The sequence below is a fragment of the Coffea eugenioides genome, chromosome 6, assembly GCF_003713205.1.
Source record: "Coffea eugenioides isolate CCC68of chromosome 6, Ceug_1.0, whole genome shotgun sequence".
Taxonomy (NCBI): Eukaryota; Viridiplantae; Streptophyta; class Magnoliopsida; order Gentianales; family Rubiaceae; genus Coffea; species Coffea eugenioides.
The window spans coordinates 22,880,889-22,952,977 of record NC_040040.1 but is presented as its reverse complement, the minus strand read 5'-3'; the positions used below and the strand labels follow the sequence as shown (position 1 = coordinate 22,952,977).

Here is a 72,089-nt window from a genome sequence, read left to right as displayed (position 1 = left end):
TTATATGTATATCCCTTATCCCATATTTTCCCTATATATATATTACTTATCCTATGTATGAGACATAACATTAGACTTACATTTCATTTAAGAAAATTATAATTAAATTAAATCATTTGTTTGATTAGATAAGAATAACCCTTGAATATGGGATGTGGACGAGTGTGGCTTTCTAACTTTAGCACACTCGTATTCTCTTTATAAAAGTGAAAATTGAATCGCGAGTATTAGTTCCCCGCACCTATTATGATGTATTCCTTTAGGTCATTTTGTATAATTATTATTTTTTTTAGTCTCATATTTTTGCACAATTCGTGACCTCTTCAAAAGCTTACTTTTGGGCGTCGCAATTAATGCGATGTGTATCAACTAATTTTGAAAAGATATTCTGACCCCGATAATTAGGTCTAGGTTTGCATTCACGTAAATACCTCCAAAATATGATAAATTTTTAGGTTAAATTAAGAAAATTTTTGACTAAATCACGCAACTAGTTTTGACTAGGTTGAAAGGGTGACTTAGATCTTATCATTGCCTTCCTTTTCTTCAAATGTGACTCCCAAACACTTTTCTCTGATTTTCGAAAAGTTGGAGTCAATTAAAAAGGGTTTTCTCTACTTTTTATTTAAAAAATTCATTTTAAATGACTTGGTACACCTTAATTCAATAACAAGTGGCGACTCTGATTTTTCATTCAAAAATCCTTTTTAAACTATAATTTGGACCAAAATCATCGCACTTTTAAACCCCATTTAGGCCCATTTTCTTTATTTATTCTCAAATAAATCAAAATCCATTTTTTATAAACTAGCGTAATCTCATTTTTAAAAAAGTAGGGCGCGACAAGTCTCTCTTCCTTCCTAGCTTCTTCTTTCTTTGCTCAATGCAATGAGAAGGACCAGATTTTTTGCAATGCGAAGGGCCAACTGAATGCGCACCTAGGTCTCCTCCAAATGTTTGACCAATTTTGATGGCTTCATCTAATATGTCCTTGTCTCTCCCTTGATCCTCATAATCTGAATCTGCCATCTTCTCATCAATATTGACTCCATTTCTTCCTCTTCTTGTCTAGCAGCATCACATGATATTTCCCCTACACCACCTTCATTGTTGGCTGCTTTTTGTGCATTTTCATTATAATTTTTACATTCATCTTCTTCTCTGACTTGTGCATTTGAAGCTTCATCATAGCTTTCAACATCTTTTGGTCCTTTGTAGCATCACTCCTATTATTAGCTTTTTTTTTCTACCAAATTTTCAATTTCAGTCACTTTGCTATTCACGTTTTCATATTCTGCTTCATCTTCAGCAGTAACACTATAAAATTCCTTACTTTCTAGTTCTACATCAGCACCTTTTGCTTGCTTATCTATAGTTTCTGGTGCTACTTCTGGCCCATTACTATTGTCTAAACCTTTAGAAAACAAATTCGGTACTCTCGGTGTCCAGTTACTACTGCACCCTTTTGTAGTGTCCAAATTTGCTGGCTGAATGTCAACATTTTTTCTACCATCTTGTTTCACTTCATCAGTGTCTATATCCTTTTCTATGATTATAACATCACTGTCTCTATCCCTTTCGGCTTCATCTCCCTTAGCTTGACTACAGGGTGCTGTAGCCTGTGGACAACCTTGTGAGAAAACTCTAAGGAACACTTCTGCCACCCTATGTGGTGGTAATGTGTCCACCATCATCTTACAATCGCTATCACATATATAAAAGACCAAGCCTGTATCCAATGTCATCCCTAGTAGCAGATGATACCACCTAAAACCATCTTCTACATCACACCCAAGTCTCTCTCCACATTTGTCTAGAGCTACTAATGATCACATTTTTGGGTTGCATCTATCTATAAAATCAACCCGTCCCCCTATATACTGTTTGTTAGAAGAGTCTGTGAAGGTCCCTTGATGGTGTATCTTTAAGGAGAAAGGTTCAGGCCAAATTCCACTATCACTATTTCCTGGTTCAAAGGAAAAAAATTTTAATTGGATCGGGGACCACAATGTCTTCAATACATGGAACATTAGGGTTTGGACATCATAAACATTGCCTTAAAAAAGACCCAAATCATTTTGTTGCCCATACATTGGACATTAAATAATTTTGTCTACCATAATTTATCACTAACATATAACATACAGAGGTCAATCTGGCCCTTTTTACATTCCACAATATCACTACAAAACCTAACCAACAACAATCAAATAACCCAACTATTATATACGCTATTATCCAACAAGCAAATAATGACCGTAATATCATTTCTCTTATCGGGAGTGGTCTTTCTCTTCTTGTTCTTCAACGGTGACCTCATTTCTCCATTAGCCCTTTTCACTAGCGATCTTGACTTTCCCATTTTACAATGCCAGTCACCTCTGACTCACTGTCACAACAATGTCAAGGGTATAGATTAGTAGAAATCTGCTAACTTCGTTCACACATCCTCTCCCTCTCTCTCTCTCTCCTCTCTGTTCAAAACCACGGTGAAGATGACAGGAACAAAGCTGTTTCTCTCTATTTTCTTTTCCTCTTATACCTAACGGGCGAAATTACAATTATGTCCTGGCTATTTCAATTTTCATGGATTATCTAATCTCACTAATGGCGCTTGTTTTGCACAGTCAGAAAATCCTGATGATTCTGTGGAGTCCGTCAATGATTTTAATTAATTGGGACGGATTCAGTAATTTGGGGACTTAAGTGTCCCATTTAGAAGTTAAGGGATTGAAGTGAGAAACAGGGTATAGTTTAGGAGGTCAAAAGGGAATTTAACCTTTTATTCTTTCCCCCCCCCTTAGATTGTAATTAATGCCCCCAAATGTAATAGTTAGGTCTCTATTTGCTCTTATTTGCTTTGTGTGCTTGCATACTTGTATGTTTACGTGTTTACTCGTTTTCTTAGGATTTTTGCGTCTAGATATCATACTTATGTGCTATGTGTTTTATGTGATTTATGTGTTTATTTGCTTTTATTATGTTTATATAATTTGTTTAGTTATAATAAATGTATGACGTCACCACACTAGTCAAATGCTGGTCGTGGCCCTTTTTTCTCGTTTTCTCGCTAGTCCAACGCTAGCGAGAATTTATTGACATATGCTAGCTCAACGCTAGACCTTGAGGGGCTATCCACGTGCTAGATCATAGTTACGTGAAAATCACTACATTTCATGCATATTTTCTACTTTCTTAGGATTTTTATCATTTTGCATGATATTTTTCCTATATGTATATCTCTCATCCCCATGTATGAAATATGACATATAGACTTGCATTCCATTTTAAAAAATTAGAACTAGATTAGGTCATTTGCTTGATTAGATAGGAGAAGTACCCTTTAAATATAAGATATGGACGAGTATGATTTTTTAGTTTTAGCACGCTCGTATTTGCTCTATAAAAGAAAAAATTGAGTCACGAATCTTAGTCTCCGTACCCATTATGATGCATTTCTTTAGGTCATGTATTTTTGTATATTATAATTTTTTTATGTTTTTCAAGTCTTATTGTTGCATATTCATGACCTCTTCAAAGAATCAATTTTAGTCATCGTAATTAATGCGATTTGCACCAACTACAATTCGAAGAGACATATTGACCCTTCCAATTAGGTCTAGGTTTGCATTTATATAGTAACATCCAAATGTGATAACTTTTAGGTTAAATTAAGAAAATTTTTTGACTAAATCACGCAACTAGTTTTGGCTAGATTGAAAGGGTGTTTTGGATTTTATTCTTGACTTCCCTTTCTTCAACCGTAACTCCCGAGCCCTTTTTTCTTGATTTTCGAAGACTTAAAGTCATTTAAAAAGGATTTTCTCTACCTTTTTGTTTAAAATTCATTTTAGGTAACATGGTACTCCGTAACTCAATACCAAGTGACAACTCCTATTCTTTATCAAAAACCTTTTTCAAAACTATTATTTTGGGCCAAAATTGTCGCACTTTAAGTCTCATTTTAGACCATTTTTCTTTATTTATTCTCTACAAATCAAAAACTCATTTTCACTCAAAATAAATCAAAATCCATTTTATAAACTCGTAAATCTTAATTTTTCATTAAAAATGGGGCGTGACATGATCAATACAAGTTGCAATAAAAGTTTGTTATCGAAAACAGTACTAGTAATAAAAGTTAGTGTGCAAATAGCAGTTTAGCCCCGAATTTTTGGAGAAATAACACTTTATTACCATGAATCTTGAAGATATCCACTTTACCGCCCATAAAAGCTTATCAAATGTTTAGAAAAGTTGCTCTACCCAAATTACTAGTACAATGACATTGTTGTGCTTAATTATTGTCCAAAATACTTATTTGGATTGCTATTTTTGGAAATTTTTAATGAAAAATGTACTGCAGTAATTTGATGTATGTAAAGTAAAAAAATAATTGAAAAATATCTTCACGAAAAACATAAAAATTTTTCTGCAAAAACTCACAATCCACAATTCAAACAAGTGTAAATTGCTATTTAGCATTATAAAAGGAGTCAACCACTCTAGTTCAATGTACTGTAATAAAAGTTATACTTAAACATAGAAAAAAAAAGCTTTTTTTAAAAATGTAACTAATCATCTCGATGAATGACAAAAAATAATAATAATTTCAGTTTCGACTGAATTTGCTAATTTTTGAAGGCAATTTTTATTGTCAAATGAAAATAACATTCCAAGTAAAACCTCAGCACTCTAATTTTCTTTTATATTACTAAAATTGACAAATATGCCCCTCATTTAGTGTCAGTTACAAAACAATATACTTTTCTTTTTATCCCTAACTTCTCACCAGTTCTACTCATTTCATATCCACCGACCACTTCAATCACTTCCATTAGTACAAATCTATACCCAATTTCCTAATCCTAGTAGCCAAAACTACCCCCCTCTCTCGAAACCCAAAAAAATTCCCACAAAACAATATTCACTTTCATTCTTGGTTGATATGTTTGCCACTAATATTAAAATTTAGAAACTCTCTAGTGAAGGTGATGCTTTTTTCTCTATATTTGCTGCAGAGTCAATCTGTGTACTTTTTCAAAAAATATATATATATGTAGGACTAAGTGCATTACATTCTATTGCAAAAGTTTAGTGCTTAATTAATTTGTTCAATTTTATTTTTGTTTAATTTCTTATATAACTGCAGTGCTGTCTTTAGGAGAGATTAATATAACTGTGGAACTTGGATGTAGTTGTTTTTAGGAGTTTATGGTGGATTATTTAAAGAGAGATTAATAAAATTGTTGTACCTGAATTTGGTTCTTTTTAGGATGGTTTACCTATAAAATAGGGTTTCCAAATATCCAACCCTCACTTGTGAATATCACAAGGAGATCATGTGAATAGAACTTATATACATAGACTTCATGACTTACTAACCCCTGGCAAAATATATGCATGCTTGTCTTTCTTTTGGAAAGAAAACGATCGAAACTTTTAAGTTTAAAACGTAACATATGCAACTAAAAATCATATTTTAAAATGGTCATTACTTTCACCTTGCAAAATATATAATTTTAGCAAAATTTCAGCTTACATATCACCTCCAAGATTAACTCAAACATTCCTAAACAAGTGAAATCTAAATCGATTACAAAGCACACCTCCATGTCCGCTTTTATTCACTTATCCTTCAAGAAATCAAATGGACAACAATTCCCCTGTTCTTCCTTCAATTTTTCCTCCAATTTTTCAAGCTTAAACTTTATGACAAATAGCCCAAATCAACTCCACAACTTATAAGAAAAAAAGGGTTCTTACACTAGACTACAAAACCAACTAATTTAGGCTTATCTCTAGTATACAAACATAATACATCTAAGCTGGAAAAATTAAACCCTAGGGTGGAAATTTACAAACTAAAACTGAAAAATTATAATTAAAGGTTGAAAATTTCGATTGAAAGCTGGAAATCCCTACACCCAAGTTAAAAATCACATTTCAAAACTCACTATGTTATATCAAAGTTAGAAAGTCCCATGTGAAAGCTGAAAAACCCATATACATAATAAATTCATGATTCAAATATGAAATGGAGTGCAAGTAATCGAGAAAATTATGTTTAAAAACCAGAAAAATGTTTCCAAGACCCTTCCAAGTTTTTTATCATTTCATAAGAAAAATTTCAGTTTTTGTAATGCTCTTTGAAAAGTCATAACTTGAGTTTTGTAAGTCCAAAAATCATAAATCTTATACCATTAGAAAATAGACTCAAAAGACTACAACTCTCTAGAAGACACATTCATAAAATTCAGCCCATAAATTAGTCAAATCTCAGCCTCAGGACAGTCTTGGATTTTCAGCCCACTTTGAAATTTTGTTAGTATTTATAGAAAGTGAACCAACCCATAAATTTTACATGGTTAAAAGAACTATGAGTCTAGTTTCAAATGCAATAAACGAAACTCAATTTGGATTTTTCTACACCAAGATATAACATATTTTCCAAAACTGCTCAAAGTTTTCTGCGGGAAAAATTTTCAGCAGCACTTCCCCTTATTTTTCCAAATTTTCAGCCATTTTCATTGCTTCATTCTCACCACAAAATAGCCTCAAATCAAGCATATACATATCAGGCCACCAACTCACTAAATCAAGCATATATATAGAATTTAACCATCACAACTCCATATATATATCGAGTTTCAAGTAACTACATCAAGGCTGGAAATTTCACCAAACCTAACAGTACCATGATAGCTATCATAAAAGCCATGTCTTTTGCCTTATAAAGTATCTTCCATCCAGTAGATACAAAGACAAGTGGAAAAGATAAGATGGATATCAAGTTTACCTCTTAAATCCCAAAAAACAACGCAGGAAAATCACAACACAACCTGAAAATCATGAAATCCACCATACAAATCCTTCATTTAACTTCTATAACATCATATATCAAAGAAACTCAAAGATAAGAGAGGATTTCTAGCAAAGCTCTCCTCTTTACCTCCAAAACATAGATGGACAACCAAACAAGAAGTACTCAATTCTTCCTCCAAATTCTCCAAGAGCTTCCCCTCAAGATTATCTCAAGATTGATTGGAGTGGATTAGGATTGATCTTGATTTTTTTTTCCATGGTTCAAGCAAGATATCAAGGCTAAAAATGGAGTATTTTTCTTTTCTTCTCCTCTCAAATTTTGTCCATCATGGAAGGCAAAGGAAGAAAATAGTGATTGACTTGAGTTGGATAAGTTTTAAGCTTAATCTTGGTCAAGATTGGCTTGGTGTTTGACAAGTGGCACAAATCCAAGTGAAGTCTATTTAATTGTCTCTCTTAAACACTCCAATATCTATTACTTCTCCAATTGTCTCTTAACATCTTTTCTCACATAATTTATTTTGCACAAAACTCCTTCTAATCCTCCAAATTTATTGCACACACCTCACTAATCGGTCACACTAGTATTATGCACTATGAGACTTAACATGTATCAAATGAAACATGCACCAAGTAAAATAAGACAATAGATCAAAATCATGATTCAACTAATAAAACAACCAAGAATTCAAGACAAGTAAATGAAATCAAAAAAAATATATAACTAACTATCGGGTCACAACACAACTTGCAAATATCTAAAAGTGAACAAAAATGAACAAAAAATTTTTTTTCTTGGTCAAATTTAGAATTTGAAATCTCTTGTATTAAAATTTCTTTCTTGCCATAAATATCTCGTGCCACAAAACGTTAGGCAATCAATTAAAAGAAGCAATAAGGTACAACTGTCCGTTATCATTCACTATACATACAAGCAAGTAAGCCTAAATGAATGGTATGAAAATTTTAGGTCCTCACACTCTCTCCCCCTTAAAAGAATTTCGTGCTCGAAATTCTAATTTTTGCTCACAAAAGCTCAAGTTTGCAACCTCCAATTTACTCATGGTTATTGTCAATGCCATACCCAAAAAATACTATAGCTACTTATCCCTATAGTATCCTTTTCATCCTCAATCAGAGCGGTCCTGCATTCATTAAAAGAATGTATACAAGATTAGAATCTAAATCCTTTTCTCCAAAACTTTCATACCTATTCCAAAATTTTCAATCTGGGCAAGATAGGAATCAAAACCAAATTCCTACTTTTGCATCAAGGGGTAGGTATCAAGGAAGCACAAGCAAGGGTGATCAATCAAGAACCAAATTAGAAAGAGACAGACCAGCAATGCTAGCTTCTCCAACATGCATGACAATCTAATCACCAGCCATAGAAACCCTAACCAACTAGTTACTGGATTAGTCCATTATATGACTTGTCGATCCATTCTTCTCAATCAGTTTAATTCTTAGGTCACATATTCAAATCTTTCGTGCCTTGACCTTTGTCATTCATATTTACCTCAAAGGTAGTCGTGATGTCGACTTTCATCCAAATGTCCACAACTCTTGCGTACTCGAGTACAAGGATTCAAAAATAAGATAATTCACAACTCGAGTTGGCCATTCCCAAGTGTAAATCAACCATATTTAAGATTCCTAACTGGCGTACTTGTCAGTCTTCCCCAAGTATCATGATAAAGGCTTTACGCTTATAATATTCATGATTCACAACTTACGCTCAAGAAGAGTACTTAGTCATTTACATTCATTCATATAATCGGAACTATATCATCACTTGGCCCAAACTCACCCCGCGTAGAGATCACGTGAGATGGTTCTGATACCACTTGTGACGATCCCACTTCCTCCTAAGACGTACCCAAGGATTTGACAGATCGCTTGTCCAGCTCTTGCCAGAATCACTCACTAACGTTCTTGAAGTAGTCTTTCATGTCTAGAAATTAACATAAAAGTTTCATTTTCAACCAACAATTCAAACTTAATTTACAATCCAAAAGTAAAATATAGGATTACATTCTAAAGATTCCAAATACATCTCATCCATAAAATACAAGTACAAGAAATTATATACACTAGTTCATGCCTACTTGCTCCAGACTCTACCCTTGTAAGGAAAACAAACTAATGGAATGAGCTAAAAACTCAGTGAGTTTCCCAAATAAGCAATCAAGCAAGTATACACGGAAACATTTACATTTAGCACTTTGCACAGTAATAAACAGTCATTCAAGAATCAATCATTTATTCATTGAAAGAATACGTGTTCACTTGGAGCCATTCATTCATTTGTTCATCAACCATTTTTCTTATCCCTCCGACATTAGAAAATATTTGCAAGTGAAAACTCCTTCAGTGTTCATGTCATTCATTCATTTATTTTTTATTGCATTGAATTCACTTGCAGTTCTCTACCAGATTTTGTGGTAATACTCGAGTATATCAAACATTGTCCCAATGTCACCAGCTGCCGACCGAGTCCGCTTCTGGATCGAGTCGACTGGCAATGAAGGGTAAAGACCCAATTCAACCAAAAGGCTTACATTCATGCATAAGTAGCATTCAATCATTAAAAATTCACTTTTGCATGGGTTGAGTACAACAAAGTACACACTCGCCCATCAAAAATCCATTTAGCAATCATTGGAAAGCATTTAACATTTAGACAACATTCACAACATTCCACATGATCATTTAAAGCATACACTACAAGGAACACTCACCAACGATTATTGTTTAGCAAAATCAGGTCAATGCCTAACTCCTTGGCCGGATTTTAAATCTACCATCAAATATTGATTAATTGATAGACACATTTTATTTGTCCTTTGCATGCAGTTAAAGTATGCACCCATATAAATATCTTAGCTCAGCCATCCTATATGAATCACTATGAAGGGTGCTATCCAGAACTTTAAGCTGCTGGATACCTGAAAGGTCTCTTAAATAACAAAGAGAAGAGCATCAAAATACAGACAACGATATTACAGCATTTTCTAACACACTAGTAAATTTTGCATTTAGATCATTGTCCAAATTGGCCAACTGCCGACTCCAAAATGTTTGTTTCCATAACTTCAGTACTATGTTCAGAGAACAAGGATGAGCATTCAAATAAAAAGGGACAAACATCAATAGAAGGGTGCTTGTAAGGTCATTGGTACAACACAGTACTTTTATGAAGCTTGGATAACTTGAAATGTGAGCATGCACACACTAGAGGACTCGTAAAACTTACTAAAATGGTGGAGGCATGAAGACTTTCAAAGGTAAGCTTGCTTGAACAAATACCATTCCATGATTATACCTTTCCAATATACTAATATCCCATCTTGGAAAGCAGAGGCTACAGATATACTGCTAAAATGAATGATGGCTCCAAAAGATCGTTACAATGCTAGTTTCCTTGCAAACCAGTTGTTGAGATATCCAACAGCAACTCTAACTAGTATAAATCATCATCCACTTCCTATCGGATATCATGGGCCACTGAAACTTTAATCCAATGCCAAACATCCCCAAAAGCAAAGTTGATAAATCAGAGGCTATATGATGATCCAACCCTCCGCTTAATCGGCTCTAAGAAACAAACAAATGAACAGGAAAAGAGGGAGAAAAGTTTAGGAAGGAATTACACTAGGCATTTAAATCTTGGCGTGGTTGCATCACCTTTAACACAACTCGAGCAAATCCCACTGATATAAGGGTGGGAGAACTAAACATTGGAATACATGAGTTGTTGACAATTTCCCTTCAATACAACCAAACATAGAATGGACTACAGAAATAGACAACCATACAAAATGAGATATACAGAAAACCCATTTTCCTATCAGTAGTTAAGATCCATTTTGTGATGCTAAACAAGGATTTGTAACAGAAGTACTCAAACTGCACAAGCAAATATCATAACTGGTTACATGCAATCAGAAGAAACCAAATATTTACACTCTCATAGAATTTGTGCAATGGCTCCAAACTTGCTTCCAGATTTTGGAAGGTTTGAGACCTCTCCTCAAATTCTGAAATATCTACCGCCTTCTCCACAAACCGTTTGCCCTAAATCAATAGAAAAATACAAAAATCCTTGAAAGTACAAGTCAATAGAAAAATTTTTTTGTCTATTAAGCTTTGAATTCTAATATAAAGACATGAAAGAAGTCAAGATAATTTTAAGGGAAAAAATCGCTTTTCTCTAGATACTTGATGAATAAAAAATTATGCTCATCTTAGTGTATGTTTAGACTCTTAAATTCTATTGATAATAAATGAATTTTTAGGAGCCTCAAAGTTTGCATTTTTGGTTTGATAAATGTCATGTGAATATGATGAAATTGACCGAGTGGCCTCAAAGTTTGCATTTTTGGTCTTTATGCTATAATTTTTATATTTTTGGTTTGATAAATGTCATGTGAATATGATGAAATTGACCGAGTGGCCTATCAATTCTATCTCCGAAATTTATTACTGGGTTATTGGATGGTTTAATTCAGATTGAAAATTAGGTTCAAGGATGTAATAGCTTTAATTTTAAAATGTCAGGGATGAAATTGCTTCATTTTAAAAGTAAATGACGAAAAGAATATTTTTGTGAAATGTGAGGGATGAAACAGGTCATTTTCCCTAGAATTTATTATGATTCGTTACAATTTTTTTTTACTAATTTCCTCTTTAAGTTGCTCCTTTTGCCATTGAACTTGTGTTTCTTATTTTGTCTTAATAATCTTAGATTTGGAGTATTAATCATCGCAAAATTATAAAATTACTTATCTGCTACAACTTCTCTTTATTGCACTTACATCTCTTCCAATTTGCCTTTTGCCTATTAGGTTTATCTTAGTCTTAATTGCCGCTCTACTAGTTATATAAAGAATAACGAAATGATACAAATCAAAGTAAATTATTATCCCTCCTCGTCTATGAATTTTTTATTAAGAGGTGACAATGTTATAAAAGATGTCAATCAATTGGAGGTAAGAGAGATTTTTGAAATTACAAGGATATTAAATGATATTAAGGCAAACCAAGAGCTTTGTGAAATTACCCCAATAATCAATAAGTGAAGCAAAAGAAGCATATGCATGGTGCCTCGTTATGGTTTTAGTAAGGGAAAATCGTTCGAAACGTCTTTCATATTTTGTAAAATGACTTTTTTTGTCCTTTACATTTAAAAGTGTACTTTTATGTCCCTTACAAGTTGCTGTCTCAGGGTGGGAAGGTGGTGCTCTTGCGGCATGTTCTTTCTACTGTGCAAAATTCACATTGATCAAATTTTGTAAAATGTGAGAGACAAAAAAATTCAATTATGAAATGTGAGGGACTATAAATCGAATTATGTAAAATTTGATTTGATAATTTTGCCCTTAAAAAGTGATCACATGCAAGACATGTAATAGATTCCGATAAAAAACTAGTCGGAAACATAAGTAAGGACCAAATTTGACTATTCTAAATTTGTAAGGGACATAAATTTACACTTTTAAAAGTGACGAAAAATGTCATTTTATAAAATGTGAGTGACGTTTTGAACAATTTTCCCTTTCGGTAATTTGCCTTTGATCAATTCAAGTAGCAATAAAAGTGTGTTACCAAAAACAGTAATAGTTATAAAAGTTAGTGTACAAATAGCAGTTTACCCTTGAATTTTTAGAGAAATCACACTATATTACCATGAATCTTGAAGATAGGGGTGAGCAAACGGTGCATATTCGATAAATCGGTAAGTTGAATTCTACAAATTCGGTTATTTGACTTATAGAAATTTAAACTACTTTCAAATTCGAATTGGATATAATCGAATTCATTTCATTTCCGATTTTGAATTTGGAAATGGTAATGAATTCGGGTTAACCAAATTCATTAAAAAAAACTACTGAATCCTGTAGACTGTACAATGAATAGTGATAATTTACAAATTTATAATTTACAATGATTAATAATAAGTAATATTAGTTACAACTTACAAATTACAATGATTAGTGATAAGTAATATTAGTTACAAACTTATAATTTACAATAATTAGTGATAAGTTACTAAGTTACAAACTTATAATTTATTTCAAATCAAAATACAACTTATTTACTTACTTATGTTATTGTGTAATTATATACACAATGTCACTTATTTACTTATAAATTACAAAGTATGTAATATATTATACTTACATTTATTCTTATTTCTTATATAGCTTTTTTGAAAAAATTTGCAAATCACTTAATTGCTTTTAATAGTGAAAGTTAATACACTAATACATTGATTTGCAATTCATACGCATTCACTTAGACTGCTTAGTTGTCTTGTCTATGCTTAAAGCCTTAAGATTGGTGAATAGAGAATATGAATTTTTATGTTAAATATGTAATGTAAATTTAGAGCACACTAATACTTGCAAGTTATAGGTTACGCATTTAAATATTCAATAATTCAAACATGAATGATGTATCAAATTACCAATATCTAAATTCTAATTACTAATCACTAATTATGTTTATTGTTTAATATTTAGTATTATACATATACTTATTAATTATTATCTAATTCTAGTCATGTATAAAATAATAAGTATTATAGTTAAGTTATGTATTATTGTATATTTGTATTATAGTCATATAACAATTAACAAATACTAAAATAGTATATTGTACATCATTATATATTATTATTATTATAAGTACATGATAATACCATATACTAACTATTATTAATAGCATTTACCTATCTTATATAATAATATATTAGTAGTATATAATAATACTAAATAACATTTATCTATATATTATATAATTTTATAAACTAATTGTATTCGAATACGGTAATACGGTACCCTATTTCATTTTATTGAATTTGAATCCGAAATCAGTCATTACCAAATTCATAATCTCATCATCTATTTCATATCATATTAGAATTCAGTGAATTCGGTAAATACCGTTTTTGTACCAATTTACCAAATACCCGAGTTCAAATTACGAAATTGAATTTGAATTCGGTTATGGATTCGGTACGTACCAAATTTGCTCACCCCTACTTGAAGATATGCATTTTACCGCCCATGAAAGCTAGTCAAATGTTTATAAAAGTTGCTCTACCCAAACTACTAGTACAATGACATTGTTGTTCTTCAATTATTGTCGAAAATACCTGTTTGGATTGTTATGTTTAGGTGTTTTTGAAGAAAAATGTACTGTAGAAATTTAATGTATGAGATAAAAAAAGTGATTGGGAAATATGTTTACGAAAAATATAAAAAATTTTCTGCAAAAAAAAAATCACAATTCAAACAAAGTGTAGCATTAATCACGAGTTCTAATATACTTTAATAAAAGTCATACTTAAACATGGAAAAAACATTCTGTTTTTAATATAACCAATTATCTTGATGAATGACAAAAAAAATAATTTCAGTTTGGACTAAAATTGCTAATTTTTTAAGGCAATTTTTATTGGTCAAATGGTAATAACATTCCAAGTAAAACCTCAGCACTCTAATTTTCTTTTATATTACTAAAATCGACAAATATGCCCTTTACTTAGAATCAGTCATACAACAAACGCCTTTCTTTCTATCCTTAACTTCTCACCAGTTCTACTCCTTTCATATCCACAAATCACCTCAATCACTCCGGTTAGTGCAAGCCTATACTCAATTTTCTAATCCTAGCAGCCAAAACTCCCCCTCCCGCCCAAAACCCACAAATTAATATTCACTTTTATCCTTGGTTGATACGTCTACCGTTACTATTAAAATTTAGAAACTCCCAAGTGAAGGTGGTGTTTTTTCTCTATATTTGCTGTAGAGTTGATGTATGTAGGACTAAGTGCATTACATTGTATTGCAAAAGTCTTGTGCTTAATTAATTTGTTTAATTTGACTTTTGTTTAATTTCTTATATAATTGCAGTGCTGTCTTTAGGAGAGATTAATATAATTGTTGAACTTGAATGTTGTTCTTTTTAGGAGTCTATGGTGGATTATTTAAAGAGAGATTAATTAAATTGTTGAACCAGAATTTGGTTCCTTTTAGGATGGTTTACCTGTAAAATACATGCCTTTGATGAATTCATAGAATCCTCAATTTCATAGTGTTGTACCATGAATTCAATCTTATACGAGGATCAGAGGATGTTTGAGCATTTTTAGGTGATAGTAAGGATTGTCCCAACCTTGACTAGTTGCGAGATTGATTAAGGTTGTAGTTGTCTAAACCATAAACTGTGCAAAAAAGAAAGAAGAAATTGCTTGAAGGATAGTCTGATAAGCTTGGGGGCAAAATTTTCAATTCAAATAATATAAAAAGAAAGATGAAGGGTCTAAAACTTTTTTTTGAAGTGCTAATATCTTTTACCTTGTTCTTATTACTCTATAAAAGGCATATCTTATTTTAGTACAAAGCAAGTGTTTTAAGCGTGATTGAGCATATCCACATCTTTTTAATATAGCAAATAAATATATTCATCAATTTTTGGTGATATTTCAGTTGTTAGTTGTTTTGAAATAGACAATTCAATAAAAGTGCACTTAAACAAAAAGGAAAAAAATAAAACTTTGAAAAAAATTGCCCAACCAAAAAAAAGAAGGGTTTTGCATACCAAATTGATTAATCCATTTGGAGACTCATTTGCTTTTTCTTCTTTGGGACCAAAGATATTAGTATTGATACTTTATAATTTTAACAAGGTATTAAGACAAAACAAGATTATTTGTAATGCATTATGGAAAAAATTAACAGTAGAATTTACTAGATCCCTATTGAAAACATAAAATGCAAACTAACTATTGAGAGCATTTTGAATTTATTGTGAAGCAATATAAATTTTATCTTCAAGAATTATATGATATTTTTTGTCAAAAATATTTTTCAGTAAAACATATTTTATTTGCATTACTATAAATTATAATGTTACCCTTATAACTACGGGTTCCACTAATGGTTGCCCAATTGGCATTAGTTAAGATCTCTCAGGTGTTAATTTTTTGGGTTAATCACATTTTATCCCCTTAAAGAAGACCACATTTCTCAGTTTATCCCTTCATCTTTAATTTTGCTCACTTAATTCCCTTCAGGACAAAATTACCCTTACATTATTTTGACTTTTTATTTACTTTGTTTTCCTTTGTTTTATTTCTTTTTCTCTTTCTTCTTTATTTAATTCTTCCTCTTTCCCACAAAAATCTTCACCATAATGATTGAAATTAAAAAAGAGGAATTGCAGAGATCTATCTTCTTCTTAAATGATTAAAAAAAATATTCAAATCACTTTCCTAAAATATAATTTTTTTTATCCTTTCAATTCTTTTAATTTTGGGTTTTCCTCTTTCCTTTCTAGTTTCTCATTTTATTCCCAAGAAAATATCTTAAGATAAAATTGTGACCTGATTAATAATCATCAATTGAAATTTTTGTGACACGTGGCATTATACAAAAAATCAAAATTAGTTTTTGATGCCTTTTAAACCTTTACCCAGAAATATGCAATTATAAACTCAAAACAAAAATTTTCGTTGAAATAGAATTTCTATTGGGAAGGATGAAAGAGAGAAGAAAGAGAAAAAGAAATAAAAGAAAGGAAAACAATTTCATCTTATGATATTTTCTTGAGAATAAAATGAGAAACTAGAAAGGAAAGAGGAAAACCCAAAATTAAAAGAATTGAAAGGCTAAAAAAATTGTATTTTAGAAAAGTGATTTGAATATTGTTTTTAATCATTTAAGAAGAAGATAGATCTCTGCAATTTCTCTTTTTTAATTTCAATCATTAAGGTAAAGATTTTTGTGGGAAAGAGGAAGAATTAAATAAAGAAGAAAGAGAAAAAGAAATAAAACAAAGGAAAACAAAGTAAATAAAAAGTCAAAATAATGTAAGGGAAATTTTGTCCTAAAGGGAATTAAGTGAACAAAATTAAAGATGAAGGGGTAAAATGAGAAATGTGGTCTTCTTTAAGGGGATAAAATGTGATTAACCTTAATTTTTTTGGCAGGATTGTTATTGATTTGTCAAAGTGCCTAAGTACACGAGTATAATAAATCTGAGTGTGTATTAGGTAAAACCCCCATACTTGTGTACTCACTTTTTTATCATATAATAAATTTAGCGTAAATTAGGTGTATTAACATGTTGGGGGAAAGGATAGAATTATAGGTAAGAGATTTTAAATTCAAGACCTTCTGCTTACAGGAAAAAAAAAGGGAGTGCCCATTCGGCACCTGCTAGAAAAATTCTGTGAGGACTCGAAAAAATTATTATTTTTCGACTCCTATTTTTGCTTATTTAATTATTTATCTGAATATTTGCTCCGATCATTATTTTTTAACCTTATTAGACTTAAATACATGGAATTATGACTTCATTATAGTTTTAAAGTGACTCGTTTCAAAAATTAATTTTTGGAAGCTCGATTAATGAAAATAGTGAAAACGTGTTTGAAAATTTTAGCCAATTGGGAGTACAATAAGCTCGGAAAATTGGAGACATGTATAATGGTCCTAAAATAGATAATTTTAGGTTTAAGTACTCAAGTGATAGTTAGTGGTACGATCGTTATAAGAATTTCTCGAAGGTTTCACTCTATCGCGCCTAAATTGGAAATACGCGGTTTCACGCGCGCGATTAATTGAGGGACTTTAGACCATTATTTTGGGACAATTAAGAGTGAATAAAATTTATATGAATATAAGTGTATTAGAGGTTTAGTGTACTAGTGAAATAAACTCGAAAGGGATCGAGCACAAAAATGCGCGCGTACGCGCACTATTAGAGAGTTGACTTTTGCACAAATATGGGCCACACAAATGAATCTTCCTTAGGAAGCTAAATTTGATCAAAATACTCTCTCTCCTCACCTCTCTTTGGCCGGCCAACTCAAGGGAAAAGAACACCATTGTTCTTCAAATTTTCTTCACAAAACTTCACCAATCTTCATCCAACTCACACCAAATTTCATCCACACTTAGCTCTACACTTGGAGACCTTATTAAGCTGCAAAAAGGAGCTAACATTCACGGTTTTGCTGGAGCAAAAAGGACCAAAAATCACTGCCTTGGACATCAACTAGAGTAAGTGATGATCTAAACCTAGAAACTTGGTTTATAGAAGTTGATTTACACTTATGAGCTTAGTTATTCATGTGGGTGGCTTGTTATTGTTGGAAAATTTTGAAGGTGGGCTCTATGAACTCCCACTCTTGGATTGATGGCTGATGTGATGCTTGATGATGGATTTAATGTTGGTTTAGTGCTCAAATTGGTAGATTAATGGTGCCTAGCTAGTATAAACTTCAAGGATTGCATGGTTAAAAAGTTTCCAATTCTGCCCCTGTTTTGATCGTGCCTCTTTTTGCAAAATTCTGGGTTTTGATGGCTTGTATATGATGTTTATATGTTGTATAGATGGTGTATAAAGTTTCATCGAAAAATATTGAGGTTTGGTTGGTCAAATGGATTAATCTTGCAAAGCTAGTAAACCTGGAAAATTTTTCCCGTAATGCTCAGACAGCCTTCTTGTTTCATCCATAACTCTGTGCTCCAACATCGAAATCAAGTTCCGTCAGTGGCATTTGAAACTAGACATTCCCAGCTTTCCAACGGTATAAAATACAAACCCTAATTCCACCCGAGTAGTCCGTACCAACCGTTTAAAGATGTCTGTCCTGTTTCTCTGTTTTCCTGGAACGAAGTTCAGAAGCTACAACTTGAGGCTCGAATTTGAGCTAGTTGTGTGCTGAATTTCGAAACGATTTCTTCTGTGAAATTATAGTTTTATGAATGTATTTTCTAACGCCATCAACCATGCTTAATTCCGAGTTGAATTGAGTGATTTGTGATCAAAATACGAAACCTGCCCTGTTCTTGAAAACCCTAAATGTTGGGCAAAATTGATGCTAGACTTGGTGTGGACTTGCCAATTGAATTTCTTGGAGTTAAAACACTTACCAAATGTACCATGAATGTTCCTTAGGCTTTTCCTACACAAATGAACCATGTTTGAAGGATTTTCCCTGGTCAAATGTTTGGAATGGAAAACAAAAAGCTCAAGGCAGTTCTGCCTTAGGATTTTTCGAAACTTTGGATGTTTGGTTGACTACCTTTCCGAAGGTATTTTTCCATGAAATTTGGTAGAGGGACAACCCTTATATGGTGGTATTATACTGCTAATTTTGGTGTTATTTCGAGACCGTTTCATGGCTCAAATAAATTTCCAAAGTTCAAGACTTGATTTTGGAAAACCCTTGTTTAACAAGGAAATTTGGGTAATTTTGAGCTACCATATCTTAGTACTCAAAACTCCGTTTCTCGTTCCGCTTGTTTTGTTGTAAACTTGGATTACAACACTACTAGAGTTGCAAATTTCAAAGGCTAGTTCCAATCAAGTGAATTTTACCAAATTTTCAAAATTGGCCAAAAACCAACTTAAATCTGCCTTATGAACCAAAACAGCGACTTTGAGCTCATTTTTGAATGTTTTCCATTTGGAATCTTAGAGAAGTGTATTCTAGGAACTTTTAGTACTTTGGAAGAGGTTTCCAACGGTACCGATTTTCCAATTTTGGACTTGTAAAGAATGAGATACGATTTTTCAAAGATCTCGTACCAAAACTGAAATTTCTGAATCTTAAGGAAATGGAGATTTTTGAATTCTCCTTATTCCTTTGATGTTACTTGAACGTATTAAACTTGATTTCCAAGAAGAAACCTCAATTGCTTTTGTGCTTTAAAATCCCATCTTTGAACCCCGATTTACGGGTGGTTGGGATTCGTTTTCTTTGGAATTTTCTTAGATTGTGCATTAAGTACAATCTTTGTAATAATTGGGGGTTTTGAGTGATAAATCCTTATAAATTGCTCAGGCACACAAGAGGAACTTCAAGAGGATCCCTCGGTGGACGCTTGAACTTCTAGTGCCGTTTCTTCTTGTTTACTTGGTGAGTGTCAAGTGTGTGTTACTTGAACTCCTGTGAACCAGATACATGTTTACTTGTTATTGATACTTGAGATTTTAAAATTCGAGACGGGGGTGTACTTTATCGCACCCGTTCTCGCTTGAAATAAGTGACTCGCACTTGAAATACTCGAATGTCTAAATTGCTTGCACATGTTACTTGCTTACTTGACTTGAAATAATATGCTATGGCTGCATACGTCGTTGGAGTGAATCTCCTCGACACTCGAACATGCTTAGGGGACGCTCCACATCTCATTGGCGAACCTTGGACTCGAGCCGGCATGGGCCTGGTCGGGCTCCTTGGTAAACCATGGGAAAAAATTGAAAAGCTTGATCTAGTAAGAGATCTTGCTTGGCATACTCGAGTAGTATCGCCTTAAACAAATGACAGGCGGGCCCGAAACAGGGGTATGTAAGGTGAAAGGGACAGGTTAAGTGGAGTTCTACGGACCAAACCTACCCGAGTGACGGAGTGTCAACTTGTGGAGGTTATTGATCGTGCAAGTGGAACATAGCTCCTGAGAGCTCCAGTATCCTTAAATTGTTTATGGTTACTTATCTCGTAAATTGTTAATCATTGGATATATTATTGCTCGACTTGTCAATCTGGGATTGTTACTTGAACAATGTGCTTGCATGTGTGTTCTTGGCCTCACGAGCGTTTTGCTCACCCTGTAGATTTGTTTTCCTTAACAGGTTTGAGCTTGAACGGGACTCGGAGGAAATTTTCCCTTTTGAGTTTTTGTGGACTTTTGTAATAGGGTTCCAAATCTTTTGACTAGACAATTTGGTTATTGTATATTTTGGGATGTATTTGGAAACCCGTTATATGAATTTGGTAATTGTTAAATATTGTTAAACTTGAACGCTTCCGCACTAATTGCATTTATATTATCTGGGTGTGATGTCTAGTACCGTTATAAGTTTGAACGTAAATTGCTTGAGTCCTGGCGAGAGTTGGGCAGGCGTCCCGCGGATACCCTTTGGTTCGCCTTAGGGAGAGGTGGGGGCGTCACAAATTCTATAACCAATTATATATAATTGAGTAGGATTCTAAATTCTTTAACCAATTACATATAATTAAGTAGGATTCTAAATTGTTAAGCAAAAAAGACATTCAATATTGTGCATTTATGATTACTAAACCTGCTATTGTATAGTGCTAGCACGAGTACAAGCATTACAAAGAGAAGGGAAAGAAAAAAGCTACTACATCACAGATTCAGTGGTGTTTCAAAAATATCAAGTGTGTTCAACTAGATTTTGCTTTGCTCTAATCCTATGTGCTTTCATTCTTTGACGTGCCTGTTCTGATATTTCTGTTTGTCCCATTCTGGAATTAATGTATCCCTGTAATGAAATAGCATTCATCAGGTTCCATCTTCTTTTTCCATAGGCAACACAGTCATTCCATTTCTTACCGAATGTAAGGCTCTTCATTCCCTTTCCTACCAAATGTAAACAGAACTCAACAGGCATCAGGCTGTCAAACTTTCACTCAGAACACATGAACAAACCTAAAAGAAACAGACACCAAGAAATGGTGGTTGCAGAAAGACACAGGCATAGAAGAATGCTTTGAAAGTTCAGATGCGCAGACCACACCTCTGCATTTTTTTTTTGGGGGTCAAATTTCATGGCCAATCCAGATCTGTGATGATAGCATACTTCAGCGCCAGCTTTAATTAATTAATTAATTCACCACTCACTAAGGTTACAAAAATTGCACTCTTCCATCTGCATTAATGCGTAGCAATACTGTCATCAAGAATAGTGTTGATCCATCATTTTATCCTTGCACAACCCGTCGATAATAGTGTTGTAAGCAGCTGTATGAGGCCTGCACCTTCCTCCTTTTTCCATGAATCTAAGGACTTGAATGGCCATGCTAGTGTTCCCAGCCTTAGAAAGCCCATCTATCACAGTCCCATACGTAATTTCATTAGGTATGCATAGCTTTTCATATATTATTTTCTTGAACAATGCTTGTGCCTCATGAATTTTGTGTTCCCAAAAGAGTCCTTTAAGCAGAGTATTAAAGGTGGCCGTATCGGGCAAAATACCTCGCTTGAAGAAGCCACCAAATATAGAAAACCCAAAATTCACTTTACCCAAGAAGCAATAACAGTTAATCACAATATTAAGTGTGTATTCATTAAGCGGAATGCATCCTAACTCAGCCATATCTCTGTAAAGAGAAAGAACCACCAAATATTGCTTCATCTTAACAATACGACCCAGCAATTGAGTGAAATGAACAACACTAGGCACAGGTCTCATCCCGACCATCTGCTTGTAAAAGCCTAGAGCTTCATCAAGATTGCTGATTCTGTCAATATCACTCCTTAATCCCCGAGACCCATAATGAACAATGTTGTTAGGCTTAGCCTGATGATGATTACTGCTTGTAATACCAATAGTGAGGGCTGCAGAGTGAAAAGCAGATTGGATGGGGGTTGAATTTCTTGGAGAAAGAAATGAAAGAGTAGTAAAAGCGGCAGTAGTAGCAGTACCTGAGAGGGCCCTTTTTCTCATCTTCTTGATGGTTTTGCCTTCGGAGTTCAACCACAAAATCAGAAAGTCGCAGCTGAGGAGACGAGTGAGGAGCCAAAGACGATGAAGATTGTCGTCCCCCTCAGGTTTTGTGATTAATTCATTCTTTTCTGGTTTTTCATTTTGTATTTTTGGTTTCTTTTTAGCATTTTTGGTTTATTAGTTATTACTCTGAGTTTGATAATATTTTTGGTTTTTTTTATGAAAATAAACTCAATAATTTAATAAAACTATATAGAGACACATGAACATAAACTTATGAGAGACTGACAATAGCATTTCCCTTTTGCTCATTCCATTTTAGACCAAAATCAAACAAAACCCCTCCCACATCAAAAGGTTATCCTCTTATGTTATTTTTAATTCTACATTAATTACAAAATTCTTACGACATAAGCACTTTTCTTGAAAAACACTTGTTAACATATACGGAGCAAAAGAAAAAAAAAAACTTGTTAACAGATACGATGAATGATCAATTAGAAAAAAAATCCAACTATCTATTAGTTATGATATTTAATAATTTAAATGATATCAAAATTAGTTTATAACATGCACACATGTAGAGCTATTAAATGAAACGAGCAGCTTGAAAGTTCGATTCGATAAAGCTCGAGCTCGACTTGTTAATTGTGGTAAACGAGTCGAGTTCAAACTCGAGATATGCTCGTTTAATTAACAAACCGAGTAAATTCGATTCGTTTGTTATCTAAGTAGCTCGCTTACGGTATAAACAAATTACCGTGTCTGTCTTCTATTGGGATTTTGGTTTTGGACCTATTTTTGGGTCCGATCCGTTCGGTTATATATATATATATACCTTATATTCATTATGTATTGTATATACTACTTCTGAGTCCCAATAAATCTGAACTTTCAATTTTTTGACTTTTTGAGCAAAAATTGTTAAAACATTGCAATTAAAGGCTGCAATTCTTTGATAAATTACAAGCCTACCCCAAATGTTTTCATTTACTTGCAAAAATGGAGCCTCGTGCTTTGAGTCCCAATAAATCTGAACTTTAAATTTTTTAACTTTTTGAGCAAAAATTGTTAAAACATTGCAATTAAAGGCTGCAATTCTTTGATAAATTACAAGCCTACCCCAAATGTTTTCATTTACTTGCAAAATGGAGCATCGTATTTCATATATTAGCAAAATTTTGTAGGATCGATGTAGGATCGTACGATCGTACGATTCTATACGATCCTACTCGATCTTATGATCGATTAATGCAATTTGCGATTTTGAATGCGATCCGGATCGATTTTGTTATTCAAATCGTAGGATCGTACGGATCGCGATTTTGACAACCATGGAAAACTCACAATCCAAACAAGTGTAAATTGCTGTTTAGCATTATAAAAGGAGTCAATGACTCTAGTTCTAATGTACTTTAATAAAAGTTATACTTAAACATAGAAAAAAGTTGTTTTTAAAATGTAACCAATCATCTCAATGAATGACAAAAAATAATAATAATTTCAGTTTGGACTGAATTTGCTAATTTTTGAAGGCAATTTTTATTAGTCAAATGACAATAACATTCCAAGCAAAACCTCAACACTCTAATTTTCTTTTATATTAGTAAAATTGACAAATATGCCCCTCATTTAGTGTCAGTTACAAAATAATATGCATTTCTTTCTATCTCTAACTTCTCACCAATTCTACTCCTTTCATATCCACTGACCACTACAATCACTTCCGTTAGTGCAAATCTATACCTAATTTCCTAATCCTTGCAGCCAAAACTACCCCCCTCCCCCTGAAACCCAAAGAAAACCGCCACAAAACAATATTCACTTTTATCCTTGGTTGATACGTTCGTCACTACTATTAAAATTTAGAAACTCCATAGTGAAGGTGGTGTTTTTTTCTCTATATTTGCTACAGAGTCAATGTGTGTACTTTTTCAAAAAAAAAAAAATTATGTAGGACTAAGTGCATTACATTCTAATGCAAAAGTTTAGTGCTTAATTAATTAGTTCAATTTTACTTTTGTTTAATTTCTTATATAATTGCAGTGCTGTCTTTAGGAGAGATTAATATAATTGTGGAACTTGGATGTGGTTCTTTTTAGGAGTTTATGGTGGATTATTTAAAGAGAGGTTAATAAAATTATTGTACCTGAATTTGGTTCTTTTTAGGATGGCTTACCTGTTAAATAGTTGCCTTTGTTGAATTCATGGAATCCTCAATTTCATAGCACTATATCATGAATTTCTGTCTTATATGAGGATCAGAGGATGTTTGAGCATTTTTAGGTGATAGTAAGGGTTGTCTCAACCCTGGCTAGTTGCGAGGTTGATTAAGGGTGTAGTTGTCTAAACCATAAAGTATGCAAGAAAGGAAAAAGAAATTGCTTGAAGGATAGTCTTATAAGCTTGAGGGCAAATTTTTCAATTCAAATAATATAAAAGGAAAGAGAGGGAGAGGGGGAAGGGGGGGGGGGTTCTAAAACTTCTTTTTTTTTTTTTGAAGTGCTAATATCTTCTACCTTGTTCTTATTCTTATCAAGTACATTACTCAATAAAAAACATATCGTATCATGGTACACTGCAAGTATTTTAAGCGTGAAAAAACATATCCACATCTTTTTAATACAGCAAATAAATATAATCATCAATTTTTGGTGATATTTCATTTATTATATTGTTTTGAAATAGACAATTTAATGAAAGTGCACTTAAACAAAAAGGAAAAATAATAACTTTGAAAAAAATTGCCCAACCAAAATAAAAGAGTTTTGCATACCAAATTGATTAATCCATTTAAAGACTCGTTTGCTTTTTATTCTTTGGGACCAAAGATATTAGTGTTGATACTTATTCTTTAAAGAGTATCCTTCACGGTATTGATACTCATTCTTTGGGACCAAAGATATTAGTGTTGATTCTTTAAAGACTCGTTTGCTTTTTAACAAGGTATTAAGACAAAACAAGGATTTCACGGTGTGATTAACCTTAAAAGTAATTTCTAACGCCCAAGTCGTTAAAACTATTAAACTCCACGCCTGTAACTGTAATTGTATTGAGAGATAACCTTTACTTTCCAACTCTCCAAGACTTAGATTGCATGGTGATGCACATGCACTGATAGTGTCAGATGACACTATTCTTTTCAATGACAGAAAGTGGAAAGAAGAAAATTCAACATGTTCCCTGAAATAACGAAAGATAACAGATAATTAATGTCATCAAAGTATACCTACTACTATTGTATAGTGCTAGCACGAGTACAAGCATTACAAAGAGAAGGGAAAGAAAAAAGCTACTACATCACAGATTCAGTGGTGTTTCAAAAATATCATGTGTGTTCAACTAGATTTTGCTTTGCTCTAATCCTATGTGCTTTCATTCTTTGACGTGCCTGTTCTGATATTTCTGTTTGTCCCATTCTGGAATTAATGTATCCCTGTAATGAAATAGCATTCATCAGGTTCCATCTTCTTTTTCCATAGGTAACAGAGTCATTCCATTTCTCACCGAATGTAAGGCTCTTCATTCCCTTTCCTACCAAATGTAAACAGAACGCAACAGGCATCAGGCTGTCAAACTTTCACTCGGAACACATGAACAAACCTAAAAGAAACAGACACCAAGAAATGAGTGGTAGCAGAAAGACACAGGCACAGAAGAATGCTCTGAAAGTTTAGATGCGCAGACCACACTTCAGCATTTTTTTTTTGGGATCAAATTTCATGGCCAATCCAGATCTGTGATGATAGCATACTTCAGCGCCAACTTTAATTAATTAATTCACCACTCACTAAGGTTACAAAAATTACACTCTTCCTTCAGTATTCACACGTAGCAACACTGTCATCATTAGTGATAGAATCAAATATTTATCGTTTGAGTTCAATCTTAGAATACCAAAACTTGCTTCTGCTGTGCATGTGATTAAAAGACAAACTTAAAGAACTAAAGCAGAACATAAGTGTTGAAAGAGTTATTTTAGAGAACCAACAGCAAAATAGGAAAAAACAGAGACTGTTAAAACAAGTCAAACTGATAATAGTAGAAATTTCTTCTTCGACCTGTGATTAAGAGACATTTACACTGCCCTCCTATTGAAGTTAGAATGTTCACCATGTTTAAAAACTTCGAGTCGAATATACTACACTGAGTATCTGAATCTCTATCAAGTAAAAACTCAACAACTTTGTATGGCTGGATACCTGAGATGTCTTTAAAAAGGACAGAGAAGAGCATCTAAAGAGCAAAATCAGATAAAAAAAAGGAGCAAAAAAAAAACAGAGAGAAATATCCAGAGATCCTAAATGGAGCCAATTAAGTATAAGATCCCCTTCTCCAACATTTAAGACTGCTACTGCACAAATTTGGAGCAAACTTCTCAACTATCTTATAAAGGGATGGATCATTTCCACTATCTCTGAACGAATCTAGTAAAACGCAAAAGTAGATACTTGCAGTGAGAATCCTAGCTAATCCATTTCTTCAAAATAAACCGCTGCATCATCAAATTCACTAGCCTTGATAAGTCCTTGCGACAATAATATTTAAGATAAACAATGCAATTACTATATGATATAGGCGATAAACTCAACATCTTGATGCTGCTCCAATGAGCATGTCCAGTATATTAGAGAAGCGTTTTCGGTATAATGAAAGAATAGAAGATGATGCAGGCCAGAACTTTGAGCGACAAAAGCAGCCCCCTCTGCATCGAATGGCTTCTGATTATGCTAACAACTAAGCAAGCTTCTTCTATCTCCTCTCACAAAATTGAGAAAGGGAAGAGAAGCATTTTTCGTCTATAATAGAATAGAAGATGCTGTAGGTAACAACTAAGTCAAACTTACCTCTATCTTCTCCACTAACAGACACATGACGAAATCTAAATATTCCAGCGTGCTTATCACCTCATTCTAGAGAAAGGCAGCAGGAAGCTCAGAAGTGTGCCTGCAATGTGTATCAGTAGCTCAGAAAAACTCCAGTGGGGAAAAACCCTCTGGCAAAAAAGATACAAGGGAATTGAAGTTTAATAGTTTAACTGTAGCTGCTCTTCAACCAGAACAAGCGGATTGAGAACTGCTATGCCATGGCTGCCCTTCAGTCTTTGGCTGGAGGGCATCCTCTGCCTTCCAAAAGGTTTATCAGTAGTTCATGACTTGTAAATGGTTAATAAATGTGTGAAAAAAACTCAGCAGTTAAAGGCCCTAATACAAAACTGATGTTATTTTGGACCTTGATTGTGCTCGTAGCTTGCAAACTTTAGGCACCAAAATCAACCAAAAAACACTTTGTAACCTCTAAAATTTACAGAATGCAATTTCCGATTATCACAGGAGGTAAAAACTTCTGGGTGTTAATGCTAGCTACACTTTCTCTGATCTTTAACCGTAAATTCAGGGACTTGTGAGCTAATTTCATGTCTAAGGGGAGGGCAGGGATGTATATGGGAAGAATTAGAACACGCACTCAAACAAAGAAGACTCAAAAAAATGGCAGTCAAGTTAAGTTGGAGAAAGTGAATTCTACAGGACAATGACTTTCATTCACAACTCCGGTTTTTTTTCACTTAATTTGATTATTTTGCAACTGCCACGCCGACAATGTCTGTATAAGCCAACATGACAATTACATGGACAAGCCATCATGTATAAAGCAAGCATACACAAGACTGACTCAAACAGACAATGTGAGCCATCAAGACAATTAGGCATAAAATTTTGAGAAAGTGATGAGAGAGGCGTGATCACAGAGTACAAACCATGAAATGCATTGAAAACGGGCAGGCAGACACTCTTTTGTCTGATAGTCAAGAGAGAGCTTCTAACACATTCTCGCTTATCACCCTGCAAGTATTTAATCTTCAAATCTCTAGAATATGCTCAAAGATTGCTCCTCCAAGGACTATTGATAAACTTTTTGAGACCCGAAGGACAGATACTGAGAACAATATCAACTGCGAATCTACATCATGTACCTTTGGATGACTAAATGCTAGGAGCCAAAAAAAGCAGCGGAATATCCAGAGGTCCCAAATGAAGCCAATTAAGTATAAGACCCCCCTTTCCCAATATTTAGACTTCCATTACACATCTTTGGTGCAAACTTCTCTATCACCTTAAAAAGAGAGGGATCGTTTCCACTATCTCTGTATGAATCTAGTAAAAATGAAAAAGTAGACAAATGCAGTGAGAATCCTCTCCTATCCATTTCATCAAAACATACCACTGCATCATTAAATTTGCCACCCTTAAGAAGTCCATGAACAATAATATTAAATGTAATTAGATCTGGAGTGCAACCATTTTCTTAATAAAATCTTTGGCTTCCTGCAGTAAACCTTCTGAAAAGAGGCCATTTATCATTGTGTTATATGTTGCAACATCAGGGTCTAATCCTTTAGAAGAGAGACTATAGAAAAGATGTCGGGCACTGTCAAGCTTCCCACATTTGCATAATCCATCAAGGACGATGTTGTACATTGCTATCTGACAATCTACTCCATCAACTTCCATCTTGTGCAAAAATTGAAGTGCTTCCTCAACATGTGAGTTCTTGCATAAACCGTCCAATAACACACAGTAAGTGTAAAAATCAGGCTTTATGCCAGCAGCTCGCATCTCATTGAAAACTTCGATTGCCGTAAGATACCTTCGCACACTAAATAAACCCTGCAGGACTGTGTTATAAGTTGCAACATCAGGTGTTAAGCCTTTCCGTGGAATCTCTTGGAAGAGACTCATGGCCGGTTCCACTTTCATTTTCTTCATATAGCCATTTATCAATATATTATGGCTTTGAACATCAGGACTAAGGCCGTTAGCAGCCATTTTATCAAAAACTCTCTTTGCTTCGTCCATTCGGCCTTGTAAACAGAACCCATCCATCAATGCGTTATATGTAGCATTATCAGGCTTCTCATTTTGCCCAATCATGATTTTCAGCACCTCCTCTGCACCTTCTAACTGTCCTTCCTTACATAGTGCATCAATAAGAATATCAAAAGTAACGACACTTGGAAAAATATTATAAGCCTTCATCTCGGTAAAGAGCTTTCCAGCATCCTTCCATTTACTTAAATTGCACAGACCCTGGACCAAACAATTGTAAGTGATGACATCCGGGGCAATTCCTTTCTCAATCATCTCGTGTATAAGGGAGAGAGCTTGATCCATCATTTTATCCTTGCACAACCCGTCGATAATAGTGTTGTAAGCAGCAGCATTAGGCCTGCACCTTCCTCCTTTTTCCATGAATCTAAGGACTTGAATGGCCATGCTAGTGTTCCCAGCCTTAGAAAGCCCATCTATTACAGTCCCATGGTAATTTCATTGGGCACGCATAGCTTTTCATATATTACTTTCTTGAACAATCCTTGTGCCTCATGAATTTTGTGTTCCCGAAAGAGTCCTTTGAGAAGAGTGGTAAAGGTGGTCGTATTGGGCAAAATACCTCGCTTGAAGAAGCTACCCAATATAGAAAACCCAAAATCCACTCTACCCAAGAAGCAATAACAGTTAATCACAATATTTAGCGGGTATTCATCAAGCGGAATGCATCCTAACTCGGCCATATCCCTGTAAAGAGAAAGAACCACCAAATATTGCTTCATCTTAACACCGTACCATCTGCTTGTAAAAGCCTAGAGCTTCATCAAGATTGTTGATACTGTCAATATCACTCCTCAATCTCCGAGACCCATAATGGACAATGTCTTCAGAATTAAAGAGATGATTTCTACTTTTACAACGAGTACTATAGGCATGAGAAGCAACAGAACGAAAAGTTGATTGGGGGTTTTGAATAAGGGTTGAGTTTCTTGGAGAAATGAATGAGAGAGTAGTACAAGTAGCAGTAGGAACAGTGCCTCTTACCCCTGATTTGTGAGGAAGTTGAGCATCACAGACGACTGAGAAAGCCCTTTTCTTCATCTCCTTCGTCTTCTTCTTCCTCTTCCTCGGAGTCCAGCTGCAAAGTCACAGAACCAGAGATAAGGAGAGAAGGCGAAGCTTTTCTCAGTCTCCTGCAGTGACTGTCATCGGTCAGTTGGGATTAATTCATTCATTTCTAGTTTTTTCTTTTGGTATATATATATATATATATTGGTTGGGTGAAAGACGTCATTAATTAGCTTTTAGGGATAATTTTAGAAACCTACCCTGAGGTTTCTAACTATTTTACTAGCTTCCCTATAAATTTTGAAAATTACACTAATCTCCCTTGAAATTTATTATTTTGTAACATTAAGGTTCAACCAACAATTGAAAAGTGATATTAAGAGAGAAAAGATAATATGATTCTACCATTATCCCTTGTCTACTAAAATTTTTAATTAATATAGTACCAACCCAAATATTAAAAAAATAGAATTTGTTGTTTATCATCAAGAATTAAATCACATATGGCATCAAAAATTATATATCATTCTATATATTTCATTTAATGTAGGATCCAAATCACTTTTTTTAATTACAAACTTATTATCAAATATGATTAACAATAAATAATCAAAAAAATATGTAACCAAAATATTACAAAGAATGAACTTTAATACCATAAAAATCTCAACAACTAATCTTAATATGTTGACAAGAATATTTATGACGTTAAATTTTGTTCTCTATAATATTTTGATTTCAATTTTTTTGATTATTTGTTGTTGATTATGTTTGACAATAGGCATGTAACTGAAAAAAGTAATTTGGAACTTATATTAAGTGAAAAATATAAAATGATATATTATTTTTTGATATTATATGTAATTTGATCTCTAATGATAAACAGCAAATTTTAGTGTTTTTTTAATGTGTAGGTTGGTATTAAATTAATTAAATAATGTAGTAGATGAGGGGTAATAATGAAATCATATCATTTTATCTCTCATAATATTATTTTTAATTATTGATTGGGTCTAAATATTATAAGATAATTAATCTCAAGAAAAATTAGTATAATTTTTTAAATTTAGAGGGAGACTAGTGAAATAGTCAAAAATCTCATGAGAGGTTTCTGAAATTATTCCTAGTTTTTATCCTCTTATATTGCATGAGGCGGGGGAGGAGGAAATTTGCTTTCACCTATCCCAGTTTAAATGAAGCAAGGAGAGGGGGAGAATCATAGATACAAATATACTGTATATGTGTGTGTGTGTGTGTGTAAAGAAAATAAATAATATGATATTTTCCTTCTAAAAAGTAATACATTTTTCTTGTTAATTTATTGTGGTTAAATGATAATTTTATTATGTTAATTTATTTTTTTGATGTATGGCATATTATTTATAAAAAAAATAACGATAATTGATTTTGATTTTTTGTAAAATCAAATATGAAGAAATGTAATCATAAAACTAAAATAATTTTTAAAACTTTAATTTCATATTGAATCTTATTAAAAATTTAAAGAGTGATTGACAACTTCATTTTTAGTGATATATATATATAAGTCAAAAAAATAAAAAAGATAGCAGGGTGGGCGTATGACCACCCGCGAGAGCACTGAGGGCAAGGCGAAAGTATGGGGTAGCGGGGATGCACGGAGCAAGAAATGAAATAAAATTCAGTGAAGCCAAACTTTAGATGTTAAATTATATTAATCACAAAACTATCAAAATGATATATGTTTAGAAACCAATACAGCCACCATACCCTAAATTGTTCTTAACCATACCTTATAATTGTTCCCAACGTATTTTCATACTCTAACACTGTTTCTTAAGTTTCTCAATTTTATCTTTTTAAAATATCTATTATTCAATATATGTAACTAGACGATTATTCATCAAAGAACCACACATTCAATTGCGGAATTCTTCATCGTTCACTTATGTTCTCATTATTGAAAATGATCTTTTCCGCAGTGTTAGTAGCATCAGGAATAATCAAACCTAATTTCAAAAGCATATACAGCAGAACATATGCAATTTTTTTTTTTTTTGGTTCCACCAACCTTTGAGTAAGATGGTTGTGCTATTCAATTTGGAAAACTTACTAATAAAGGATTTCTTTATAACTACTTCCATATTTCAAATCTTCAATTCCCTAATAAAGTGTATTTCCACTCTCCTCAAATCCCTGATGAATTTTCTTCACATTTATTGTAATGGTGAAATGAAGAAAGATCTAGACTCCTTTTTTTGGGAGTTTCAATGTATAAACAAAACAATTATGAAGAATTTTCAAATGAGTTTGCGTCCTGAGAGCAAATCGAAAAAAAAGGAGCAAAAAGAATAAAAGTAAATTTGAATATTTGCTTTTAATTGTTGTATTAACTTGGTGAGGACAAAGTAATAAACAAAAATGCCCATTAGATAAATAATTTGTTGAGGTATAACGGAAACAATCTCTAGGAGTGGGAACAATGTTGAAATTTACATCTCTAGGATGATGATTTTATTTTATTTTATGGAGTCTTTTGGCTCAACTCACTAATGTCGTACTAGTAACTGAACTTCTTCTTGGCACGGTGAGGTAACAATTCAAGAAACGCATGCATGGGATAGGTCCAGATAAATTTAGATAACTGGAAGGATATTCAACAAGGACTCTTGAAATTGGTCTACTAGTTGTCTTGTTAGATTTCCTTAAAGCAAGCTGTTGAACTTCCTGTTTGTAGCGAATAAACTAACATGACAGGGAGGACTTCAGTCTTCATTCTCGTTCTAATCATTTTATTTTCTCCAGTCTGCTTGACCAATTGTAGCCTATTCCTCTTAATGCCTATTAGAGTTTGTCAGGATAGTTTCGGATTAAGTTCTTTTTTGCTTATACAGATAATGCATATAATATCAAACTTAAAAAAAAAAAGGGGAAAAAAGATCCACTATAAATAATACTATTACTACTAGTAATATTGTAGCCCAACATACAAAATGCTATACAAAACTAATTAATTCCAATCACAAATAGCTAATTAGGAGTTCTATTCTAACTAATACTAATTTACATGTATATATAAATTTTTTATTTAATTTATTAAGCAATGCGAGGGGCGGGGGATAGGGTGGAGATATCCTCTTCCTGCCCCATTCTTACCTTTGCGGACGAGCACCCACCCTCATTGCCATCCTTAATTGTGTCAATTATAGCTCCGTCTTTCGTAACAAAGGATGGGCCATGGTGACAGGTCTGGGAGCTTTAGGACAACAAGGTGGGGGAGCTCTCCCATTGATTGTGGCTCCGTCTCCGGCAACGAGGGATGGGCCACGATAGCGGGGTGGGGAGCTTTTGGACCACAAGGCGGCCGAGCTCCCTCGTCCCATTGCAATCCTTATAATTTAAATTTCACATTCTAAATAGCCAGAATAAAGATAGAAATATGGTTCTAAGCACATTATCAAAGTGAAGAAGATAAAGTAAAAAACTATAGGCTACATTTCGTTATGATAATTTTGTCAATTTAATTCATCAATTATAAAAGTTATAAAATTATCTCCGCGCTCATCAGTAATTTTTTGTTGAAACAAAAATCTTAAATGATCTAACTTTCCAAGAGTTAGCACAACATGATGATGAACTGATAGTGTCTGGCAAACACTTGGATAGACACAATCTACGTAGATCTAATGATTTAAAATTTGTTATACCATCTCACCAATTCAAGTGTTGAAGATGTAGCAAAATTTGAGCCACTAAGTTTACAAGATTGAATCTATCCAATTTTTTGCCATTAAAGTAGGACACGATTAAGGCGTTATTTGATAACCCAATTCAACACTTAAGGTTAATAGATTCATATCTTAACATATTTATATTATTTAATAACCAAAAACTGAACATTTGAATTAATTAAGTGGCACTGAATTTTTTAGATAAAACTTGCTTCTACAATTAAGCGATAAACGATTCATTTATCACTGAATGTAATATGCATTCAGATGTATTAGATTTAATATTTAACAATTCAATAACTTAATGGATTTAGACTTCAAATTTCAAATTTCAGATTTCAGTTATCAGATTTCAATTTTATCAAATGCACCCTAAGTGATTATTTGCTCAAGAACTAACTTCCTAAAATATAAACATTTTTTCTTCTCTTAGATTAAGAACTGAAATACATTATACAAAATGTAACTATCTGGTTTTTTCATCACTGGTTGTTTAAATAATTAATTAATAGGGTACTAAGTTTAAAAAAAAAAAAAAGATTTTAGCAGATGGATGGTGCCATGCATGTTGCATATGAGATTCCAGAATCCAACTTCGAGTGAACCAGCCCTAGATCCTCGTTAAACATCATAACATCCTTTTCTAAAGGGAGAACAAATCCATGTATTATAGGTTCTTTAATTTTGCTTCCTGCTTTTTAGGGTTTGCAATTTAGATTTTTTTTTTGGGTCATAAAATGTACAATGAGCTCACAAAGTTATACTAATGAAACTTTTTTAAAACACGGCACTCCAATGAAACAACAAAAAATGTTTAAGTAGATAACCTTTGGGTCATGGCACAATGACTGGCTTGTCAAGAAGTAAGACAAACATTGTGCCAACAGCAGTACAATCAAGAAGGAATATAATCAAGCAGAATCATTGCAGATTATTAACAAGCATGTCAACGTCCTAGACAAGTGATCATCCCCAACTTAGGTTTAACTGAATTGATGTTTGTGCAGGTATGCAGGTTCAACACATTAACATCAAAGTGTTAGATGGTTAAGAAGACGCCCAAAGAGTACCAACCATTAATGGTATTTGATATATCACAGCTATAGAAGCATCATTCATCCATTCCAATAAGAGATTTTCAACAAATCTCGAGTATTATATATTAAACGCCACATAATATGACCAAAATCTCTTCCGAGATTAATGACTTTTTTATTACTTTTATTTTGGTGAATTTTTACATGTGTATTTTCAAAACATAAAACCAATTTTCTTGAAAATGAATTCAATGAATATCCTCAAAATACTTGACAAATATTTTTTCTATTAGTTGCACACGTATTAGTGTGTGCCTTGAATATTAATACATATTATTACATAAAATGTCAATAATGTATATGTAAATTTGTATTAATTCATAATTATAAAAAATATATATTATATATAATTAAGTATTTAATTATGAGTTTAAACCAATCCTGATTTAACTTCAAACCTCGTATAATTGTGTGAGTTGAGTTTGAACTTTTTTAATATGAGCTCGAAAGCCCAAATCCCGAAAATTCATATAACTTGTGAACCGAGTTTGGATTTGCTGAATCTCGACTCAAAAAGCGTGGTTGACACCCCTAGTGATCTCCTTCTCAATCATCTCATATAGCAAGGCAAGAGCTTGATCCTTCATTTTATCCTCGCACAGACCGTTGATGATGGAGTTGTACACACTCACATTAGGTTTACATCTTCCTCCTTTTTCCATGACAACTCAATGGCCTTGCCAGTCTTCCCCCGCCTTACACAGCCCACCTATCATTACTCTATATAACTTCATTGCGTTTGCATAGATTATCACATATCATCTTCTTAAACAAATTTTTTGCTTGTGCAACCCTATTTCATGACATACTCATCAACCAAAACGCCCAAGAAGCAAATATGATAGTACAGGGAAATAGCAGATGAATAATGCTTTCATCCTAGCAATACGGTTCAGCAGGTTACTTATTGAAATGAATAACAGAAGGCAAAGGCCTGGTTTGGACCATCCCATTCTACAATCTCAGAGCATCTTCCAATTTATTGATACCATCAATGAAATTCCGAAACCAAGAATCAAATTTTGGAAAGTTCAAGGAGCAATCATTATCGGTAGGACTAATAGCGGTTGTGGTTGCAGCAGAGTGGAAAACCAACGGGGGCCTTGGGGACGGAAATGCAAGAGGAGTAGAAAAAGTAGTACGTGATGCTGCTGCTTCTGTTTTAAAATACGTGGGAATAGAAGAAACTACAAAAGAGAAAGATGATCTTCTTCTTCTTATCGCCATCATCATCTTCTCTGAACTTGCAATGACGTGTCTGTTTTCGTATTTGAGGTTTTTTCTCTTTTGCTCGGTTAGCATATGACATTCCGTTTGGTTAGCAATGAAGTCCTTTAGGAAGTATGATGAAGATTGTAGACCTTCCTTTTCTTTTTTTTTTGACGGGAAATATTAATCACACGCTACTTTTTATTAATTGCACTCCCGTCATTTATTTTATAAATTTATCATATAGCCCAATAAATAAAAATCATATGATACCATTGGTAATGAAAATGTGATTAACAAAAAAAAGAGAGTGTAATTAACATTTCCATTTATTGACGCATATCATTAATTCAATAGATACTACAAGTACATTTTTCTCTGTGTTATGTTACTATCATCAAAAGATATGTAAGATGATAAACTCCAAATCATTCATGAGATAAAATAGTTTGTCTTACTCTTTGATATTTGTGCAATACTTTTGATTCGACGCATAGTATTTATCACATGATTGTTGCAATTTAGTGCTATAATTCATTATTCATAAAACTTCCAGAAAGTACAAAAATTAGTCTCAAGAAGCACATTTAAGTTTTTATTTCGATGGAAAATAGTATCCAAAAGTTTTAAGTAACAACTTTTGAACAATAATTAAATTTGCTTTTAGAGGAAATTCAAATTTGGAAAGGAAAAGATTACTTTGACCATTTCAACATTTTAATTAGGACTTTAATTGTTTCATCATAATGATAAGGACCCATTATATACTCTAAAGTAGTTTAAAAAAAAAAAGCAATGTAACAAAAAAGTGAAAAAAGAAATTAGAGGGAAAAATACGGAATAGTGGTATTCTAATGAATAATTATTTGTTATTTGGTCAAATATATTTGACCGTTTTAGAATAACGCAATATTGTATGGATAATCGATTTCGTGAGAATACTAAGTAGGATTCCTGTTTGGATTATACATTCTGTACTTGCAACTATTATTTTATTTTAGTTCACCACTATAATTTGTCACATTGCCTTCTCATAAAATCTCAACCTCATTTAGCTAGCAGTTAGGCTAAGTGCATTTAAATTCCCACTGCCTAAATACTATGTAGTTTTAGAATAACGCAACCTCATTTAGTAGTCGATTTCGTGAGAATACTATGTAAGATCCCCGTTTGGATTGTACATTCTGTACTTGCAACTATTATTTTATTTTAGTTCACCACCATAATTTGTCACACCACCTTTTTATAAAATTTCAACCTCACTTAGCTAGCAGTTATGCTAAGTGCATTGAAATTCCCACTGCCTAAATAGTTATTAAAAAAAGGGAATTCAATTCTCACGACTTGAGTACATTCAATACAAAGAAGTGGTCACTCGCTGGCACACCAAGCCTAGACCAATTAGGCATACCCATACATGATGGAAACAAGTAAAGTAGTGACATTTAAAATGCAACTGCACTGAATATATTAACCTTATTCGCATCACACTAAAATTAAAACACAGCAGTCACAAATTTCATCCTACTACTTTCGCCTCGCACTCTGATAGGCATTCCACATTCCATTTGCCATTTTATACCATTCATTGACCTTTTCTTAGGAGGCAGTTTGGGGTTGATTTTCTGGTATTGGTGGGACCCCATCTTCTTCCTCGACCTCCATCTCTTGTTCATGATCGTTAAAATGTCATCCTCCGACAATTCATTTCGTATAAAATTGTGTAGAGTGCAGCAGACTATGACCAAATTTATTTGTGTACTCATATAAAAATTGGGTACAAGACCGCATAAGATGGTCAATCTCCTTTTTAGCACCCAAAAGCATCTCTCAATTACGTTTTGAAGCGATAAATACTAACTATTGAAAAGTTGCTATGGGGAGGAAAACCCACGTCAGCCCTATGCAAGTTATTGAGGTGTTTCAAGATACGATGCTAGAAATTCAAGAATGTTTCTATATGTTGAGTCCACCAAGTAGTATTTTCCTGTGAACACAAGTATTGTAGGGCCAGAAAAAAAGCACAATTACTTTAGACCTCATTTACTCACATACTGCATTTGCACAGGATATTGAGAAAAAAATCAAGTACACCTGGTGGAGGATTGAAATATGTGTAGGTCCTGTTAGTACTCCATCCAAGACACGTGCATTGTGGCTACTCCCTTCCCAACTAACATAAATATATGAAAATTGCATATCAAAATCACAAATGACTAATACATTTTGAATTACTTGCTCATACCTATTCATGTATGCCACTTGCTCTCCAAGTGAATGATGTGTTGGAACGTGCGTACCTTCTATTGCACATATATCGTTCTATAAATTTGATATACGAGTTAGTTGTTAAGTATATAATTGCATATGTGTGCGGGTACACCTAAAATATATTCTTGCTCTATCCGATAGTAATATTGTATATTATTTGTATAAATTATTGTAAAATTAAACTACCATAAACCACTCGACAAATCTCCTATCTGTGTAAATTTTTGGATGAACCTCGTTCTAATGTATTAGATGAATGAGATGTTTCCCTAACTCATAAAATCCCCAAAGCACCTCATGAATGTTCCTGCATATAGTCTCCGGGGAATGATGGAATCACTCTACAAGGCAACACATATGATGATTGTGATTTAACATAACTAAGGTCATGTACACTGTTTCTTCTGTGAGAATTCTTTTTTTGAAGATTTTGCAGGACATATTCCCCGCTCATAAGAATGTCACATAAGCGCATAAAAAGAATCCACTGTGATCCTAAGTTCTCGAGTACTCTTGCTAGATGGCTGTGTATCACTTCTTGCACATAATTTCTTCCTTGTAGCATGCTATTTCTACACGGTAGCAGCAATATATATCCGACAACTCATTCAACCAAAAGGTTGAATAGTATAACCATTGCCATCCGAAGAAAAATCGCATGGCCCAACATTGATTGATAAACTAGGTGTGGAGTTTGGGAGTTTAGGATAGAAAAGAAAAAAAGGGAAAGCTTAAATTATGAGAGAAGAGAAGAGAAAAGAAGAGATTGTTATGTTGTTTGGGAGTTTTGAGAATTAGTGGAATGATTTTGTATATGGAAGTCATTAATATTTGTTCAAAGCATTTTTAAGGACAAAATAGGCATTTTAGAAAAATTAATAAGCTTTCTCCAAACTTTCTCTCCATTTCCTTCTAATTTGGGAGGAAACATTTTGGTCACTATTCATCCTCCCATTTCCTTTCTTTTCTTTTCTACTTAAAACTACCAAACAAAGTAAAATTAGGCTTTCTCTTCTATCCCTTTCTCTTCCGTTCAAATCATCAACTCCCAAAGGCACTCTGAGGGTGATGAAGGAGGGGGAGTAAAAGGGAAGAAAGAGAAAGACTTAAGAACAAGATTTTTATGATTTGTGAAAAATCTGTACAATGGTCAGAAAACATGTATTGTCTCTTAACTGATTTGGATAAAAAGTTGAGGTGAATTATTTGGGTCAACAAAAGTCAATTTTTCAAAAGTTTTTCCTGCTCTGAAATTACAAAAATGGATACTACTTAGCCAAACAAAGTAATTCGACCCGATCCAGGACCCGAATGCAACTATAGTTGTTCACTTTCCCGCTCTTTCATCAAGTTCCAATTTCAAAACACTCCCACTTCCAGATTAGCAAATCCCTTTCTCACAAATTCCTCTTTTTGAATTCAATCCTCCAAAACCCTAGAAAAATTTACCAGAATTTTACCCAAAAATTAGTACAACTATTTCCTCTTTCCATATATGGCTCCGCCTTTCATTTTCCCCCAAACCCTCCTTTCCTTGGAGGAGGAAGAAGAAGATGAAAATTCCTCAGATTACACTCGCCTCTCTGTCCGAAACCCCATTTCCATCTCTTCTTTTCAACCCTCTGAACTCGAAGAATTCGTAAAAGGTTAGTTTTTATTCATTCTCTAACCTTGAATTTCGGTTTTACAATAAAAATTTGCCCTTTGTTGGTTAATTCATTCCAATCTGACTTCGATTTCACTGCAATTTCCAAAAATGCAACGACTTTACAGGGCTTTCCTTCGATTTGTCGGATAAGGAGTTGTTCTGCATTGAAGAGCAAGAAATTTTTGACAGGGTATATTCGTTGGTGAAGGGTTTTGGTTGTCTTACTCCAGCGTGCAAGCTGAATTTGGTTGAGTCTTTGAGGTCTAATCTTAGCGTTTTGCTCCCCAATGTGGATTTGCTCACTCGGGCGTCTTTGAGTGGGACCAGAAGAAATGCTAATGGCGATGTTAATGAGGGTGATGGTGATGGCGAGGTTGTTCACGAGGAAAATGACGATGGGGTGGCTGTGGATCGAGTAGCTTCACATAGGAATGCGTTTAAGATTTACACTTTTTTCCTTGTACAGATTGTGCTCATTGAGGAAGAAAATTCTGCTTCTGCGGCGAACACCTCTAAAACGGTACAATTCATAGCTCGCTCCCATTAAGGGGTATTTTTTCCCCCTTTTTTCAGTATCTTACCTCCTACATGCCTAGAGCTTATTAGTTAGTTAACATCTTAATTTGCAGCAGGTCTTTTTCATCTTTATTCAGTTAATTTGTTAATACTCATCAAATGATAATTATTATACCTTTACGTGGGGGGTAATTTTTGCTTATGGTCTCATGTGGGTCATGAGTTCATTTTTTTGCTGTTTGGTGCGGAGTGTTAAAGGATTAGTAAGAATGGAACTGTTGACTTGTCAATGCGAACCATGATAAAGATGTAACTGTTTTTATTGCAAATTGTGTAAGATGTAAGTGAATTTATGTGCAAATTTAAGTATTTGTCATACAATAGCGGCTTTAGGTTTTAGGGGATCTGGTTAACTGTTGAATGCTTCTTGTGCGTTGAAACTTAGCAGCTGCAACTACGATGATTAGCTCCTGCAATCATTTCTCCTGTGTCTATATATGTCCACCTGCTGTCCATGGCTTTTCTAGGAGCTTTGAAGGATCTTACCTCCAGTTGTTTGGTTTAGGTGGCAGCAAGTGGAAGGAAGAGATTACCTGTGCATGCATGGAATTGGGAACCCCAGAGAGGGAGGATACTGACTTTAATTGCTAATTCCTTGGAAATCAATCTCTCATTGCTCTTTGGGTCATCAGATCCTGATGAAAATTACCTGTCTTTTATCGTGAAGTAAGTTGAAGAATCAATATACTATAACTTAAGTGAAATATGTGTTTGTTAAGGTACTAATGCTAATCTGACTTTGCTTGACGTCATTGTTTAGAAATGCGTTCTCAATGTTTGAGAATGCAATGCTGTTGAAGGATACAGATACAAAGGATGCCATATGTCGAATGGTTGGCACATGTGCTACTAAATATCACTATCTTGCTCAGTCATGTGCTTCAATCTTGCACCTGATACACAAATATGATTTTGTTGTTACCCACTTGGCCAACGCTGTTGCCGGGGCTGAAAAGAAATACTCTGATGGAAGCCTTGCTACTTCCCTAGTTAGAGAGATTGGAAGAACAAATCCAAAAGACTACGTGAAGGACACAGTTGGAGCTGAAAATGTTGGACGTTTTCTTATAGAGCTTGCTGATCGGTTGCCGAAATTGATTTCCACCAACATTGGATTGTTAGTTCCACATTTTGGTGGAGAGTCATACAAAATAAGGAATGCTCTTGTTGGGGTACTGGGGAAGTTGGTCGCAAAAGCTTTTAATGATGTTGAAGGTGAAGTGAGTTCAAAATCCATCCGTCTCCGAACTAAGCAGGCAATGCTGGAAATCTTGTTGGAACGCTGTCGGGATGTCTCAGCTTATACTAGGAGTCGTGTGCTCCAGGTTTGGGCAGAGTTATGTGAAGAGCATTCGGTTTCAATTGGTTTATGGAATGAGGTTGCTGCGGTAGCTGCTGGAAGATTAGAGGATAAAAGTGCAATTGTTAGAAAATCGGCTCTTAATTTGCTTATCATAATGTTGCAGCACAATCCTTTTGGTCCGCAACTTCGAGCAGCTTCTTTTGAAGCAACCTTGGAGCAATACAAGAAGAGATTAAATGAACTGGGACCAAAGCCTGCAACAGAGGATGTAAGGGATGAGGTATCTTCGAATCCTGATTCCTGTAATGGAGATGGTGAGGTCCATGATGAAGATACAGGAACTGTGATCAAAGAACAAGATGACAGTTTGCCTGATAGCTACTTGCCTGAAGAGGTAGATGGAATTGACCAGATGGATAACTCCGTGCCAGATGTTGGGAATCTTGAGCAAACAAGAACATTAGTTGCATCACTGGAGGCAGGGTTGAGGTTTTCCAAATGTGTGTCTGCCACCATGCCAATTCTTGTCCAATTAATGGCTTCATCTTCTGCAAGTGATGTTGAAAATAGTATTCTATTACTGATGAGGTGCAAACAGTTCCACATTGATGGTTCAGAAGCATGCCTTCGCAAGATGTTGCCTTTGGTAATGCTTTATTGTTTAACTTTCAGTTCATACATGATAATTGCTTTTAAGTTTTTATCCATAATTGCTTTTCATCAGTTATACTGAATATACAGTTTAACCTATTTATTCTGGATTTTGCACAGGTGTTTTCCCAGGACAAAGCTATTTATGATGCAGTTGAGAATGCTTTCATCACAATTTATGTAAGGAAGAACCCTGTTGAAACTGCAAAGAATCTTCTTAACCTAGCCATAGACTCAAATATTGGAGATCTTGCAGCATTAGAGTCTGTTGTTGGGGCATTGGTTTGCAAAGGTGACATAACTGATAGCTCGGTATGTTTTACTTTATCCTGACCATTTGCAAAGTAGAGTTAAAAGAAAAAGAATTGGCTTGACTTAGGAAAATGATTTCTACTATACGTTGATTTAGTTAATCAAGTACTGGGATTGGTATATGGTTGCATAATGTAACTATTATTATGCGAATTTTGTAGTTTTTCAGGGTAGTGCCTTTTCATTTCGCAATTCCATGTGTTTTAAGATGGTGTATATCTGGAATATGAAAAGCTTCTCAGGGTTGCCCCAGTTTCAAGTTCTTTGTTTATTACTGCATTTAGATATAATTGAGAAGCTACAAGACAAAAGCTAAGGACAATATTTCACATTTGTCATCTACATCCATTTTCATGTCATCTTGTAGAGATTGTATTTTGAAAATGCTTGCTGACTTGCCTTAGCATGGTACAAGAGATTCACGTCTCAAATAAATAGTTCAAGCTATGTCAAAGTTTCATACACCAAATTGCAATATTTCTTTTGGTTAATGTCTTTTGAGGACAATGCATTTTTCGGTCTTTTTATTTTATCCCTCAAAACACATTGTGTTTAGTGTGATAGTGGTCTTATTTCTTTTTCCCTTGTAACCTGGTTAAATCAATTTCCCATCAGAATGAGAGCTTTTTGAACAGTGAGTACGACAAAAATGTAACAAGCTAAAATGCAATATATTAAAGAAGAACCCACTGACCAACAGATATTGACATCTGCAAATTTAATTCCGAATATGTTCCAGCATCATAATTGAGAATGCAATCATTTGGTTTGAAGCTCATACCTTTAGATTTTGCAACAGAAGTGTTAATTGTGCAGTCCTGTGAAGTGGGAACCACCCAAGGTCTATTGCTCTAGTTTATCATTGACCTGGAATTTATACTTGCTCTAATGAATAATGTTTGCTGGTTGGAGATACAGGTGTAAAAGTCAGATTTCAAGTATTATCATGTGGCAATATTGTTTCAAGTTTTCCACTTTCAACCTTTGAAATGGTTTGATAATTTTTTTCGTACATTACAGATTTTCTTAGGATATTATTCTGCACTTGATTGATGAAGTTGAGTCACAATTCAAAGCCCAGACCCTGCTAATACATTGATGAGATCTGGACATTTATACCGCTAGTAGACTCCTAAATTTAAGTCGATACTAACTTTTGCACTCATTAAAGAAACTAATTCCGATGCATTCCATTTAACAGTTATCAGCACTTTGGGATTTTTTCTGTTTCAATATCAATGGAACCACTGCAGAGCAAAGTCGTGGTGCTTTGTCTGTCCTGTGCATGGCAGCAAAATTGGCGACTGGGGTTCTTAGCTCTCACTTACAGGATATTGTTGATATCGGGTTTGGTAGATGGGCAAAGGCGGACCCTTTGTTAGCTAGGACAGCATGTGTTGCACTTCAGAGGTTGTCTGAGGAGGACAAGAAAAGATTGTTATCTACTAATGGCAGCCGGGTATTTGGTATTTTAGAAAGTTTAATTACTGGGTTTTGGCTTCCAGAAAACATATGGTATGCAGCTGCTGATAGAGCGATAGCTACTATTTATTCAATTCATCCAACCCCAGAGATATTAGCTTCATCTCTTGTTAAGAAGTCTCTTAGTTCTGTTTTTGGTTGTTTTGGAGGAGATGAGTTGCAAAATGAAGTAAGCAATGGCAGCAAGAGTACCATTACTACAGTTCATGTAACTAAACTTAGTAGATTTCTGTTTGTGGCAAGTCATGTTGCAATGAATCAATTAGTTTACATTGAATCTTGTGTCCGGAAAGTTCAGAAAGGGAAAGCAAAGAGAGAGAAAATGGCCGATGCAGCTGATGCGAGTCTGGAAGCAAAGAAGGTGAAGGAATTGGGTGATAATTTTTTTATTCTTACATTTTGTATCTAATATGTAACTTTATCTGTCCCATTTTTGTGTTGCAGGATAACAGCATCAATGCAGAGTTAGGTCTTGCTGCATCTGAGGATGCCATACTTGATACACTTTCAAATAAATCTGAGAAAGAAATTGTTTCTGGTGGTTCTTCTGAAAAGAACTTGATTGGTTATTGCGGATCATTCATTTCAAAACTCTGTAGAAATATTGCTTTGATACATAAGGTTCTTTCCTAATTTCTTTTAATGTTAGATCTGTTCTGAAGTTCTACAGTGTCTCTGTAGAGATGAATATGTTCCACTTGGACTTTAGTCATTGTGCATTTCAGTAACTTGTCAATTACGATGCTTGGCAGAAATATGCACCTACATGGTCGTCCAACTAGTCATTCTTGCAACTGAAATAAAATTTGGTTTTAAAAATTAGGATGATAAATGCTAGTTTTTAGTCTCAAGGTAGAATAAAAGTTCGTTTATTTGATTTTCTTGTCTAGTTGTTTTCATAGAATGTCATCAGATATTATAGAATTAAAATCATTTTTGTGAGTTTTTAAATAAAAAATTGAGAACCATTAGTTTCCTCTAGTTGCTTACATTCCTTATTTCACTTTGACTTTGAGAATTTTTACTTTTAATGACAGTAAATTGTGACTAGCTCAGCTGACAGTATGTCATCTTGGTTGTTTCTTGACCTTCTGTGTTCTCTCTCACCCCTTTTCAAGATTCTGTCTATCAGAGTTTGTCTCATGTCTGACATGGCTTTTTTTTTTTTAATCATTTCTAGCATCCTGAACTTCAGGCATCTGGAATGCTTGCTTTATGTCGATTGATGATAATTGATGCTGACTTCTGGTAAATTTTATTTGTTTGTTATTTTTTTGCCTATTTCTTTGCTTGTAATTAGGTTGGAGAAAACAATTTGTCTATAACTCACTTGTGTAATTTCATAGTGAAGCAAATCTCCAACTTCTCTTCACCGTTGTGGAGAGTGCACAATCAGAAACTGTTCGCTCAAACTGCACTGTCGCTCTTGGAGATTTGGCTGTTCGTTTTCCCAATCTATTAGAGCCATGGACAGAGAAAATGTATGCACGGCTCAGAGATCCATCAGTCTCCGTTAGGAAGAATGCTGTACTTGTTCTTTCTCATCTGATTTTGAATGACATGATGAAGGTTTGAGAGATACTAGACCATGAATCCATGTTCTTTAGATTGATATATAAATTTCTCTGGTTGATTATTCACCACCTTGGGTAGGTCAAAGGCTACATTAATGAAATGGCAATATGTCTTGAAGATGAAGATGAACGGATATCAAATCTAGTGAAGCTTTTCTTTCATGAGTTATCCAAGAAAGGTACAATCTGAAAGAAAAACTAATTTTTTGTTAGCATTCTTATCATGTGGGCTTCTGTTTTATGTAAGCATATGAGAAATGGAATGATATTTTTGAATTCTGTTGGCAGGGACAAATCCTATATACAATCTGCTTCCAGATATACTTGGCAAATTGTCCAGTCAGAATTTGACTAGAGAATCTTTCTGCAACATCATGCAGTTTCTGATTGGTTCCATCAAGAGGGTATCTATTCTTCAGCTTAGTTTGGTCTTATTGTTAGTATCTGTTTTGGATCTTATTTAAATGCATGCATTCAACTTTCCTTAGGACAAGCAAATGGAGTCTCTTGTTGAAAAGCTTTGCCATAGGATTAGTGGTGTCACAGGTATGACAGTTGGCATCTTTAGCACTTTCTAACCTTAACCTCTGCTTATTGGTTTCTCATTCCATATATGATCTTGCATGTTCCACTGTCTCTTGTGTTTAAAGCTAGAAAAAGTAGGAATATATAAATATAATGCTGAAAATAGTTGAAGTTGTCCTTAAGTTCATAAAAGGACCATAAATTTTGGATGATTGATAAGCACTTCTTTATTCATATTTGCTATTTCATTTCATCCTGGTTCTAATTTAAACATTGTGATGGCCAATCCCTTGACGGGGCTCAAGAAAGCCATGAATTTAACATATTTCTTCTGGTGAACATTAAGCTGCAAATAGTTGAAAGAGGAATTTTCATTTTAAATCTCTACCAAGTCGGTGAAGTAGTTTTACTGTTGATATGGAATTAGTCAATTCTTTTTTAAGTTCCCACCTCTTATTCGAACATTTTTTAGTAGCTTGAAAATGAATTGAATTTTTTATTCAAAGGTTGAATACAACAAAGCTGCTGCTTCATAATTCTTTACATTGCCTTTAAAACTTTTAAATTAGGTAGGATTGAGTGGTCTAAATGACATGATAAACTTGCTCTCTTCCTAAGATGCATTTTCTTCTCTGATGCCACCACCATTTACCACAGTTGGAAAATTGCCATTATATCCAGATAAATTCAACCATGGACTTCTTCCTTCTTCACATTTCTTTTCATGGTACCATGATGACAACTGATTTCTTTCTTACAGATATTACGCAATGGGAATATATTTCTTATTGCCTCTCTCAGCTAGCTTTCACTGATAAGAGCATGAGAAAGCTTATGGAGTCATTCAAGTCTTATGAGCATGCCTTATCCAATGACTCTGTGATGGATCACTTTAGAAGCATTATTAACAAGGTAACTGAAATTGGTTTTCATCCTTATGTTTCTTCACAGATGCTTGTGCATGGTGTGTGGGTATGCTATAAGTTTTGATGAATATGTATATTATTTTTCTTTCTGACTATCTATTTCTGTCATACTGTTACCACTTAATTGAAAGATAATGAACATTAAACTTAGTGCTCTTTTCTGTTTTCTTTTCTTGTTTGTGATATTCACAGGGAAAGAAGTTTGCCAAACCAGAACTCAAGTCGTACATTGAGGAATTTGAGGACAAGATTAACAAGTTGCACATTGAAAAGAAGGATCAAGAACTTACTACTCAGAATGCCCGAGCCCATAAACAGAAGGTTGAAAATATGGGAATCTTAGTGGTACCCAAGAAAGAAGGAGAAGAAAGCGGAGAATCTGCAACTACTGAAGGTAAGTAAAAGCATACATATGCAAGAACTAACACTTCTCTGTATGTTGTTTCTTTTTACACATATGTTTGCTATTGCTGAACCTGCGATCTTTTGCACGAGTCAAGTAGATTGTTGTAATGATGTCTGAGGTAGCATTAGCTCCTTATTTATCCAGTTAATCATAGATTTTCTTCCAGTTCTTATCTTTCTTATCTTGGTTATGGTTACTGAGTTCTTCCTCTCAATACTCCATAAAGTTACTAGTTTTTGGATTATATTAGGTTTTCTTTCTTATCTTGGTTATGGTTACTGAGTTCTTCCTCTCAATACTCCATAAAGTTACTAGTTTTTGGGTACATGGTTGTAATGATGTCTGAGGTAGAATTAGCTTATTATTTATCCAGTTAGTTGTAGGTATCATCAGAGTTTCTTCCAGTTCTCTGATTATATTAGGTTTTCTTTTTTAGCCAAGGTTTAGTTATGGTGACTGAGTTCTTCCTCCCAATACTCTAAAGTTACTAGTTTTTCGGTGTTTTGCTTTTACCTGTGTTGACTCTGGGACTTCATGATCCAGCAGAAGGCACCTCTTGTCAGCTGTCAGCTTTCAGCTTGTAGCTGAGATGAATATAAAAACTCATGGGTTGCACAGCTTAATATAAATATAAAACTGAACATGACTGTGTGGTTGGCTTCATATATGCTTGCTGATAAACAACCTACATGCTTTTTACCAAAGGAAGAGGGGGACATTGGAGTAATAAGGTTTTGTGACCTTTTGACCATGACTGTGTGGTTGGCTGAGAACCTTAGAGGTATTGTAGTCCTTTATGGTGGGGGAGGTTACTTAATTCCTCACGGAAGGATAAACAAGGAATGAGGTGGTACTGCAGTCCAAATCTTTCTGCCAGCTTAGACTTGGATTTTCGTGCACTTTACTTTTCTCTGTATAAAATAGTCTTCTTTTCTGAGTGGAAAGTTGTTTAGCCATCTACCAAAAACTTGAATCATCGAAGACTTTCTTCTATTCTAAGTCTTACCTATCTCTTACCTCTTTTGGACTATCATACATGTTTGACACTACTTGTGCAATCAATTTAGGTACTTAATATGAGATAGAGGAAGTAGCAGTTGGTATATTTTAGATAGTTGTTGAAAGGATGGAGTGCTGCATTTGTCAGGTCACTGAGAAGAGTGTTTTTGTAGGGGAACACGGTGCTGATTCATCCTTTCCTTTCAGCTTGCTCCTAAGTATGACAGCGTGCCTACTGCTGACCTTCACCAATGAAATGGACAGAATTCTTTCTACTTTTTAGTCTGTGCATTGAGGATAAAGGGCTTTGGCTTTCATTGGTTCATTGCTAAATTCAAGGAAACAAAAGTCCTACCTATGAGAGATGGTCTTATAATCATAGGAACTTGTGGAATTCAGGCGTGCCTGACATTAAGTTCACTTAATCATTTATGATGCTGTGTGTTGCTGCAATATACATAAACCAATATGTTAAACATGAGGTTTAACGATTGGGGTTCAACAGGAGGTTGGCAGCACTATCATTTTGCTTTTTTATATAGAAAAAGAAACACTACTTTCCTTTTGTCATTTGCTTTGAGATCTTAAACTGATCTCTAGTTTTATGATGATAGTATAATTGTTACACCTTAACTGTAGGCATTGGTTGGGTTTCTGTCTTTTAGAATTTTCATTGTCACTATTGATTTGCTACATCACCATCTTAATGCTTTTGATTGTGATTGCAAATGTTTAACTTCCACTCACAGATGGTGAAGTCACTGACCCATCAACCGAATTTTCGCATTCATATTCAAAATTTGTCAAGTCAAATGGAAATTCTTCTAGTGAGATGACACAGATGGAAAGGGAAGAGGATGAAGTTCAGTCACCCTACAGAAATCCAAGAGGTTGGAAGTGCCCCGGACTCTTTCAAACTATAGATCTCACAGCACTTGAAATAATTTTACACTGCAATTTACAGGTGCCACTAAATCCAGGTCCAAGAAAAGCAGCATAAAAAGTCGAATTGTTGATAGTCATGCGTCCACGAGAAGAAATATCAAGTCAAAGAGGAGGTATGTGCTGCTGTATACTTCTTCCTCCATCAACAGAAATGCCATGTTTGTGTGACCCTCTTCACATTCGCTGCTTGACTATGAAAACAAGTATTCAAACTTGTAGCATGTTTGTGTCTCATTTGTTTTGTCAATGCTACTGTACTCTTAAGTCACATCTAAAACAGAAGTTCCAATGTCCTGTTCGTAACAAGACTGCAGTAGTACATGATGTTGCAGCCATAGTAAATGTTTTTCTTTTTGGTTGATTTGGATAGTTAAAGTTGGCCTTAATATGTGAGAAAAAGCCAGACAATTTCATTGGTTCTGAGCTTCAGAAAAGATTGGAAGCCACCATTGTAAATTTGCAGTAGTAATATAAATTGTATCAGTCCTCTTGCTCCCGTTGGATAATCAGACTTCTTCCCCTGTATACATATATAGGATAACTGAACATCTTTCTTAGAAGCCAGGCTGTTTGGGGTGGGAAAAGAATAGGAATGTTATTCCACTATATGGCTGGGGGTAGCTAATTCAATCTGTTAAGCTGTACTAGAGGTATGCGAGACTCAGAGTAGATTGTTCTTAGCTCAATGAACTGCTGGTTGAACTTGATCTGTTGTGCATTGCATGGCCTTTAGGCACATCGTTGGCTGGACATATGTCCAAGGATAGAAGTTTCAATTTACTCCCATCTTATCAACGAATCTTAAGAAATTTGTCTATCGTATGAATTTCTTCTTACACCTTTTTAACTTAGTGGAATTATTATCGTCTGGCCAATGACAATAGGTTCAACCAAGCTACTATTCACATGTAAAAAGTTTTTTTATTTTTGAAAGTTACCATTCCCATGAAGAGAAATCATACTTTGCATTGGCATTACCACTGCATATTAATGGATCTAATCAAACTATATCGAGTTTTACACTGTTGTTGAGGTGGCCTTGGGACGGAAGGAATACTTCCATATATGGGCATGTCCGCTGAGTGAATAGAACTCTCCTCTGCGCATTCATGTCCCATGTCCCATGTCCCTTTTGGCATTTTCACTGTTGCCATTATATTACCTCTCAGTGGCATATGGCACACAAAAAACATTCATTTCGAGAGATTATTAGTTTATGCACCTCTGGCCTCGAAGAACTTACAGAGTGTTCGTTTATGCAGGTAGCCAAATCACAAATATTCAGATTGATTGCGCATTTTTTGTTCTTAGGTAGTTGACAGCAAGTATGCTTGTATATAAGGTGTTGTAATCTCCCAATTATCATATGTTCAGCAAGTTCTATCCCGGAACTTTCTTTTTGTTTCCTCCTGGGTGGCAATTCTTTTGCTTTCATCTGCATGTATACGGATCATAATGTTCTATAAGAATTTCTGCTTTCTGGTTGCATATTGACTTCGTTCCATATTATTGACTGCACATCCATCAGTGTTCAACTTAAGGCGACTAGTACGAATTCTTTCCTGTTTAGATTGCTATTTTTAGGATTTTTTGGACTAGTACGAATTCTTTTCGGTTGGATTGTTATTTTTAGGAGTTTTTATACAAAAATGTACTGTAACAATTTGATTTACGTGAGGTAAAAAGATGATTGAGAAATATATTCATAAAAGACGTACAGAAAATTGCAATTCAAGCAATCTCAGACTCTTTCATGGACAAAAAAGTCTTGCCTTTAACTTGTACTTGTGTATGAGATGCCTGATATAATAATTGTGTCTTGCCAGTGTGATTCATCCTCGAAAGAAAGAAAACCTATAATGTTTTCTTCTTTTTAGGTGAAATCATATTCAATGATCTTATTTTTATTTTACGTGTTTCATCCCTATTCAAGCTTAGAAAAATTTCTGCGGAGGATCTCAATTTTGGAGATCCGTGAAATGTTGACTTGTTAGTTGTTACTTGAGTCAAAGTGGAATTCATTGAAAGGAAGGTAATTTTTATCTTTTTAAAAAAGAGGCCTTATAATAAGTAATGAAACATTTTATTCAAGAGGAAAGAGTCCATGTAAAATAAATGTCACATGCCAAAAGAGATGATTTTTGCCAAGTTAACTAAATGTTGAATTTCTTTTACACATAAAGACACACATGCCAATATATGGGTTAATCACAAGAAGTCCCCTAAAATTTGGTCTATTTTGCAGTTTATTCCTTGACGTTTTATTTTTCTCACTTTATACCATTGACTGGTAGTCAAAATAAACATTTAGTAACGGTGCTGACAGTTAACATTACAAAGACAATGTTATTCCTAAAAAAATAATGAATAGACATAAATGTCTATAGGGTTAAGTTGGATATAGCACATATTTTTCTTCCTTTGCACAAAGTTTCAGATTTATTCATTTGAAACAATTACGTGCATAACGATTAGTCTATTGTAAAAATCAAAACTTATAATTTGAAATTTTGTTTTTTAAACTATTTTTCTAAAACGTACAAAAAAATTAATCTATTATAAAAATCATACCTTATAATTTGAATATTTAAGAAATCTCTTTCTGAGATTTTTCGTTGTCTAGAATCTTTTTAAGGGTGCTATTTTATCACTTCCACAAATTTTTTTTTTGGATCGACTTTTCCATATGGCGTGATGAACAACATTTAAGGAAAGTGCAAGGAAATGAATTTGAAGAAACTTGGGACATTTTTTTCTATTTTAGTTGCAAATGTCATGGATGAAGGAGAGAAATTTTTTTGATGTGATAAATGCTCAAAACAAACTAGAGAACTTTTTGGGATCACTTCTTTATAAAACATGAAGAGTGTTGTTGTTTTTTTTTTTTTCCAGAAATTTTAACGATTAAAATTGGGGTAGTTTTGTCAATTATAATATTTTAATGGTCCATTTGCTAAGGTGAACTGACGGAGAGATCAAGTGAGAAAAATAAAATATTAAAGGGTAAACTACAAAACACGTCAACATCGGATTCGGGGTGGGAACGGTCATCAGTCCGACCGTTCCCAAGTGGTCTCCTCACAAGCAGAAAGGAAAGGCGAGAAATGAACCACGTCAACAGCCTTCCTCAAACCTCCAAAACGACGTTGTTTCAATAAGTGAGGGAAAAAAATATATAGAAAAGGTGTCGACCGTAACGGACCGTCAGCACTAATGGCAAGCAAAGTCCCACCCAAAATGAAAGTTCAAAAATGAAGAGCCGCACTTAAACTCCCTCCCGAAGGAAGCAGTTGTCGAAATTCACAACTTCAAAAAATAGTGGATCATTTTTTCGAGAGGAGAAACTGACAGAGAAAACTAGGAGACAGGCAACAAAGTACGACATTGGGAAAAGCTGTGGAACAGCGGCATTGTTGAAGGAAAATCACTGTAAGGAGAAGGAAGAAGTGCTGGTAGAAGGACAATTTTTTTGTGATTGGGATTTAATAAAAGAAGAAGAAAGGTAAACCCAAGTTCCAAAGTGGAGATCGTTGGATCCGGAAGTAGTGAATGACCACAAATCTGTCAGGTAAAACTTGAGGAAACCTAGGATTATATAGTAATGTGTGAAATTTGACAAAAAAGTGAAAAAACCTTACTTGTGGATGTATTTGATATACACTATGATGATTGTATAGAGGGGTATCATGTGAGCATGATTTTGTGTATAGTAATTGATAAGTGCAGCGTGGTAGGAGTATTATGTGTTAGTTTTTTATCGTCAGAACAGGAGAGTGGGAAAGGAGGGGGAAATCTTGCGGCACAACTGTTTGAGAAAATGTGTGCATGGATTTGGGAGTTCGTAGGTGTAAAAAATGAATATAGGTTATAATTACTATATGCTAAGTAGAAAGTACAATGTGTTGAGTGTATGATACACTGCGAAACCAAATAGTCACAAGATAATTCAGTGAAAGATGGGTCATATAGCATGTTTGCTAAAAATTATGTTATGTGGGAAAAAAGTGACATAGAGAAACATTGACACGGTGTGTTAAAGTGTAAAGTATTAACATAAGAAAGTCAAAACATGATGTATGTAGTACATAGTTTAAGGAAAAGGTCTAGAAAATGACAAAGGTTACAGGTGAAGGACAAATTATATGGTATCGTGAAAGTGTTACCTCCCTATATGTGACTTGAGGAGCATTTGAAAAATAGGACCATAAAAGATGAAATGGATTGCATGAAATTTGATGCTAGGAGAGTTGGCATGTAATATAAATACATTAGGAAGAATAACAGACTGTTATGTGTGTCATACTCAGCGTGTAAGAAATGTTACAATGTTTGTTAGCCCAAAATAATGTTGGATAGGTGTTACATGCAGTGGATGAATAGGTACAGAACAAAAATAGATTAGAAATATTAGTCTAAGATTGGTATGTTGTATTTGATATTTCATTGGTGTATGTCTAGTGTATCAGGTGATGTGCATGAACACAATGTTGGATAAGTCTTACATCTTGTGGACTAACATGCACAGAGAAGAAAAGAGTAGAAATGTTAGTGTAAAATTGGTATATTGTATTTTGATCTTCATTAGTGTATGCCTATTCTATTAGTTCACGTGCATGAACACAATGTTGGATAAGTCTTAGATGTTGTTAGACAACTATTACATGGTGTGGATTAATAGGTACAAAACAGAAAGAAAAGAGGAATGGTAGATTGAAATTTGAATGTCGTATTTGGGACTGCCTTGCTGTATGTTTATTGTATTAGTTCTTGTGCATGAACAAAGTGTTGGATAAGTGTTACATGGTGTTGGATAACTGTTACATGGTGTGGATTAGCAGATACCGGCCATAAAGAGAAGAGAATTGTTAGATCGAAATTGGAATGTCATATTTGGAACTGCATTGATGTATGTTAGATTGTATTAGTTCTTGTGCATGAACATAGTGTTGGATAAGTGTTACATGGTGTGGATTAACAAGTACAGAGAAGAAACATAGTAGAAATGTTAGCGTGTAACTGGTATGTCGTATTTGAGATTTTATTGGTATATGTTTATTGTATTCGTTGTTATGCATGAACAGGATGGTACAGATAAGAAGCGAAAGACGAAAAAGAGTTTAGGCGAAAATAAAGGAATAGAAGCAGCGGGAACAAGTGAAGTCAGACAACCAGTTCCACCGTTGAATGCGTGGATGAAGTTTAGGTAATATTAATGTTTATTGAAAATAATAATCATGAGTAGAATACACAGCTAATTGGTTAATATTTAATGTGTGTAGAAAGGAGTATCAAAGCACCGTTCCAGCGAAAGACATTAAGATAACAAAGGTATGCATTAAGAACTAAATAAAGCATTAATGAGGAAAGTCGTGGCGCGGTAAAAGTAAAAAACACAATTAGAAAAGGGTTAATATCAGAAACCTCCCTTGAGGTTTCTTCTAATCACACCTAGCACCCTTCATGTTATCAAATTCACACTTAGCACTCCTGCAATGACAACTTTGGTGTCATTTTTAGCCCCTCTATTTCAAAATGATAGCAAAAAAATGAATTGTAGAATACAGACTTTATTTTTGGTCCACTTGTACCCATAGCCCAAAACGAGTATATTTCCTAGTAGTAAAACAGGTCTAAATCTTGATTTTTAGTATATGTAAATGATTATCTAATAAATAATAGGATACCATCAGGGTTGTAACACAATTACATATCTTCATATACCATGGAGTATGATGATATGTATCGTTTGGAGGGATGCGAGGTAGGAAAGGTTGTTAGATTAATCATCCTTGAATAGTGTAACACGTTTTGAACATTCTATAATTTTATGTAAGTTTCTTGTATATCTTTATAATAGATTACGTCTCTGCTATTAAGTTTTACAAATAATTCACGTACAGTTACACATTATTTAAAAAATGTTACATTGATCCGAACGGAGATAAAAAATGTGAGTATGGATTCTCATAATGGCAGCAATAGTTTCAGAATGTGATTGTTGTTGTAAATAAACTTGCTCTTCTATTTTTGGAAAAATGCGGTCGTATAAATAGCTTTTTTCTGCATCTTAGTCGAATGGAATTTGTAAGTTATTACCATTGCAATTCTCAGTGTCTAGATTATTGCTTGTAGACGGTGTTTTGGAAACATATGGATTGCGATACCCCATTGTGTAGTAGAAATGGCTCGCTTGAGGTATATACTCATGAATTCCCATCATCTTTGAACTACCTTTAGATTGTGTTATTATGTCATTAGGAATTGCAATTTTGGCAATAGCACTATATCCATTGCGAAAAGTTAACATTACTGGAAATGTCATAACTATTTAATATTAGTGAGGGGGATAGGAACAGTTGTTAGATCAATCATCCCTAAATATTGTAACATTTTTTGAACATTTTGTAATTTTGTACAAGCTTCTTGTACATCCTTGCAACAGAAGTGTGATAAGTTGTTAGTATAGATATGGGTCCAGTATGTAATAATCGTATTTGTGTTGATAAGTTTTACAGATAGTTCAATTAGAGTTACACTTTGTACAAAAAATATTACATAATTAAGAACAGTTATCAGCAGTTTCTCAAAAGAATTTTTTGAATTTTTTTTGTCTTTTTTGGTATGCAGTTTTTTTCTTAGTTCTTGTAGTGGAGTATTGGTCTCCGTATACTGCATTGATTATTTTTAAATTATGGCTGTTCAACTTTGATTATGGTATAACATTACTTATCCGAATTTCTTTTTCCTCTGAACGAGTTAAGGTTGTTTGTTGCACGGGATAGATGTTGGTGATTTTTGGATAATTTCTCACTAGTCGATTAGGAGAACCTGTCACATCCTACTGCCGGGGGCGATAGGTGTGATTTCGAAAACTTGGGGGGTGCTAGATATGATTAGAACAAACGTTAGGGGAGGTTTCTGATATTAGTCAGTGTTAGAAAATGCTTAATTACATATAACATGATTCACGAGCTCTTTTCATCCAATGCAGTATAATAAAATGTCCAAAACAGCATATGATAAGTTGAGCGAGGAAGAAGTCCAGAATCGAAAAGAGAACTATCGGAAAGAGAAAAAGAAGTGAGTACAAGAGAGAAATGGCGCGGCTTCGAAAGACTGTACCGTAAAAACAGCAGATTAAGGTAAGAACAAAGCATGGCTATTGAAATAGGTTGTTCGTGATAATCTGTGTATGGCTAACTAGTTTTTTCTGCTTGAACTTGATTATAGAATCCGAAGTACACCATTCGTTGTTCACCAAATCAGATGGTTTGGTTAGCATCGAATATTGATGAAACAAAAAAAATAGCAAATCAGAGATATGGGATTTGGAGAGCTGCTGGAAATAAAGTGTCGCTCCATTCCGAACGGCATAGGAACCTGGTTGGTCGACAATTTTAATCCTACACTAAGTAGCTTTCAGCTACAGAGATGGTGTGCTACCCTTAACAGCAAAAGACATTGGTTTAATCCTTGGAATCCCAAATGATGGCCCCTTACCAGTTGAAGATACTGATAGCAGTGAGGGTGGAGATTGTGGACCAAGTCGCCGAACCAAAAAATGGAAAAAGCTGCCAAAAGAGTTAGTATGCATGAGCGGTGGGGATGAGCTCAAATGACTATTTGTTGCATTTGCTTCTGGATGTCTATTAGTTTCAACTACACAGGTTGAGCATAAAATCCGGCTATGGGGTTGCACGTAGGTGGTTACTGAGGTGCCCTCATTAAACTGAGCAGAGTACGTTAGAAATGTACTATGTAATAGGATATTGAAGTACAGAAGAAAAGCGGAAAGCAGCACCAATATGTTGGGGGTTACATGTTTGTCCTACTGGTAAGTTTAGTTACGTGATATTGAAAGTTAGTAAGTGATCTAAGTAGTAGGGGATGCAACGAAAATAAATTTTAATTAGGCACATGAAGGTTGTTTATGCATAGTACTTGAATTGCAGGTGATATAATTGATGTGTCAGTCTTCAATTGAATTGCAGGTGCATTACCTTGATCGATTGACAATACTGAAGTACAGAGTGGCTCGAGTTACACCAAGAGCAAAGGCATGGACAGATGCTTTAATTTCAGAGTGGGATGCATTGGAGATCGATAATCTTGGAGGTTATGGAAAAGGAAAACTAGTAAGAGTGATAATTTTTTTTTGTTGATGGATTGTAATTTACTAGTTTGTATGTATAGGCCACACATACCATGTACTTATGAAGTGATGATTTGATTTTGTTTTCGTAGATTGGGGCGCATGATGAGGAAGAGGCTGAATCTGGAGCACAGATAAATGAACTACCCCTTGAACTAGTTGAAATAATGATGGACAGCGGGCATCATGATATCGCTGTAAGCTGCCACCACTGTGAAAACTGATACTTCATTATGCGCTATTGTTGCTTAAGTAAAAGTTATATAATTTTGATGATTTGAACAAGCATTTGTTAGCAGCCACACTTACGTAACTTAGGAAAGTAATCTTGTCAAATACAATCATTAAGTCTTGACGTACAACATACAATCATTTTACGTTTGCTATGCTTGACATACAAAATCAGGAAAGTTAGTTGTAAATGGAGTATGGGACAAAGAAGTAGACAGAGATATTTGTTAAGCTTTGTAAAAAGGTGGTAAGATTTTTCAAACGTCGATCACAAATAACACTAGTGTTCAGCTATAATCTAGCTACATTTGAAGCGTAGAACAGCTCGTGGAGCTTTTTTCATATTTTATGATAGAAACGAGAGAGAAAAAAATTCTCGAATATTATTCATGCAAAATACAAAGTTAATGGTATATTTCATGCGATTCGAGTGGCAGATACACCTTAAGTCATTTCATCTATTTGGTGTACATAATTCTTCTTGAAAAATATATCATATGTCACCACTTGAAAGCGAAAAGGCAGATTTGGTGAGGTCCATGTGGAAGTAATACACATCTAGTAACATAATATGAATTGATCTGTTTGGATTAAGTCGAAACGGGCTATTCATTATGATTTGTTAATGTAAAAGCAGGTTGAGCTTTCAAGTGTACAGTATGACAGTGAGTTGCCAAAGAAGGATATTAAAAATTGCAAAAATGCTGTGTTCTCATCCCAGGGCCAAAGCAGCAGCAACAGAGGTCGTTTCAAACGAAAAACAGAAACAGAGGATGTCTGATTCAGAGGAAATACATCTTGATATGAAAAGTGAAGATCATTCGGAATATGAATCGGCAGAAGCAGGAGTACTCCAACGATGATGATGACAGTGTTAGTGAAAAAGAACAAGATGTAGGCGGTAATAATGATGACATTGGGACCCCAACCAGATCAATAGATGAGACTGAACCAACAAATCCGACATTCGATGGGGCAGAAAACGATTGAAAAAGAGCAAAGTGGGAGAACCACTGATGGGAAGGAGGCAGAAAATGTTGGAAACACAAGTGATGGGAAGGACATTTCAGACAGTATGTACAAGTCAAATGATATCCCAACAATCATCCAAGATGACTCACGACTCGTTGAAGCACATAGTGACCATATAACAAGCATTTCAGACCAATATGTTGGGGATGAAGCCGCACAACATATACAACATGATTGCTCAACAGGTTCTATTTGAATTGAGCATCCTTTGGATCAGCCACACACACCGAGAAGGTTGCGGTCTTATAGTCGCAAAAGGAAAGGTTAATGAAAAAAATAGTTGTCAAGAATTTGATGTACAAGTAGTCACAAATTTATTTGATTATATTGTGTCCAGTGCAAACCTTGATACTATTGAGTCTGAATTATGAGCAAGACATTTGAGTTTTGCATATCAAATGAAGAACACTTGGCTGATCAGTTAAACGTTATTGCAATGTGTTGCCCCATTAAATTTTTGTATATCACGCATACCTAATCATTATTCTGTCAGTTTGAACTACATAACATCTCTCTTTTCTGATGTAACTGTATATCTGCAGCAATTGTTGAAAATGAGAATGAGCACAGGCCAACTCGGACAACGAAGAAAAACAGCATGCTACGGTCAGCCGAGTACCTTCTGTCTTCACACGTGACAATCAGCATTTACGACAAAAGGATTGCTGCATTCACGTGGGAGGTAGATAAGAATCCCAAGTAAAGTTCCTATATATTTATAATACGATTATGAGGTTATGATACAGGCACTTAAGGATTTATTGGTGCCACTATTTGTTAATTGCATCTCTCCAGTCTATTCGTAATCAATTCATGAATTTTTATGCTTTCCCAATTGGAATTAAATTTAGGCTAAAATGGTATCAATTTTAACCATAAGGTTGTAAAATTTCTCCCGAGTTAAGTTTCTTGAACATTCTTTTTATAATGAAGAACCAGTATAAGGTAATAAAATTGATGAATATTAAGGAATGGATTGTTTATTAGAACTAGTATTTGTTGGCTGAAGTTGAATGTAACTTTATGATAAAGCATTCACTTTTTGTAGAACATCGTTGCTAATAACTGCCAATTTGAAAAGTAACTCTTTGTCTCACGTAATGGCAGGAAGACACTTATTCAAATGTTCCAACTTTCTCTCACACGAGTTGACATCAGGACTCTTTGTGATGGCATGCATGTCTCGACTCGGGTTACGCATATTTTTTCAGCCCGACAAATAATACATTGTGTTGGTTTTGTAAGGTAAAGCGATAGATTTTGCAAATGGCAGTAACTAAATCAATTCTATTACTGTGCTGTAACTCTACGCACATATTTGCCCGGCTTATAAACTGGAGTGGGGAGAGTAGCACAACCAGTAGAGTCAAACGCTATATTGTCGAGCCTATTGCAGTTGTAAGCATTAAAATTGTTGTTAGATAATGGCTACCATTCAATAAAATATTATCCAAGATATTCGAACAAATGCATGTACCAATCTGTTACCCGAGTCCCTGAAATTCACCCTAAACATCTATATTCCTTTGTACTAATTGTTAACAGGATGACATTTTGAATCTTCAAAAATTCGAATCACAGTCTGATGACATCCTAACTGCTAAGCTTATGAAGTTGTTCAAGATCCGCGGCCCTGATAAAGCGACTGATCCATCTAAGTGTCAGTTGGTATGAACATAACCTTATTGTAACTATTGATGAGTTTGTATATATTGGCAAGTTAATCAACTAGTCTATTATGCTCGTGCTGATGAAATTTTTTTTTATGCGTCAGATTCTTGTTCCTGTGTGCGTAGACAGGTGCTGGTTTGTGTACTCCTTCCATGTCTCACAACGCATAGTTCATCTGCTAGACCCTGACCCACAACAAGCAAAGAGCAAAGATGTTACAGTTCTAAAGCGCTTGGTATGATTATTTATAGGAGTTGTTCATTAATTTTTATCATACAAATAGTTACTTGACTGTGTTTCATGCAGCAACGTGCCCTCGGACTGATAATGACAGCTAAATTTGGGATGGAACTTGACTTTGCAACTTTCAAACTCTTAGTTGCTGATGTACCTCATCAGTCACCTGATCGCATGTAAAATATGGGATCTTTTAATACTTTCTCGATACCTTGCTATTGCAATGCGTACGACTTTGCAACTTTAGTATATTGTCCATATTTCTTAGTCACAATATATTGATCTGAACAGGTTCGATAGTGGAGTTTTCACGATGACCTTTCTTGAACACTGGAGTGGAAGATTGGCTGTGCGAATTACTGAGGTGTCATCATATTCTATAACTATCTGTTTGTCTACTTCTGGCAATAAAATGGTTAATAAATACCTCAATCCCCGAAGTTATTTACAAGAGGTGAAATTGCGCAGGAAACTGTTGCGAAGTATCGAATTATGTACACTGCGTGGCTTTGTAGTTCGGAGCATAATACAAAGTTTCAGGACACTATTACCGCCATGATTGGGAGTAAATAGTAAATGGTTGCAAGATCATCATAAGTGAGGATGTAAATTCAGGACTCTTTGTGTATAGTAGGCAAAGGATGTTTTTGAAACAGTAGTTTTTTCGACCTGGCCATATTAGCAACGAAATTTGTGTCTTTTTGTATCATGCTGTTTATTTATCGGTTATGGCCATAAAATGTGATTTTAAGTCATGTGCAACAATTTAGAGTTTGAGCTGCAGTTTTCAGTAATAACATTAGCCGAACATGTATATTTATTTATATTTGTCGTAACTCTGTGCCAACTACTTGTAATATGGGAACTATGAAGAGTATGGATAATGAATATCAATCACTTGAAAATCCTAAAAACACAGAAGCATTAATGACATGCCCTTTTACGAGGGCAGAGTATTACACACCATTCACTTAACCATAGTTACCTTCAATAGCATAAGTTTTGTGCAAAATGCAATGAGTGTAATTCTGTATGCACTTACTGGAACTTACCTTCAACAATGTGTAACTATAGAACAAGCGTCCAATTGTACCGCTATTTGTTCGTTATGCACTTGGCTGTAACTTGTCAGTAAATAATTGACATATGAACAAATCAATAAATAATGCAACGTTGCATTTGTCTCGTTACTCAATAGTTGTGTATCATCACGTCAACTGATGGTTCAACTCACGAGAAGGTTTGAAGTGTTTTATCTTCAGTGTAAATAAATAGTTGTAATATTCTAAAGTACCTAGCCTCAGTCAAAGCACGTGGTAAAAGCTGCAAAATTCTCGTCTTATGTCTGTGACTTATTTCAATACACGTTATGACACTGGTTGTAAATATGTTCGTTTTTATCGCATTCACGCTTTATACGAAAGGATTGTGAATTGACATGGATTGGCTTAGACCAGCTTTCATAGTTAAAAGACTGATACATAGAGCACATATAAAGGTACATATTGTACATTACCAAAGCACAGCGACCAGACCCCAAATGTTTAAGTAGTCACATAAAATTTGATGAATTTTACAATCAAGCCGACACTCCATATAAAATTTATCCCTCACATTTTTAACACCTACCCTTTTAATACGTAGGAGTATTTATTCTCTGGGATTTGCTTCAAAATTTTCATTTATCATGAACGGATAATGTTACTTATTGTTGAAGCAGAACCAAACCTACATCTAATCAACAACCCGAGACATCATAGGTGCTTACCCGAACAAATTGACCCCTGCTAAGTTATATGATTGTAACTACCATTACTACATGGGTGTATCACTTCTTTGAAGAAGGTGTAAAGGCAGGTGAACTACTTGTACATCAAATATTAAAACCCATGGGGCCAAGACGAATAGTTAAAAATTTATATAATTTTTATCAACACTGAAGTATGTGACATTATAATCAACCGGTGCGCAATGAAGTGCAAACATTTGAATATACACCAAATACTTTAAATTTGCCAAGTTGTACGCTGAAAATAATAAAGGCAGGGACCCTCATCCAAAAGGAGAAGATGCGGGGACGATTACCGTCCCTAACAGTTAATGGCCAAGATTTGTCAAACAAAATTTGTAAGGGTCAGATTTTAACGTGTATAAGACCCATAAAATATTATTTTAGTGTTACTCGCTGTTGTTCTAGTGTTACATCGTGTACAAATGATGTTACACTGTATGCAACATGCACACAAGCTTCCGAAACGATTGCTCGCTTATTCAAAATGCACACCGTATGCAAATGATGTTACTTATTCCTAAATTGATATAATTCTCCAAAATTATGTTGCTAGCTTATATCGTTTCTTGCCACATATTAACTCTCACCTGTGTTTGTCCGTGTTAGCTCCCATCGACACACAACCACTACTTCATCAGAAGGTTGAAACACTTTCATTTGTATGCCCCAAAAGGAGTTTTAGAGCATTCAAATGTCTTCATCTACCAATATATTGGTGGCGGATCCACTGAGTTAAGGTACCAATATCGGCACTGTCACTGCTGAAAAAGGGCTGTGCTGAAGATCGTGGAGTCACAGAAACCAACGAAAGGGTTGCTGTACTTCGTCCGTGAAGGAAAAGCTTTTGCTTTTTTCGCTTGGTGTCATCCAATGGGGAGGAATCATGAGCAAGTTCAGACTAACTATTGCCCTCCCTCACCTAATCAACAAGCAATAAGCAGAGAAAGCTCCTTCGATAGCCCCGGAACAGTGAAAAATGAATCAAACTCTTTCCCGTATCATGTGCACCGAATCGAACAAGATATTCAACAAATGAAAACCTTCATGACGATATCGGTAATGGTCGACCTTCTGTTGCTACTAATAGCAATTTTTCGATGACACAACTTTAATTTTTTGACCCGTATGATGCGGACGATGACTATAGTTTGTCATAGATAGATCCTCTATAGGCAAAGTAGCTGACATCCTTGTACTGTTGCCCTTTCCATTTTGGCAGTTCATCTGGAAGAACTTTCAAACAGTAGAAAGAGTCTTATAGTTGAATGAAGCTGGTGGAGTCACAAAAAATTAATTTTTTGTGAAGTTATATGATTACTCTTACATCTGAAATCAAGAGTTGTTCAGTTAACTTTCCATTTTTTATGTTGTTCAATTGTTCTGTGTGAATGACAAATAATAGCATTGAACGTATTAATTGTATAATGATTCACGAATGGTTAACTCAATTGTAGAATGTTACAATTCGTACATTCTTACTTACAACTTTGTTCGTTCTGAGTTACAACATTCATAAAATTAAAGATCAAATTGAAAATCTCAAATAGAGCAAAAGGAGTAGAAGGAGATGTTCACAGAGGTTCCAAATTTGGGTTCTAAAATGACCTAGGGCATTCAGTTTTACACATCTGACTTTGGGCCAAAAAAATTGATTTTGATTGTGAGGTTTTGTGCAAAACATGTTGAGTATCACTGATGTTTAACTCTGTATTCACACCGGTACCCTTAATGTTGGGGTACAGGTCATTTCAAGATAAAAGTTATAAAATTTGTTTTATTGTCTGATGCTGATTAGCAACACGACGTCACCCTTATCAAGAGTATCGGTACTAAAAATATAGTCCAATATTTTTTGAAAATGTTAACCCAAGACTGTTCATATATTATTACAATTCGTACGTTCTTGGTTACTGTTTCGTTCATTATGAGTTACAACATTCAAAAAATTAAAGGTCGAATTGGAAATGTCGATTAAAGTATTGGAGCAGAAGGAGGTACGAATAGCAGACTGAGGAAGTAAATTTGGGTCATAAACTGACCAAGACCATACAGTGTTACATATCTGATTCCGCAGTCGAGAACCTATTGAAGAAGGTTTCTTATTCACGTGTAGAGTGTAACTCTGTATGCACATATTGAAAAAGTAGGGTCACTGACGTGTAACTCTGTATGCACGTGAACTTATATCTTGGTGTACTGGTCATTTCGTCATAAAAGTTGCAAAAAATGTTCCCCGAAGTCTGAACTAAATTGACAGATGCTCACCAGCTGCATGTGACTCTACAGCTTCCACAGTCGCGACGAAATTGTTGGCCTGGAATGCGTTGGCCTCTGATATTTTAACACATTGTGAGGGTCCTGCGGACTATAAAAGGACGCGGTTGCAGTAGTATATCCCTTAACAACAAAAATTTTTCCGTCCACCTTTCATTACTGCTAACATTCTTCATTTTATTCCACTTCACACTTCCCATTTCATTCTACTAAAGGGTGGCAATGGACCCGTGTCTAAAATTTATTATTAGTAGTCTTCGACCCTTCTCTAACTTCAATTGCAGTGTCATCAGTAGAGTGTTCACACAGAAATCAAGTTCTTGGGCGCCAAATAGCAGCCAATGGGTTGCATAATGTTCGAGAAGATCTCGCTAATTTAATGAGATGTTCGAGAAGGTTTCGCTCTATCAAATATTTTGGGGTTCGAAACGATCATCACTATATTGTCAATAGACACTTAATAAAGTGTCTAAAAAGTTTAATGAATCGGGGGGAGGAATTTTTGTTTGTGCCAAGCGCTATTGCACAAACAAGAGAAGAGAAAAGGTTCATTGGATATTAAACAGTTGTAGTATCACTAGCTGTAACATCAGGAAATTTCTAGTTGTAATATCACTAATTATAACTAGAGAAGATGAAAAAATGCCGATTGCAAATTCATTAGTTGTAATCAATTGTAACATATACCTAATTGGTTGTAACTCAATATGTACATGTCGTAATGACAATTTGTTGCATTTTAAATATTGGTTAACAATTCATCGTATCTCAACTAGTTCCTATATCACTGTATAATTGAATGTAAAATCAGTAGCTGTAATATCACTAGTTGTAATAACAATAGCTGTAACATGTTGTAATACACACCTAACAGGTTGTAACTCGTTCACTTTCTCCGTTATGACTATTTTTTGTATTATAAAACTTACATTAAACATGGGTAAGTAGTTGTCCCCTAGTACTATCATATTCATCGGCGAAACAATTACCTACATATGGTCGTGTGATACTATTGAAACAGCATAATGCGTTTTAATGGTAATATATACCTATTCAAGTGCCTCTATTTGCCAATTGTATTACTCTTCTTAATACAATTTTAACCCACTTGTCTAAGTTTGAACAGAGTGAAACATCGCTGGTTTGTGTACAATCACATGAATAAGTTGTAACATATTAAAGGTTTCTGTCTCTTGAGAAACATATTAAAGGCCGAACCCTCTACTATTACCTAATTGGATCGAATTGAACCATTATTTCATCCACACACTATACATTTGACCAAACGTTGAGTCTATTCTCTCGTTAATAGGTGGTTGCCATGCCTTCATCTACTCACATTTGGAGTACTATCTCGTGGAGAATAGCATGAAATGACACAGTATCTATATTGTTCACGTTGCCAAAAGATACTATTTATTATGCATGCTCTGAAACAGGTGCTCCCTTTTTTAAACATTTCTACATCTTTGGTATCTCCCCCCTAATTATTTATCAGTAGATCCTTCCTTTCACTTAACCAAAAAGTAGTAGATGTTAGCATAGTCATGCAATCCACAAACGAAAGATCTCATACAAGCTCACCATCAAAGGTTCGGCAAAAAAGACGAAAAGTATCGTTGGGTCCAACAAATGTCATAAGCAAGTATGAAACACCAGACGGGAGGATTTTATATGGTACTAAACGTGAATTCAGGAACGCTTCACTTAACACCAACAACCCTCTGGGACTAACTGGCCACACTTTTAAAAATAGTGTCGACGATCATCTACCATCTGGTTATTTCGTTATGGACCATGAACCTATATGGGAGCATGTTCGTGAGCGAAGAATGGAATTAGAGGTACTTTGTCGCTAGCATAGCCTCCGCGTCCCGAGAACAAGGTCAGCAGATCTTGTTATAGGACCACAAGCCAATGATGCAAACGTATTACATAGACTACAGCGAGAAGTTATACAGATGGAGTGTAGATTTCACAGGTTCCACGAGATCCAGGCTGCAAAAAGACATGGTATTGAAAAAGAATTTGATATTCAGCACATTTTTGCAGATCCCATGCTTATATCCGACCCGGACCTATTTGACTTTACTGAATCAAGCGACGATGACTTTCAAAGGTACATATCTGATTGTCTAATGCATGACGGCATTCCCAAGTGTTGTATGGGATACGACTGATAACAAGGGATGTAATCCAATGTTCGTCAGGGTAGCGATAAAACTATACTCATTATAATTTCTACTCAAACAAATTGGCTACACTATTTGGATATTAATCATGCATGTTAAACATTCGTAACTAGTTGAAGCATAACAGTAATATATCCCTAACTGGTGTACTGTTCGTTCTTCTTTTTTTTACATTGTAAAACTTCGTTTTAATTGGACAAATTACTTCTTCAAAGAATCATTTTCTTATGCGCAACTATTACCAATATGTGGTCGTGGCCTGGATTGACCATAATTGAATTAACCTAAAAATTTGTAATACCAATTCATGTGCCTGTGATACATCATGTCAATGGTGGGCAAAAATTCGTCAAGCGATGCAAAACAAATGACCTTAATGATTATGTTTTTATAAAAATACCCCAATAATAATTCAAATTTAGCATCGTAACAAAATCAAGAGAATTTGTACTTTAGATTGTGTTATCTAATATATCTTACCTTTGGCGGTGCGATCTATGCCAATAAATATGTTATTAGGGTATGCAATTGAATGTAGTAGAATGGTATATATATCACGATAGCCATTCAACTGTTATGGTAGATTTAGTAAAAAATATTTGATCACAAAAAAATACGTTCAATTCTATTGTAAAATTGTTACTTAAAGTTTTTACCAACTTTATAATTTTCTAGCAATTTTATACAACCCAATACGTAATATTGATAACTACTAATAATAGATGCGATTACAATTGTAGTCCACTTGTTTAAATTTGAAAAGAGTGAAACATCAATGGTGCCTGTACAACCTCCTCAATAAGTTGTAGCAGCTTATTAACTGCTTGTAACGTGCATATGAAGCATTTCCAGGTTGGGACAACCACTTAATGTCTCGTTCAAAAATTATAGTTACACATCATTTAGTAACCTCATTCTCGGGGGAGGCAACGTCAACGTGTAGTTGCAATCCTTGAGTGTTATTTCTTCCCTGAAATGCGTAACGATGGCAAATCAGCAAATATTATTAATGAAACATAAGGTGATATACGATGTCCAAGTATTCTTTAAAAAAATTACATAAATATGTACTGTAACGATGAAAGTTTGTCACCTGGGGTGATGGTGTAAATACATGATATGCACCAACATGACAGTGTGTTGAAATTGCCGCACGCTCCTCCTACATTATATAGTATAAGTATTCGACTATCAACAAATTATTACCAGTGCCTATATTGCTCACTTACAAAGTTAAATTGGACTACATATTATGACAAAAATGATATATCAAACCATTAATATATCTCTAAAGAAAATTTGGAATGTATCCATTCTGTGGGGACACTTCCAGGAGGCCCCTGATTAGCCAAACAGTGGACTTTCGAATAATACAAAACATTATGTTATTAAAGTCAGCATACGTTAACTACATAATATGCATGATTTGATAGTGTTCGGGTGCCCACTGTTACAATTAAAGAAAAAAAGTAGCTCTACTATACGAACAAGAGGGTCTTTATTTTAACTACTAAATGTATACATACCGTTTCACTTTCATCGATTTTGGGAGTAACAGCGTTTGGAAGGCCATTCACTGTCTGACTCATTGAATGCGCCTACGAGTTTTGTATGCGCCAAATCATTGTATAAGACAAACAAAATAGATATATTAGGAGGGATGACGGCCGTAACAACATTATCACACAATGTAACATCAATATAACTATTTATGCTGTTACAAACATCCAATTAAAAACAAGAGTCATGTCCATTTTATACTAATTGAAATAGAGTCAGTAGATGAACGGCATCTCATAAACATGTATTCCTCAAATGAAACCGATATCGGCTCCGATTCTGAAACCTATAGTATTGATACGACAATAATATTATTTCATAATGAATATAATCTAAACTTTAGTTAATAGTATAACGATAACATTGTTTTAGTATAAATGTTTCCCAAGTATCAAAATTGGATCCATACCGTGGTTTGTGTAGTTCTTGATAATCTAGATTTTTTTTTACTCTATCAAATTTATCGATCCAACTTCGCATCACTCTACTTTTCTTCCCACTGGCTCATTTTTTAATGTCTGTTGCGACTGCTGCCTCTCCCATTTCATTTACAATTTCAATTTTATCCCGTTCTTTCATGTTCAGATTTTTTTTTATTTTTCAAAAGTTGCTCTTCGCTTTCTGAGAGGAGGAGCTTAACTCTCTTTGCCAAATCGGATATGACAGTGATTACTACTTTGCCGGTGTCCTCCGACATTACTGCTCGAGTTGTGACCTTAATCATGGTTGGAGCGAGTTCCCGATAACGAGTTGAAATCATTACTTTTGGATCTGCCACAATTTTCCATTCTCGCCAATCAAAACAGTCTCCAACCCGAGCTCTTTTTGTCCATCGCTTCTTAACGTATTCAAGAGAAATTATTTTTATACCCACGATATCAAATACCATCAACGCGTGCTCACACAAAATGCCTTCATTCTCATATTTTTACAACTACAACGTACACTAAGATCATTCCGATTAAATATCACTATTCTTTCAGATCCTCCATTGTACCTCATGATCGCAAATTCCACAAATATCTCTGTATCTTGTTGTCTCAATATAACCATAGCTGTTGACTCGCCATATTCATTTTGAAATGCAACAAATACGGTTAGTGAATACGTCTCTGATGCATGCACAAACAAAGGTGTTTGCCTTAACCCTACCATGGGGAGTTTTTGCCTCATTTCATATTCTGCGATCAGTTCATTGTGTCTCTTTTCATCAACAACCCGATTGAAATGTCTAAAGAACTGTACAAGGTCATGGCCCAGTTTCAAATGATTTTTAATTGTTGCATTTAGACTTTCGCTAAGTTGGGTGTTTCGCATTCCCGCGGTTCATCTTTCTTTCATTATACACCTTATCTATTTATCACGAATTCGATACAATCCGAAGAGTGATTCATTATTTTCAAGATTGTCCCTATTGAATTGTTCCACTTCTTCAAACTCATACATGCAACCACCAAACATATATGAAAGATCACTATTTTTCTTGTAATGATTGCCAAGATGTTCATAAAATTACGCCTTATGTGAAACGTACATAGACCGTGAAATATTTCTGGCATGACAACTGAAAAAGCGGCTGCCATGGTTTGATCTTGGTTGGTTAGTATAGTATTTGAACGCTTTCCGCACATTGCTTCTAGAAATGTACCAAACACCCACTTGAAAGAATCTATAGTCTCATCATATATAAAGAAAGCATCGAATATCACAATTTATCTATGTTGGTTAAAATCCACAAACACTCCAAGTTGCAGATATTCTTTATTTATTTTGTACGTTGTGTCGAATGTGATTACGTCTCCAAAAAAGTTGTAGTCAATTAACATTCCTGCATCAGCCCAAAAAATATTCGTTATCTGCTCTTCACAGTCCAGCTGTACGGCATGAAAAAATGATGGATTCTCCAGTGTTTACTCTTGAAAATAATTCAGCATGCTACCTGTTTCTCCATATTTCAAACTTTTTTCCCGTCGAGTATGAAGATATCATTTCAGGTCTTTCCAAGTATATCCTACATTTCCCATCCCACCTGCCTCCTTTTCCATAAGCTTATGGCTCTGTTTCAATGAAAGCCCAGCGTCCTCGCTTATTTTAGTTTGGAATCCTTGAGTCTCGCTCACTTTTCTTTGTGATGGTACCATGTGCGAACATTAAGCAATGTGCAACTCATGGTTATACTCTAAGACAAGGTCATGCACACGGTACTTCATTGTCTCTCTTAGCAACACGATAACCATTTTAGCTCCACACCCTGTTTTCGTCGGCGCTCGTGTCCTCTTTGGCATCACATCACCTTCGTACTTGCGCTTCACACCTTCCTTGTAACAACTATATCTCCTAGACGTGGTCAAGCAGTCTTTGTCTTTATTCAGATAGTTTTTATGTACACTAAAATCCATTTTAAAGGCATACTTGTTATAAAACTTGTACGCATCCTCTTCACTGTTGAACTCCATTCCTAACTCAGGGGTCCGAGCTTCTGTCAATTTGCTGCAATCTATTACTTCTGCTCCTACCAATTATGTATCAAACACTCTAATTTGCAACACTTCATGAATAGTATGTACATAAATGACAGCATGAATGTATATTACCATTCATAATGTGTTATGAATCACATATTACTTGTATACCAAATCCTGTTATTATGCTTATCAATATGATTAATGATTCACATTACCTTACTTTTACTCTAAGACAACGACTTTATCTATGTACAAATACAATTTCATGTACACTAAGTTATATGGACTGTAATGTATTGGTCACACGATGTAAGTCTATTTTAACTGTATGTATATCTACGTTGGTGATTATATTTTGATTCTAGATTCTTTAACTCACTGGATCTTATGTCATTCGTTAATGACAACCGCATAAGTCCACTCCGCATTTTCTACTATTTCTACATTTTGAGGGCCAGACAAGCACTTTCTACACATTGTAATATATTTCTTACATCATGTAATTTACTTACAACACAAGATTCACCAATTTATTATTCACATATATGTCTTTTCCTCTGCTTCACCTCATTCAACTCTACGCCTCCATTTTATACATACTGCATGGTCAGGAGAGAGGCAAAGTAATATTGCCCCA

General features: G+C 34.6%; 4 protein-coding genes across 5 annotated transcripts; 1 reads left to right on the top strand and 3 right to left on the bottom strand.

Moving 5' to 3' along the window:
• Positions 1-21,546: 21,546 nt before the first annotated feature.
• Positions 21,547-22,317, bottom strand: LOC113773875 (putative pentatricopeptide repeat-containing protein At1g12700, mitochondrial). Its single transcript, XM_027318478.1, has one exon. The coding sequence runs from the start codon at positions 22,315-22,317 to the stop codon at positions 21,547-21,549; it is 771 nt and encodes a 256-aa protein (XP_027174279.1).
• A 3,189-nt stretch (positions 22,318-25,506) lies between these two features.
• LOC113773874 (pentatricopeptide repeat-containing protein At3g22470, mitochondrial-like) lies at positions 25,507-29,700 on the bottom strand. The gene is made up of 4 exons (XM_027318477.1): positions 29,685-29,700; positions 28,076-29,620; positions 27,165-27,264; positions 25,507-25,920 (listed from the first exon to the last, which is right to left on the bottom strand). Exons 1-2 carry the CDS (start codon positions 29,698-29,700, stop codon positions 28,599-28,601), a joined length of 1,038 nt encoding a protein of 345 aa, XP_027174278.1. The 3' UTR covers positions 25,507-25,920; positions 27,165-27,264; positions 28,076-28,598.
• On the bottom strand, positions 29,662-30,337 carry LOC113776360. Its single transcript, XM_027321498.1, has 2 exons — positions 29,940-30,337; positions 29,662-29,891 (listed from the first exon to the last, which is right to left on the bottom strand). Exons 1-2 carry the CDS (start codon positions 30,243-30,245, stop codon positions 29,859-29,861), a joined length of 339 nt encoding a protein of 112 aa, XP_027177299.1. The 5' UTR covers positions 30,246-30,337; the 3' UTR covers positions 29,662-29,858.
• Positions 30,338-39,930: 9,593 nt separating this feature from the next.
• LOC113773075 (condensin complex subunit 1) lies at positions 39,931-51,334 on the top strand. Of its 2 annotated transcripts, none has more exons than XR_003468745.1 (17): positions 39,931-40,145; positions 40,273-40,667; positions 41,229-41,389; positions 41,484-42,672; positions 42,798-42,989; positions 44,191-44,832; positions 44,916-45,092; positions 45,652-45,719; positions 45,818-46,040; positions 46,125-46,224; positions 46,334-46,449; positions 46,534-46,591; positions 47,331-47,482; positions 47,689-47,890; positions 49,651-49,791; positions 49,882-49,959; positions 51,109-51,334. XR_003468745.1 is itself a non-coding variant. In XM_027317604.1 (17 exons), exons 1-17 carry the CDS (start codon positions 39,995-39,997, stop codon positions 51,110-51,112), a joined length of 4,065 nt encoding a protein of 1,354 aa, XP_027173405.1. In that variant the 5' UTR covers positions 39,931-39,994; the 3' UTR covers positions 51,113-51,334. The 2 variants fall into 2 exon arrangements, 1 of the variants encoding a protein (XP_027173405.1); XM_027317604.1 differs by having other exon boundaries at positions 49,866-49,959.
• Positions 51,335-72,089: the final 20,755 nt, after the last annotated feature.

Coding starts and splice junctions, on each gene's coding strand:
- LOC113776360 (XM_027321498.1), bottom strand. CDS start 30,245: ATGAAGAAAAGGGCTTTCTCAGTCGTCTGTGATGCTCAACTTCCTCAC. Junction 29,892..29,939: donor TAGGCTTTTACAAGCAGATG/GTACGGTGTTAA, acceptor TTCTCTTTACAG/GGATATGGCCGAGTTAGGAT.
- LOC113773875 (XM_027318478.1), bottom strand. CDS start 22,317: ATGAGAAAAAGGGCCCTCTCAGGTACTGCTACTACTGCCGCTTTTACT.
- LOC113773075 (XM_027317604.1), top strand. CDS start 39,995: ATGGCTCCGCCTTTCATTTTCCCCCAAACCCTCCTTTCCTTGGAGGAG. Junction 46,041..46,124: donor TTTTGAATGACATGATGAAG/GTTTGAGAGATA, acceptor CACCTTGGGTAG/GTCAAAGGCTACATTAATGA. Junction 46,592..47,330: donor TAGGATTAGTGGTGTCACAG/GTATGACAGTTG, acceptor TCTTTCTTACAG/ATATTACGCAATGGGAATAT.